Raw genomic sequence first — 72,089 nt, 5'->3', positions numbered from 1 at the left:
CAGGACGTTGCACTGATTTTTAGCGCTGGCAGCTTGTTCCCCGCTGTAAAATCAGCACAAATAGCATCATGCGGTTGGCCAGAGGGCACTGCATTTTACTGCCACCCAAGAAGATTTTCTACTTGAGCGGCAGGTTTCACAACGCAAATGGTTGCGACCTGCCACAACCGCCCACACTGAAAAATCTCATCAGGAGGGTTTGAGCACTTGAGAATTACACTAGGGGCTCAAATTCTCTCTTGCGCCCACCAACTTAACGTTGGAGAGGTGCGCATGAGAAAAACCTCCGCCATGCAGCGGTTGGTAGAGTTTTGACAGAACTCCGTGTTCCACATTAAACGCGGAGTTGACAAGACTCCACGAACTCCACTGTCGGAGCAGAATTTTTCACCCACTCATAGTTGGCATGCAGCAACACTAATGATGCAATCACAGATCAGGTGCCTGTGATCCAAATTCTGGATGGGAAAGAAGAAAGGACCTCGTAATACTCCATTTTAGAATTTTCAGATTCTAATCAAACACACGATTTTTGTTGTTGCAAGTGCTTTTCCAATAAGCGTATGCAAGGGTCTCATAACTTACCAGGGCTGCAAGCAGTAAAATAGTGAAGCATATGTCGTGTCGCCAACCCAATAACAACAGACACGATGTATGTTTCTTACACAGAGCTTTATTCTCTACCTCTTACTCAGTCCCTGTCCCTGCTGTAACTAACCCCATCCTGTCAATACTCCTCCTTTTCCCTTCCACCCAGCTAGCTCCACCCACCCAGCTACTAGACTGCTGACTACATAGCATCTCCCCCTTTCTTAACAAAATAGCAAAAACAGCGTGCTACTCATATTTCTTCAATGAGTCTCTTTGGTCGCTGGGTATCTCGGCGGGGTCGCATAGACATGCCTCCAGTGGTATCATCGATCAGGGGTTCACTTAGCTGACCCCTACTCCCTTGGTTAACTTGGTCAGGCTCTTCAGGAGTAAGCAGTTCATTCGCATTCAACAGAGGTCCTGTCAAGTCCCCAGGACATTTCTTAAAATGTGATACATTCCTGGTAACTCGTCTTTGATCAGATTCCGCAGTCAGCATGGTGCCCTTCTGGTGGGTAACCAGCAGAGGTTCATCTCTGAACCGACAATCAGTCTTTCGTTGCTGGTCTTGTTTGACAATAACGTAGTCTCCTTCATGCAAGGATGGTGATCTCGCTCTCCTTTTGGCATTGGCATATGATTTTATTTTGTCCTTGTTGCATCTATCAGTCGCCATTATCTCTTGATGACTGCGGAGTGGCGACACTGCCCGTAAGGCCCCTTCCCAGGTCGGGATGCGATTTCTCATGGGGCGCCCCAGCATCAGTATTGCAGGGCACTTTCCGGTGGTTGAATGAGGGGTTGTCCTATAGGCTCTGAGGACCTCATTGAGGGCCACTTGCAAATCTTTCTTTTCAGCAGTGGCTTTCTGGAATGTCTTTTTGAGCGTAGCCATAAATCTTTCAATGGTGCCGTTCGCTTGTGGCCAGAGGGGCGTAATCTTTCTGTGAGTGAAATCCAGGTGCTTTGCAAATGCGTTTAACTCGTGTCCATTGAATGGGGGTCCATTGTCCGTTTTCACCTCTCTGGGAACACCCCATGTTGCGAACACTTCATCTAGCACTTTGAGAGGGCTAGAAGCACTTGTGGATGACACGAATTGTGCGATGGGAAATCGCGAGTACTCATCAATTATGGCTACCACGTATTTCCCGGATTGTAGTGGTCCGTAGAAATCCATGGCCAGTTCTTGCCATACTCCACTGGGCAGGGTGGTCATTTGTAAAGGAGCCGGTGGATCACCTTTGTTGGTTAGCTGGCATAAATGACAGTCTTTCAGGGTAGACTCTACCATTTGGTCGAGGAGAGGAAACCACACACGTTCTTGGAGGGCTCGTTTTGTTGCCACTACTCCTCTGTGGCCTTCATGGGCAAGGTTGATGATGCCTTGCCGTAGTTGGCTAGGAACCACGATCCATTGGCCTCACAATATTACTCCATCTGCAGTGACAGACAGTTCGTCGCAGACGTGTCGGAATGCTTGCATCTCCTGCTTGACAGCCAGATCATTGTCATCTTCTTGAGGATTATGTCTCCACCGATTGGTCTGAATCCTACGAAGTACTTTCTGCAAGACGACGTCTTGCGCGGTGACCTCTCGAATGACTTCCATGTGAATGGCCGGTGGCAATGCTTGATCAGCCACAAAATGGATGTACTCCTTGGCAATGAATGGGTTGGAGTCCGACTATGCATGAGGGTGTTGTGACATGTAGTAAGCCGGGTTCTCCGCCTTCCCGGGTTTGTGGACAATAGTGAAGGTAGATTCCTGCAGTCTCAGGCCCCATCTCTCAATCCTCGGAGGCATTTTGGATCGGGTGTTGCCGTAGATGGTGACCAGCGCCTGATGATCTGTGATCAGAGTAAAGTGCTTGCCGTAAACAAAGACATGAAAATGTTCACATGCCCAAACCACCGCAAGACTCTCCTTCTCAGGTTGTGAATATGCCTTTTCAGGATCAGACAAACTGCGACTGGCATAGGCAACGATGCGTCTCTGGTCAGAGTCATTGTCGTATTGCGCCAAAATGGCCCCTAACCCCACAGGGCTGGCATCCACAGTGATTTCGGTCTTTCGACGAGGATTGAAGTATGAGAGGTTGTCAGCTGACTCCACCGCCCGCTTGATCTCTCTGAACGCTTGTTCACACTGGGGTGTCCAGTCAAATGGCTGGCCTTGCTTGGTAAGGATGCGAAGTGGATGGCTGATGGTCGCATAGTCCCTGATGTAACGGGCACAGTAGCTGGCCATCCCTAGGAACGATCTCAGTTCACTGACATCCTGTGGGCTCTTGGTGTTGTTCAGAGTCGCTATCTTGTCCGGGTCAGGTTTCATTCCTGCACCCGAGAAAATGTGGCCAAAGAATTTTAAAGTGGACTGGTGAAACTCGCACTTATCTTTATTTAATGTCAGGTTTGCGTCTAGTAGGGCGTGACAGACGCGATCAAGTGCTATATCATGCTCACGGACATCGGAGCCCTATACAAGGATATCGTCACTGTAATTTAGAGTGTTAGGGATGTGCTGAATGATTTGCCGGATCGCCTCTTGAAAAATTTCTGCGGCTGAGGAGACTCCGAAACTCAGTCTCTTGTATCTAAAGAGTCCCATGTGGGTTGCAAATGTTGTAATGTAACAGGGCTTGACGTCCAACTCCAGCTGGTGATAGCCTTTGTTTAAATCCAGCTTCGAGAACACTCTCGCCCCGTTCAACGCAGAAATCATGTCACTTAGATGTGGCCCAGGGTGACGCTCCCTTTCTATCGCTGTGTTAGGTAGGCGCATGTCAACGCACAGTCTCACCTTGCTGGTGGTTTCCTTTCTTTGGTACGATGACCACTGGCGATATCCACTGGGTTGGACCATCCATCCGTTCGATGATGTCTGCAGACAGGAGATCTTGAAGTTCATCTTCAACAGCTTTCTGGAGATGAAATGGTACACGTCGAGGGTGCTGTGCCACAGGCCTGACCTGTTCATTGATGTGTAGATGTATTTGACATCCTTTCATTTTCCCTAGTCCTTGGAACAGCCTGGGGAACTTGCTGACGATGTCTTGGTCATCACTGACTTTGAACAGGATTTCAACGAGGCGAAGACGCTCCGCCGTTGGTAGGCTGAGTAAGCAGTCGGCTTCCAGGCATTTGATGACATGTATGACCGCTGGTATGGAGATGGTGTCGTGTGTGAGGGTAGTCGGGAATTTTCCCAAGCAAAGGAGTGGCTTCTTGGACATCCAAGTGAAAACTCGGACCGGTGCATAAGTCAATGTGGGCTTAGGATTCATTCTCTCGTATTCTGTGACTGGGATATAGTTCAGTGAAGCTCCGCTGTCCAGTACAAATTTAGTGTCATGGTTCCCTACTTTTATATCCAAGCGTGGATATTACTTGAGTTGGTCAGGATCCGCGATCATGTTTACATATTCCACTGTATATTCAGAGTCTCTGGACGATGATCTGGAGTCCCGGGACGGTGATCTGCGCTCCCATCGAGATCTGCGTGACTCTCGGCTGGTGTGTGATGAGCCGGAGGACAATGTAGACTTTCCTTGGACAGCCCTTATATGATGTTTTCCGGTGTCGGAGCGAGATTACCTCATCGTGTCACTTCGTCTCTCCTTGTGATAGTCCCTACGCATCGCTTCGAAGTAGTTCATTCGCCCACATTTCCTACATCGCTGACCCATGGCAGGACAGGTGTCCGCATGAGGATAGTCATATCCACACGAGTAGCATCTTTTCATCCTTTCTGGTCTCCTTTCTCTCCGCCCAGGTTCTCGCCTCCTGTACTCTGGATGTCTTTGACGAGATGACGGTGTGGGTCTCCATTGCTTTTCTTTCGAGGTCCTTCGGCTGCTGCCTTTGGCTTGGACGCGACGCACTTGTTCATGACTTACATTGCATCCCGTCTCAATGTTGGTGGCATGTTCCTCAGCCTGATCATAGATGCGAGTTATTTCTTCAAAGTCATCTAATTCATGAGGTTTTCTCAGCAACCGCCTCCTGAGGGTTTCCGAGTGGCATCCGTCAATGATTTGTGACTTTATGGCGGCATTGGTTGAGAAGCTATCGAATTCACAGTGTCTTGATAGTCGCCGCTGTCGGGTGATGAACGCACTCATCGCCTCCTCCTTTCCTTGGCGTGGTTGATGAAACGCATGACGTTCATAGTCCACATTTCTTTTATGAAGGAATTTTTTGTTCAACGCCTCACGTACCTTGTCGTAAGTTCCAGCATCTGCAGGTGGGAGGTCTTTAATTATCTTGCTTATTTCTCGACCTGCTAAGTTGTGGAGGGCAATCAATTTTTCTTTGTCAATGGTTACTTTAGACCCCTCAATGTAGTCTTCGAAATCTTCAAGCCATTCTTGCCACTTGGGGCCCATGCTCCCTCCTGTGGTCAGTGTTAACGGTTCCGGAGCCCGCAGATGTGACGCTCCAGTAATGATGGGCTTGACTTCATTTCACTGTGGGGATACATTTGGGGTCACCATTGTGATGTCACGTGCCTCTCGCCCCTTTCTCTGACTCGGCTTGACCTGTCGCTTCTCGCTCGCAGGTGCTTTGGCCGGTTAATCACGGTCAACTTGTAGTCAAAGTTATTTGCCTTTACTCGTGCTTGTTTATTCACTCACATTCACAGTGATCAGTGTTTGTTTGTCACTTTCCTCTTGCATCGACAAGTGCTTGTTTGTTCACTCCTATTTGTCTTGACTTGTGTTTATTTATTCTTTCATGCTTATGCCTGCTAGTGCCTGACTTCAATATGGCCGCCCATTGGTTTCACAGGGGTGTCCCTCTAGGCTGCCTGACTCAAAGATGGCCGCCCACTTGCAACTATCATCTCCCACGAGGTTCGACCATGCTCCCTCAGCAGGCTCACAGGGCTTCAGCTGTCACTCACCAGCTGTCAGTCGCTTGCAAGCAGCAACGTTTCTTCGCTTCCTCCTGCGTTCTGTTGCAGAGGAACGATCAGGTAGGGTCGAGGCGGGCTCTCGATTATGCTCCGTCACCCACGTGCCATTCCTCACGCATCAGGGGTGAGCTTTTCCGTTTGCCGGCTTCTTTCTTGGCGCGCAGCAACGCTCTTTCTTCGGGACGCTTCCTCGAGTCCCGGGCAGCACCTCCAACGCTCCCTGGTCACCGGAGCAATTGACGGAGTCGGGGTGGGCACCCGACCTCTGTTCTTGGGCCGCGTGCCGATTTGCACGCCTTGGGGGTGAGTCGCGGTTTTGGCGCGAACCAGCGCACCGCTTTGAAATCCCCAGCGCTCAGTGGCGTGTTCTCCCTCGGGGCTCTACGCGACTGACAGATCACGGAGCAGGGGCAATAACCGCTGGCCTCGTTCTGGGTGGCGGACTTACTTCAGCCACACGTGGCTCGACAGCGTCTTCTCTCTTCACGCTGCTTGGGACAGGGACGCTTCTTCTTGGGGTCCTGTGGGTGGCTGACTGCACCATCCCACCCTCGTTGCCAGTTGTCGTGTCGCCAACCCAATAACAACAGACACGATGTATGTTTCTTACACAGAGCTTTATTCTCTACCTCTTACTCAGTCCCTGTCCCTACTCTAACTAACCCCATCCTGTCAATACTCCTCCTCTTCCCTTCCACCCAGCTAGCTCCACCCACCCAGCTACTAGACCGCTGACTACATAACAGCATAGACAGGACCTGAGAGTCTGTTCTTCCTTCATGCAAAAATCTCCATTTAATTGTGTTAGAGCCCTTGCTATTGCTTCTTGTGACCTAATATGACAAGAGTTATATTAGCTAGCATCTGTCTGTCGTGCTGGCCAGGCCACTATTCATATTCATTCTATATTTGATCAAAAGTGTATTCAGGAAACAAGGGCCTTCAAAGTCTTCAGGTCTTTTTCACCACTAATCTGCACTCATTCTCCACCCAGTTCAGATTAGTAAAGACCTGCTTGTTTGCGGCCTTAATAGGAGCACAAAGACTCACTCCATTTCCAAAGGTCGCTACCAAGATATTGTTCTTAAGCTCCTGCCTAATAATTTATGGGTGAACAGTCCTGTAATTCAACATCTTTCATGCATAGTCTCTGTGCTCAGTTGTCCCTCCAGAAGACTAATAGAAGCGCCTCCTAACTCTCATCTGAATTTGTAGTGGGTCGATGTATGGTGGGCTGCTTTGGCAATGGCTTCCCATCCTGAAGTTGCTTTTTAGGGTCAACAATGTGCATACATTGCTCAGATATTTCCTTATTAAAGCTGCCAGTCACACATTTTTATCTCATCATCTGAGAATCTGGGATGCAAAATAACTAATCTCCTGACTCCTCTCAATTCCCAGGTAATGTACTCTGGTCAGTTGCTCGGTGGCTGACATGTAATCCTGCACCAGTCCTTCAGGGATGAGGCCTGAGTACCAGCAGCTTTGATGTGGGATTCCAGCTGTCCCCTTCGGTTCAGGGCTTCAAAACAAGGAGAGCTGTAAATACATGATTTGCAGCTCAGGGCTCTACAGATGTGGCTCCCCATTCGCCTCATGTAATTTCAAAGCTACCTTAAAAATATGACACTCTCTTATACATGTGGTCTGACCTCGTCCTTCTCTAGAAAGAACTATAACTCTTTACTCTGCCCAGAACATGTGGAGCTCCGCCGGACACACACTTGACGCCGTCTTCTCATCCAGCACAGACATCGACTTCAGCCACGCCACAGAGCTTCAATGGACGGACCACAGCTGCGTCCACTTCACCTTCAAGAGAACGACGACCCACCAACACCAGCAACAGACCGCCCGCAGAAGCTGGAACAAGATCACAGCAGACCAGCTCGCCACCTCCCTGAGCCAACACCCTCCTGCCAGCTCAGCGAACCCCAGCCAGGCCGCCGACAACCTCACGAAGTGGATCAGCAACTGCGCGGACGAACTCGCCCCGCTGAGGACCCCGCCTAGCAGACCCGGCAGCAAGAAGGCCCCATGGTTCACCGACGAACTCAAGAGCTCCAAGAAGAACTGCCGAGCCCTCGAGAAAGTCTGGAAAAGGGAACCGACACCGGACAACAGGACCTCCTACAAACTTGCCACCCGGAAACACCACCAGCTGATCCGCGCCGCCAAGAAAACAGCATTCAAGGACCGGTTGGACAACAACGCACACAACTGCAAGGAACTCTTCAACAACGTGAAAGAGCTTTCCAACCCCAGCGCAGGAAACAACGACATCACCCCATCGCAAGACCTCTGCAACTCCCTCGCCTCATACTTCCACAACAAGATCACGGACATACACAGCAGTTTCAACAACCAACCAACGCACACCACGACCGACCAGCCACCCCCCCCCACCACCACCCTCCACGCCTGGACCCCGATCAGCACCGAAGACACCATCCGCACGATGAACTCCATCCACTCCGGATCACCGACCGACCCCTGCCCTCACCACGTCTTCAACAAGGCCGACGCTGTCATCGCACCCCACCTGCGAGACATCATCAACACCTCCTTCGACACCGCCATCTTCCCTGAAAGCTGGAAACACGCCGAACTCAGCGCTCTACTCAAGAAACCAACAGCGGACCCCACCGACCTCAAGAATTACCGCCCCATCTCGCTTCTCCCGTTTCCAGCCAAAGTCATCGAGAAGACCGTCAACAAGCAGATGGCCGCCTTCCTCGAGACGAACGGATCCCTCGACCCCTCACAGTCCGGCTTCCGAGCCAAACACAGCACCGAGACCGCCCTCATCGCCGCCACCGATGACATCCGAGCCCTGATGGACAATGGAGAAACAGCGGCCCTCATCCTCCTAGACCTCTCCGCGGCATTCGACACGGTCTGCCACCGCACCCTAGTACGGCGCCTCAGCAACATCGGAATCCAGGACAAGGCGCTGGAATGGATCATCTCCTTCCTCGACGGAAGAACACAGCGAGTCCGCCTACCACCGTACAAGTCAGAGGCCTCCGAAGTCATCTGCGGCGTCCCCCAAGGATCATCCCTGAGCCCCACCCTCTTCAACGTCTACATGAGCCCCCTCGCGGCCATCGTACGTACGCAAACACCACCTCAGCATAATCTCCTACGCCGACGACACCCAGCTGATCCTCTCCCTGACCAACGACCCCGCCGCCGCCAGAGCCAACCTGCACGAAGGGATGAAAGAGGTAGCCGAGTGGATGACGACCAGCCGCCTGAAACTGAACTCGGACAAGACGGAGGTCCTCATCCTGGGCTCCTCACCCTCCGCCTGGGACGACTCCTGGTGGCCTCCCGCCCTGGGCACCGCACCCAAACCGACAGACCATGCACGAAACCTGGGCTTCATCCTGGACTCCTCCCTCTCCATGACCAGGCAAGTCAACAGCGTCTCCTCGGCGTGCTTCAACATCCTACGCATGCTACGGAAGATCTTCTGGTGGATCCCCACAGAGACCAGGAAGACCGTCACCCAGGCCCTCGTCACCAGCCGACTGGACTACGGCAACGCCCTCTACGCCGGGACCACCGCCAAGCTCCAGAAGAGACTCCAGCGGATCCAAAACGCCTCAGCCAGACTCATCCTCGACATCCCACGATCCAGCCACATCTCCGGACATCTGAGAGACCTTCACTGGCTCCCCGTCAACAAGAGAATCACCTTCCGCCTCCTCACCCACGCACACAAAGCCCTACACGACCAAGGCCCGAGCTACCTCAACAGCCGAGTCAACTTCTACGCTCCCAAACGCCACCTCCGATCAGCCAACCACGCCCTCGCCGCCGTCCCCCGCATCCGAAGAGCGACTACAGGAGGAAGGTCCTTCTCCTACCTGGCCGCCAAGACCTGGAACTCCCTCCCGTCCGACCTGCGCCTGACCCAAGACCACCTCTCCTTCAGGAAGAAGCTGAAGACCTGGCTGTTCGAGCAGTAGCGGCACCCCCCCCCCCCCCCCCAGCGCCTTGAGACCCTACGGGTATGTAGCGCGCTTTATAAGTGTCACTGATTGATTGATTGAGTGTATGACATGCTATGGGTAATATGTTATACTTAGAGTCCTTCAATGTCTAAATGTTTGCGCATGGCAGAGGACAGATACCTGAATGACCGTGCATATTGTGCATTATAAATGGTGTATTGACTCCTCACCCTCCTTCTCTTCAACAATGGTTCTCTTCCGGCTCAACAATACCCTTCTCAGTCATCTTCCCTTGGATGTACAAATTGCAAACCTCTAGATCTCCTGCTTCATGCTGGCTTCTACCGGATCAATAATATAGCTTTTAATGCACCAAATGTTGTGATAGATGCAGGTGATTATGGGAAACTCTGTGATGATTACAGCAATGTAGGACCATAATGACTGCCTTCTCAATTATAGGTGACTGACTCCTCCTGTGTAATGTCTTCTCATGGCTGACCATGTAACTTATGAGCCGCAAAGCCAATGTCCCCACCAATTAGGCATAGGGCCAAGAGCCCCCCGCTGCATAGGAACTAGGTGTAATTATGCCATACCAAATATGTGCTTTTACTCCACTTGGTAGGAGAAATCTATCTTGGGTGTTTATTATAACCATAGACTCTAAAACAGAGGAGGCCCAAGCAGACCACCTTGCATGTTGTAGGAATATCAACAAAATTATTAAAAAAGGATCCACCACTACCACTTGCTCATCCATGGTGCACATCTGTATATCATTAACACAGGAATCTGACATGCAATTCTACAATCAGTTTATCTATAAAGGCCCTCAAATTGTCAGGAATGACATTCCTTGTCACAATCTTCCCAGCTTCAGGAATAAGGACCTCCATCTTCTCTGTAGCAAAACATGCTTTCTTGCCATCCGTATCAGAGCCTAGGGGTTTGTGCATATTACAGTAGATTACTGGCAATAAGGTAGTGGGTCGCAGATGTGGCATGTGAGTTCCTTCAACCATTCCCTTATTCTTTGCTGCATCAAATAGGTCTCCGACCCTTATGTGGGAATCCTCAACTTGAAACATGGATTAGTGCTGGGTCTAAGGTAGCTCTCTTTTTTCAGAGAAAAGCCCCCACTTGTGCTTTGTGTCTCTCACGTGGTTCATAGCCTTAGAGAGGTGACCCGCCATGTCTTGCCAACTCACTGCTCTCATTAGTCTAGTAGTTTCGTATCCAGCTCTTTGTTCATCTCTAGCCTTGATTCCAGCTGTCAAGACCATCCCGAAGGGCATTCAACTCAAGCAACTGAGTCCCAGCAAATGCAGCGTTTTGACTCCTATTTAAGGCTTCTTTTGGGATAAGGCCTGCCAGAATAGATTCCGACTACATCCCCCCATCTAAAAGACCCCATGGAGGGCCGCTCGCTCAGCAGCTCTTGTGAACATCACATATTTTCTTGTTGAAATTACTAAAACACTTCCATTGTAATACACATGCAAGCACACCTCTGACCATGTATAACAAGGCAGCTTCCAGTTATCTCAGGTAACTATAACTCTTGCCCTAAGGTAACTATAACTTGTGCCCCCGCCATGCACAGTTTTCTCATCAATAATTTCACTGCAAATGTTGCAGTGATATTATCAACGATTTGATAAAAGATGTCATGACTCACGTAATTTGTGGGGTAATTAGCATGGCCTGTCAAGGGCGCAAGTTATATTTACTTTAGGGCACGAGTTATAGTTACTTGAGATAACTATAACGGTAACTGCTGAATTTCTATGGTTTTGTGTTTGTGAAATCTGAACCTAACTCTAACGTCCTTGTAACCTTTGTTTTTTAGTGAATTTTTAAGGTATTTTAAATGCTATTTCTTAACTGTAATGTCCCTGTATCCTGTGTTTTTTCAGTGAATTTCTAGGGTTTTTTAAAATGCTATTTCCTAACTGTAACATCTCTGTAACCCTTGTTTATTTCAGTAAATTTCTAGTTAAAAAAAAAAAATGTTTAGACATAAATTTATAGTTCATTACCATACTTTAATGCAACCACTGCTGCACAGGGCCTCGATCCATACGCTGCAAGGGGTGGCCACTGGGTGTTTTACAAAATTAAATATTATAAAAATCAATACATTTTAATTAATAACATATATACAAAAAAAGAAGCACAACTGAAAATGTCAAAACCTTTTCTATATTTGATCCTGAATTCAACAAAAGATTTCAATCTTTGAGCATCTGTTTAGTATATACATATTTTTGTATTTTTGTGTAATGCTTTGGAGTTCAAATCATAGAAATTTCTTAGGCCTGGAGTCCACGGCTTAAATAATGCCTTTGTGGGTGGTCACAGCAGTCAAAAGGTTAAGAACCTTTCGGCTAAGTTGTTGAAACCAGAGCATGCATTCTATAGTGCTGTGGGTGACAATACAGTGCACATACTTTTAATAGGCAGATGATGGAGATATGGCAACCTTCTGGAAAGTCTGGGAAGTCCTGATGTTGTCAGAGGTCACTGTCTAGGCACTCTGTGAAGCTTGTAATTCATACTGCTAATGGTCACTAACTAAGGGCCAAAACCAAGGTTAAAAGAAAAAGCAGAGCAAGAAGATATTTAATTCCCATCATCCATCTGCACAGGAAGTAACATCACTGGATTTCCCATTATCCATCTACACAACACAGGAAGTGACATCACTGAATTTCCCATCATCTGTCTGCACAAGAAGTTACATCTCTTCCTGCCTTCTTCGTACTCCAATACATTCTTCAGGTTGTTCCATTGCCTGAGTGCCCCCAGCTAATAGCAGATACAGGTGAGGGCATTGCCTGTTTGGACTTGTTGGGGGGTCAGACAGGACCTTGAGTCTGAACTCCCTTTCAGTGAAATGTACTCACAAGGTAATATAACAACATGGGCATCACCCAGCACCCTATACTCCAATCCCAACAATATCACCCAGCTATAGACGACCAAGACACTCACATATCCTTTGTACAATGCACAGACCCAAACATATACATATCCCACAAACTACAAACACACCCTCAAACTACAGAACTCACATTCCAAATCATGCTCATCAAAGCTCGCTCTGCAGCACTCCACTCACCAGATATCAAAGAACTCATCACCTATCACAAACTCAATGCCCTCTTCATCAGAGAAACATGGTTTACTCTGACATCTTTGCACATCCTAGACATCCTTCTCCTCACATGATACATCATCCATCATGTGGATAGCACACATAAGAAGAGAAAAGGCCTCCATCGCATGCATATGCACTCCTGGACCTGCATCTACGGTCAACTCCATGGAGGTGCTGACATGCCTTTTCCCTCGGCAACTCATATAACCACTTTCCATCTCATACAGAGGCTTCCCGAGCGGAACAGGACTTCGTTGATAAACTCTCAGCTCTTCTTACAACCCCATCCACCCGACATGGGCACACCGCCTTCTTGGGCTACTTCAACCTCTCAGACAACATAAGCTTTAGAGTGAATAGGGCTTGGACTTGCACTAGTCTATGGGCCCTGTGTCATGTATATTGTGAGGTATGAATGATGGGGCTGGAGAGGTGGGTAATTGGTGGTTGTGAGGGTGCAGAGCAGGAATATCGATAGGGAAATATCGTGGAACAAAAATATTGCAGCAGAAATATTGTTTGGAAGAAATATCAACCAGAAAAATATAGATGACAAGAATATCGACTGACAGGTAAGTAATATCGATTACAAAAATATAGTTGTAATAAATATCGTTTACAAAAATATAGTTTACTAAAATATCGATTTTTTTATAATGTTATGTATTTTAGTGTTTTTAATAAGAATTGTTTGTCATTTTATTATATGTTTTAGAATTTTTTTACTTATTAATTTATTTTAAGTTTAATTTTGCATTAGTCCGTAGCAGGTTGTGGGTTTATAGGGGAATAGGGTGGGAAGTAATTTAATTATGTAAAATTAATTTATTAATTAATGTGTTAATTTATTAAATAATTATAGTTTAATAATTAGTTGTTGATTAATTTCAATTAGTTAATTAATAATTAAGTATGTTAATTGTTTAATTTATTTTAGGTGTGTGTTGTGGTGTTTATATATGTAAATGGTGTGAAGGGTAGTAATTAATTTTTTATTGTTTCGTTAATAAATACTTTAAAATTAATTTCTATTAATTATGTAGTAATTATTAATTGTAATTGGTTAATTAATTGTAGGTGTGTGTTGTGGTCTGTATATGTGTAAATGGTGTGCAAGCTGGTAAGTAATTAATTGTTTAATTAATAAATAATACAAAATTAATTTAAAATAATTAATTATAGTTGTGTAATTAATTGTAAGGGTGTGTTGTGGTGTATATATGTGTAAATGGTGTGAAAGCTGGTAAGTAATTAATTGTTTAATTAATAAATAATAAAAAAATAATTTTCATTAATTAATTAGTAAATATTTCATGTAATTGGGTAATTCATTTTAGGAATTTGTTGTGGATTTTATAGTGCTAAATATTTTATTTTATCTTTGTTAATAATAATATATTTATATAATAATTATATTAAAATTAGAAATTAAATTTATTGAAAATGTTTATTTTTTATTGTTTTGGGATCCAGCACTTTCCCTACTGTTGCACTCACTGGAGTGGGAATAGTAATTGTTACCCCTATGCTATCCAGTGCTTTCCCTACTGTTTCACTCACTGGAGTGAGAATAGTAATTTTTACCCCTAAGCTATCCAGCGCTTTCCCTACTGTTGCACTCACTGGAGTGGCAATAGTATTATTTACCCCCACGCTATCCAGCTCTTTCCCTACTGTTGCACTCTCTGGAGTGTGAATAGTAATTTTTGCTTCTACGCTATCCAGCGCCTTCCCTACTGTTGCACTCACTGGAGTGGGAATAGTAATTTTTACCCCTACGCTATCCAGCGCTTTCCCTACTGTTGCACTCTCTGGATGTGGAAATAGTAAATTTTACCCCTACGCTATCCAGCGCTTTCCCTACTGTTGCACTCACTGGAGTGGGAATAGTAATATTTACCCGTACGCTATCCAGCGCTTTCCCTACTGTTGCACTCACATAGTAATTTTTACCCCTACGCTATTGAGCGTTTTCCCTACTGTTGCACTCACTGGAGTGGGAATAGTAATTTTTACCCTCCCGCTATCTAATGTTTTAACTATTAATGTTTTTATTTTATTAATTGTATGTATTATTTTTTTAAATAGTTTAATGTGTTAATTAAATATAGAGTATATTAAATATTTGTATCTATTTTTAATTATTTATATGTTTTTGTTTCATTTTTATTTAATTAATAACGTTTATAAATTAAATATAATAGTTAATAAAATGTATTTAAGTAAAAATATGTATATGTACACTTTTTTGTGTTTATATTAATTAAATTTAGTTTATTTCTTATAACTAGATAAAATATATATAAATATTAATTCAATTTGTTAATAATAATAATAATAATATTAATATTTAATTAATTTAATTTAAGTTATGTTATTTTTTAAAGTCAATATTTTTTACATCTATATTTTTTACATCGATATTTTAGAGTCAATATTACTGTACTTACCTTTTTAAGTATAGGGCGGTGATATTTTTGTTATCAATATTTTTACAACAATATTTTTTTCATCAATATTTTTGATATCGATATTTTAACATGGATCCGGTTGTGAGGTGTAATAAATGGCTAGGTCACCTGGTTTATGTGCTGTTCCAATAGCATCCAGGCCTAGGTAGCTCTGGGCATGGGTAATATACAAACTGAAGTGATCAATTGTTGCACCAATATCCCTCCACGTGTGGGATACGTAGACCGGACTTTCTTGTGAATGAGTAGAGCTTGGCTCCCTTTATCCTCAGTGTGTCCCCATATAAACTGGGAAATAGAGCGAAGGATGGTCGTATGAAAAGGGGCAGCTCATCGAAGATATTGTGGAATTTGGGGATGACATTCATCTTTATGACTTGAACTCTTCCCCACAAGGCGGACCACCTACAAAAGCCATGTTCCACGGAGTCTATGATTGGTTGAACGCTCCCTAACACCATGCCTCTCATGCCCTATTTGAAGTATGTTCCAAGACGTTTCCATTTTTTATGTAGCCACTTAAAAATGTAGATGTATGCACCCTGTCCAAGTAGGGACTTCAGCCCTAATCAGGTTAAGCTAGATACACACTGATAATTAACCTGTGCTCAACCTCTGGTAGCTTGGCACTGAGATGTCAGGCTTATCTGAAGAGGCAATGTGTAAAGTATTTGTGCAACACACACACATAGTAACACAATGAAACCACCACAAAAATACTCCACACCAGGTTAGAAACACAGAGAATCATTTTATGAGTAAAACAAGACGACCACAACAAAAATTCAATAATTATAACCAGAATATGAAGTTTTAAAGAATAAATCAAAATGTAATGCTTAGAGTCAAATACCACTGAGGGGTCACTCTGGACTGGGGTAAATCCAAAGTTCAGGCCGACTGTGATGGAGGGTAGGCTGGCGACAGGGCCCACACAGGTCCCACTGAAAACATACCTTGGATGGGGAAAGCATTGGTGTTTTAGATTCAATGTGTCGATTCCGATTCACATAATTGTGTCGAAGCTTCATTGTCAAGTCTCGCAGTGAGGTCCAGCATCGTCGTTGAACCCCTTATGATGCACGCGCTGCATTGTTGAACCTCGCAATTGGGTCCACACTGTTGTTGAGCCGCGCAGGGATGTCCTTGAATGGGCACCGCATTTGGTAGAAGGGACTGTGTTGATTCTGAATGGCGCAAAGTCACCACTGCATCGATTCTGAGGGTGCTAGTCAGCAGAAATCAACTTTCAAGGGTCCAGGACTGAATTGGCACCACTTCGCAGGGCAGGACTCACAGATGGAAGAGTCCAGATGCTGTTGCAGAGTTGCAGAAAGTCGTTGATGGCACTGAGAATGTTGAGAGGGCACGGAGTGAAACTGTAGTCTCTGTCCATGAAAACACTAGAGCTTCCAAAGGATGTGAGTAGTCTACTGAATCGGGAGAGGAACCCCACAGAGCCTACTATAACTGTCTGTATTAACAGTTTCATAAACACGTATCTTCCTTCAGTGTCTGTCCAGGTTTGAAGGAGTCGGTACGGAAGGTGTTTATGGATACGTTTTGTGACTCCATGCTTTCTGGTTGGGCAATCTATCTCTGACTGGTCCTGTAGCGTAGGTGGGATGCTAGCATGTAGGACGTGAGTGACCCAGTCCCTGGGTTGTTTTTCGCTTTCTACTGGGGAGAAGTGAGCTCTTTGAAGAAGGGCGATGTCAGGTTTTTGTTGGCCTATAAATGTTAGGATTTTCTTCTGTTTGATGAAATGCATCAAGCTATGAGCATTTAGGGAAATTACCTTCAAGGGTCTCTGTGGTGGGTTGTGTGCCATAATGCGGAGTCGCTGTTGTAGTGCTTGTTGTCAAGTCACGGGGAGGAGTAAACTAAGAGTCAGGAACTCGAAAAATGGGCAACCCGAGGGGGGGTATGATTTGGGTGGGGGCACAAGGAGGGCGTGTGGAAGGGCAGGCGAACATATGATGGGAAAGGGGGGTAAAAAAGGATGGCTACTAGGGTCACCCATTGGAAGTTGAGAGATCTATGTCGGGAGGGCGGAGCAGGTCTCGAGCCCTATATGGGGCTCCAATAGACCCAAAGTCTGAGCTTGTAGACAGGGTGCAAGAGAGAATGCACTTGAAAGAGCAGGCACTCACTGACACAGCTTACAGTATGGACCTGGGATCGAGAGGTAAACCATGAAGGGGGTAGGTAGTGAGGGAGAAGAGAGTCAGCCGAGTATGGCTAGTGTCGGAATTACCTCCACAGGTGGGTTATGCAGACTAAGGATTTTGGGACCTGCAATCAGGCCTACAGCAACAGAATAGTCACTCACTTTCCTCCCCCACACCCTACAACAATGAGCCACCTGGTCCTCAACAGTCCCCAACAATTTTACACAAACAGGGTTGGGAGAGCGAGAAAGAGATGGAGAGGGAGAGAGCGATGGAGGATGGGGGAATTCACAGTCATTTAATTACACAGGTAAACGTTATGGAGTGGCCTCCAATAGACACAAACAGAAGCAGAACCTCATTGGGTTTTGAGAAGTGACCTTGATTTGTCTCTTGGTTGTGAAGTCTTCCCAGATAGTGGTCTAGCAAGTTGGGACCACTTTTGCTTAACTTAGTGCCAACATTGCAGCTCATGCAGTGTAGATCTGTCCATGCAGCCTTGTCCTAGGGGCTTGTGGATGAGATTCAGAGTTGACCGTAGAATGAGCTGTGTCCATGGTGGTGTCATCCAGCACATCCAGAAATGATTCCAGGTGCCTCGACTTAAGATATTGGTATGTTCTGCCTTGGAAGGTTATGATCATAGTGGTAGGTTCCAATAGGCCTTATTTGATGTCCTTCTTCTTGAGTCGATGGCGGAGAGCCAGAAACTACTTCAACTTAAAATTGGTATGTGCCTAAAAGTCCCCCACAAACATAATTTGAGCAATATCATAGTGGCAGGGGCAACGTCCCTTAGCTTCCTAGAGCATTTGTCATGCGTGTAGATGCCTCACACAGCACACCAAGACATGCCGCAGGCGCTGGTCAATTGGAGCGGACTCTGAGGGCTCTGTGGAATTCGAGTGTAGACAGTAAACATGAGGTTCATAAGAGTGGGGATCATGGCACACAGATATTGGAACATATTGTCCATCTCAGCTCCTTCCGGGGGGCCTATGGTGCTTATGTTGTCCTGGCAGCTGCTGTATTCCAGGTCAATTACTTTCTGCTGGAGATACTATTGGCCACATGTATCAACATTTGGAATAGCGATTACCTAATTACGATTTTCTGTGAATCACAAATTAGGTAATCACTATTCCAAATATATGAAATTCCATGGGTTTCGTTTAGCGAATCCTAGGGGGTACGAATCAACCTACCTCATTAATGTTAATGAGGTAGGTCGCAATTTGTGACCCCTAGGAATCACTAGAATCACAGGGATGGTGGCCTGCTAAGGTCAGCAGACCACCATATCCGTAATTGCTTTTCAATAAAGCAATTTTTTTTTCAATGCTGCCCGTTTTCTTTTAATTTTTTAAGAGCAGGCAGTGGTCCCACTTATTTAGGTTGCATTAGGTGACAAGATACAAGACACGGGTGATTTTGTGGACAGACATGAAGCACAGTACACTTGAATTTGTGAAAATAAAAAAGAGTAAAAAAAAAAATAAGAAACCCAAATTATGTTGATGGACTGTACTTTGAACACTAACTAATAGAAAACACAAACATACACTCCCCAAACCCACCTGCATTCAGGAATGTTGGCCTGCTTTTGTATTAGGGACACAAGCCGCCACCAAAGAAAGGCACATATATGTGCACAATAATGTGGCACAGATCGCTTGGGCTCGATATATGAAGAACCAGGAAAGAGGTTACTCCATCATTTTGGTTTGGTATACTTATTATATGATAGTGCGATCTTTAGACCCATCAACGAAACTCCATCTATACAATCAACACAGCTTTATGTAATTCCCATATGGAAATCCTTAGGGTGAATGGACAAGAAAAGCCATACTTAAGATGAGTTGAGGTCTTGCTACAGGAGCAAGCACCCTTTGACTCGGTTATAGTAAGATATTTGATATAATGAGTTGTTTTATGACTACAGGTGGTGACTCACCCATTCTTTTATAGGTAGAAATAGCTGGTATTTTAGTCCCATTCTTCAATGGACATCTTTATGTTTTCCTGGAGTTCTTGCTATGGAGTTTGTCAATGTTTGACACCGTCCTAGAAATGTCATCTTTAGTGCCAGTGTTCTACCTAATTGACAAGTTGATTTTGAATCCCAATGAGAAAGTATGAGTGGCGTCTGTCTATAGTTTCCAGTATACTAACCTATGAGAAAAAATTATCTATATACAGTGTGACGTTCAGTCTATAGAAGTAAGAAATGTTGCCAGAAAATATATGAAAACTTATTTTTATGGTTACACATAAACTTCAGTCTATGGTCTCACCTAATACTTGACAACTCTCTGGAATTGCCATCAGCATGGGGAGATGTGTTCTGTCCATACTACTTAGTGATCCATAAGCCTAGCTCTAATTGGCATGCATAATGGGATTTGCATTCTTTCTGTAGGTTCAGTCAAGCCTTGACACCTCCCAGAAATCACATAAAGTAGAGTTCATTTGTGTATTCTATAGTAAGCATCCGTTGTGTTCAATCTGGGGGTCCACGCCCACCTTTGAGTGGAGCTGTGTTCTTTCTAAAAGTGCAATGGATTATAATTGGAATCACTATCTGTATTGGTATCTGTTTTCCTTATTTAGGTTCGTGCATGCCATCCCACCTAGATGGAATAAACATATGTAATGGGAGTTGCATTCATTTCATGGATCAATGGAATTCCACTCATGTTCATAATGGATTCAAAATCATACTCCAGAGCCTTGGCACCTGCTTCTTGAACCATCATGACCAACAAGTGTAGGCTAGTACAGACACGGCAAGAGAGAAAAGGTGAAGCATGAAAACATGGTACAAGCTATTTATTGCATTTATTTACAGAGCATATTATAAATATTTATGCTGGCAAAAATATTAATAAACAGATGATGTAAATTTGACTTTGTCTTTGTCAATTCTAGTAATCTCGGGCTAAGAAATCACTAACAGTGTTATAATACGTCATTGAGTTTTGAATGTGAAAGCCATAGACTGAAGGTTAGAAGGTGGGTAACGACGGTTGCCAGTATGATGGGAAGGTTAATGTAAAGATGATACATTTCATCTTTAACTTCATCTACATCCCTACGGCCATATAAGAATATGAGACCCAAGTTAATGCAGTACCTATTGACTAATTTAATGATACTTAGAATATACTATTGGGTCAGATCTGAGCCCCCCCCCACAGATACTGAATCTAAGTCAATATCGGAAATAAAGTCTTTCACTGATAGTTCAATACCATCTATCTGGTTTCAAAAGTTCCACTTTACTAGAAATACTATAATCGTCACCATGGCAAGTCCGACTCAGAATTGGGCTCCATGCAATGTGCCCCAGTAACTCTTGAAAAGGCATACAGTTCAGTCTATTGCACTCCACCCAAAGTTCTCTTTTTAGGCTGAGCAATCACTTTTTCGGGAATTAAAATGCAATATATATGTTTCTTAATTCTTGCCGTATGTCTCATCAAGTGCATCTCATCCTAGCTATTTCCAGGAATTGAAATGTGTCCGGTTACTTTTAGTCCCTTTCTATGTCGAAAATTGCCCCATTGTTCAATTGCCGATAGTGATGAATGAATATTGTGCTTGAGACTAAACTGTTACATGGCAGCTGCAAAATGAGAAATATATTAAAACAAACAGCAGTACTAAGAATTATTAAAGTACAAAGGTGGATGACTATTTAAATATGTCCTTAAAGGGAAGGCTAAGAAAAGGGGTGTTTACACAAAGAGAATAACTGCTTTATTTATAAACATGAAACACTTTTCAATTATTAGCATCTAGGTCTTAACCATTAGTGCTTCGTGTTGACAGCAAAGAATGTCCTTGGTTAAGAAAGCCACACACTCCAGCATCAGTTCCATCTTCTCGCTTAATATATACATTCCCAAACGAAAAATAATGTCCTGTCTTGGCCTTAGCCAGGGAATCCACCCAAAGCATGGATATTTTATGACATAACTTAGCATGGAGTGCCAAGGGCCATGATTGGAGGCGGTGAATCCCTAGGCTTATCAAAGAAGATGGAGGAGGACATCTCAGTCTTGAGCTTGCTGTCGGAACCCTCACTCGAAGAGTTTTCTTGACCACATTCTTCACAGCAGCAGCAACAGCAGTCCATGAAAGCCTGTCCCAGGGACTTGCAGAGGCACAGAAGGATCACCGGGGTCACAGAGGACTTAAAGAACATAAAGAACTGGTTGATAAGATTGAGAAGATCCAGGGTTTGTTTTGACATGTCCAGTGCTGTGTAGGCCACCAGTACATTGCAGATGTTTTCTGGAATGGTGCAGACGCCATAAACGACGGTCAAGCCTACCACAGTCCAGTTGAGTTGGTTTTCCCGTTGACTGTGCTTCAAGCTATGGCATTCCACAGTCTTCTCTGTGCTATGAATTCTTCGTGTCACCAGCTGGCAGGTAATGGTAAACAGGATGGGTAGGCAAAAGTAACAGCCAAAGTACCACCACATTCTTGCATTTTGATAGGTAAGAACAAGAGAGTAGATGGACTGGGGCAGGTTTGTGGATGGTTTCATAACGCAGTATTCAGTGACCACACCAGAGACAGGAGAAGTGTCTTGTGTTATCTCCCATAGTAGTATCTCAGGCAGAGCCAAAGTCATTGAACCCACCCAGATGATAGCTAGTTTGGCAATAATAGAATGGCACTGCTCAATGGGTCTCACCTTGGATGGAGGACTTGTAACAGCATGGAATCTATCAATTCCCAGTGCACACAGACTGAAGGTGGTAACGCCCAGTGAGGACACCTGCAAACAAAAGTAGAAGAGATTGAAATTACATGGTCTTACTCAAGTACCACATGTTGTTTTGTTCATTTGTTGTCCTAATTGTATTTGCTAAAACATTTTACTGCAGTTTTATTTCCAGATGAGCATTGTAGCATGAAGCACTCGCAGTGAATTTAGTGAAAAGGCCTCAGTGGGCTAATCCATAGCCCCATGTAATATGCTTTAAGTAGGGGGAAATAAAATGTGAATGACGCAATAATAGACCAATGGATGAAGAGGGCTGGTTGAAAGTCCCAATAAGTCATATACATGTAATTTTAGTAAAATTAAAATGCAATGACTAACAACAAGCTTAACAAGCATTGGCAAAGCCAATTAGGTCTGGTTTTGTTCCCCAGCCTTTTGACAATTCTTGTTTTGTTTTGTCATGGCTTTGCAAAAAGTTATTATTTGGGAAGCTTCTGGTCATTCATCAATTTAAAAAAACACATTGATTAAAGGTAAACATGTTTTTTGGTCTCAAAAAAGCACACATTACCACAGTACTCCCTGGCACTGAAGGGAACTACTTTGTGTGTGGATGTGCTCCATGTAAGAAGGCAGAATGCCATTATTCATAGTGAAAATTGCAAAAAACACAGTTGATGGACAGAATGCAGAACAATGTCTTACATTCACCCCAGTACAAAGATCTGGGCCTAAATCCATCGTTTTTTTGCACTCCACACCACCCTAGGTCAGACAATGGCTATATGCAAATCAGCCTTGACCCTGTGCCTCATAGGAACAGTCCAGCCCGAACTACCAAGCCATGTCTTTCCTAGACCGGAATCAAGTATCCAAGGACCGGTTTCTGGCTATCAGCCCTCTTCAGCCTGGATAGCTTGACTCCAGTGATGTGGAGAGCCTGGGACTCACGTCTGAGCATACCCAGCCCACTCGGGGTGAAAATTGCAAAAAACACAGTTGATGGACAGAATGCAGAACAATGTCTTACATTCACCCCAGTTCATAGTGAAGTCAGACAATGACTGACGTGGGGTGACACATTGCCCCTTGATGCATGCTCAAGTCAGTTAGAGAAAAATGCGAATAACACAATCACAGGGAAATGGATGAAGTGTGGCTAAAAACCCTATTGGTAACTATGTCATACACATAAATTTCGTGAAGTCAAAAGATTTGGGCTAATTCAGACCTAAAAATCCAATCATCGCGCCATTGGCTGAAGAAAGAAAGAAAGAAAGAAAGAAAGAAAGAAAGAAAGAAAGAAAGAAAGAAAGAAAGAAAGAAAAGAAACAGGAAAGAAACAGGAAAGATGTAAGGAAAGAAAAGAAATAAGGAAGGAAGGAGGAAAGATAAAGAAGAAAAGATAAGGAAGGAAAGAAAGAAAAAAGAGAGCAAGAAAGAAAGAGAAAGAAGAAAAGAAAGAAAGAGAGAGAGAGAAAAAGAAAGAAAGAAATAATTAATTAAATAAGGAAAGAAGGCAAGAAAGAAGGAAAAACAGAAGGCATGAAACAAGGAATGCAAGAAAAAAGGAAAGAAAGGGAATGCAAGAAGCATAGAAAGCAGGAAGGCAAAAAAGAATGATAGAAATAAGGAAGGAAGGAAGGAAAGAAAGAAAGAATGAAAGAATGAAAGATAGAAAGACAGACAGACAGAAAGAAGGAAGCAAAAAGAAAGAATAGAAATCCAGAAAGCAAGAAAGATCAAAAGAAAGAATGGAAGCAGGAAAGAAGGGCTGAAACCAGGAAATAAAGAAACAGAAAGAAAGAGAAAGAGGGAACAAGAGAAAAAAAAGAAAAAATAAAGAAAGAAGAAAGAAAGAAAGAAAGAAAGAAAGAAAGAAAGAAAGAAAGAAAGAAAGAAAGAAAGAATGAAGGAAAGGAATTAATGAGAGGAACAAATAGGAATAATTGTAAGAAGGAAGGAAGGAATGAATGAAAGCAAGGAAGAATGAATAAAAGCAGGAAAGAAGGAATGAATACAATGAAGAATTAAAGAAGGAATGAAAGCAAGGAGGGAGGAAAGAACTAATGCATGAGAGAAAGAAAGCAAGAAATAAAGAAGGTAAGAACAAAAAGAAACCAAGAAAGAAGGAAAGAATGAATGAACGAAAAAAGAAAAGTAAGAAAGTAGGAAAGAAGGAATGGAAGAATGAAAGACAAAGAAGGAATGAAAGAAAAAGAAAAAAGAAAAAGAGGAAGGAGTGACAGTAGGTAAAGAAAGAAGGAATGAAAAAAAAGGAAAGAGGAAAAAAATGAAAGAAAGAAAGCAAGAGCAAAGGAAACAAATGAGCAAAGGAAGAAGGAACGGAAGAAGAAAGAAAAGAAGGATTTTTTTTACAAAAAGTATTAAAAATGCTGAAAATTAAACATGAAAACAAATGGTTTTCTTCCTGGGAAAAGTGTATTACAGAACCATTGATGAAATTGAGTCCAAAATAAATGTGCTCTGAAGAATTGCCTACTTATGAATTCACATTTAATATGTTGATGCTTTTAATAACTTAACAGAGAACAGTCTCAAATGGACGAAATGTATTGTGCTGTGAAATACCAGCAGACGGTTAAAATACACTTCAATAAATAATTTACAACAGCATTTGCAGGAGATGGGAACTGATAAAGCGTGCAATGTAGCCTCTGCTCACATCTAGGGGCTGATTCCGATTCTGGAAAAACGCTGTACAAACCGTGGTATGGAGCGTTTTCTCCATACAACTCGTACTTGTAAGGAGGCCCCTACACCCTCGGAAGTACGATCCGTACAAATAGACGCACTCCATACAAATTGTAAAAAGACCATACAACTTGTATATACAAGCGATTCCGATTCGGATTGCTCTGTACGCGACGTTCCCATGTATTCCCGGCAGCAGTTTACAACCCGGCAAGTACTATTTGTACAAACGGCATGCGGTACGGCTCTTTTTTTACAAGAGCCAAAAAGTGCGGAAAAAGCCTTGTACGCCCCTAAAACAGTACGAGACAGACCCCCCCATGTACGCGTCGTACACCCCATGAATACAGGGGTACGGTGCATATGCACAGTGCGTACAGATGACACGGAAAGTGGGGTACGGTGCGTACATATGCGATGAAGGGGTACTGGTCGTGTACGCACCGTACAAGCACCGTACCCCAAAATCACCTGTGTACGAACCGTACCCCAAAATCGCGTATGTACGCACCGTACCCCAAAATCGGCCGTGTACGCACCGTACCCCAAAATCGCGTATGTACGCACCATACCCCAAAATCGGCCATGTACGAACCGTACCCCAAAATCGCGTATGTACGCACCGTACCCCAAAATCGTCCGTGTACGAACCGTACCCCAAAATCGCGTATGTACGCACCGTACCCCAAAATCGGCCGTGTACGCACCGTACCCCAAAATCGCGTATGTACGGTGTGCAAATGTGCGATGTTGGGGTACAGTGCGTACACAGGCGATTTTGGGGTACGGTGTGTACATACGTGATTTTTGGGGTATGGTGCGTACATGGGCGATTTTGGGGTACGGTGCGTACATGGGCGATTTTGGGGTACGGTGCGTACATGTGCGATTTTGGGGTATGGTGCATACATACGCGATTTTGGGGTACGGTGCGTACATGGGTGATTTTGGTGTACGCACCATACACATGCCTCACATGTGGGGGGACCCCTGTCCGCCTCATACCTCTATATGACCCGTACCCCGGTATGAGTCGTACCCCCAGAACGAGTCATACCAGGGTATGAGGCGTATAGGGGTTCGCTTCATTGCCCGGTACGAGTCATTCCCCGTATATCGGCCATTTTCCATACAAATCGTATGCTGAAAAACTGGTACGAATCGTACTTGACGGGTTGGACAGCCTTTTTACAATTTGTATGGTCTTTTTTACAAGTCTGTGTCGTACAGCTTTTCCCGATCCGATTTGTAAGGATTGGGCCGATCTGTATGTATTTTTCCCGTACGAATCGTACTACACGGTTTGGAAGGGACTTGTACAATTTGTATGCAAAAAAACTACAAATCCTATTTGTATGGAAAAAAAATCCAGGATCGGAATCAGGCCCCTAGTATAAAGTCTGCTGCTGTCACATCAGACTCTAAACACAAAGGCAAAATCAAAGTTACAAATGAAAGACAAAAGAATTGGTACAGAAGGGAATTATTTTGTGTGTGGGTGTGCTCCGTTTGAAAGAGCAAAATGTAGTCACTTAAAGTGAAGTTATACAGTGGCTGGAGTAGGCTGACCCCTGCCCCATTTTGTATGCTGTAGTGGGTTGAAGTAAAATGTGAATGACACATCAGTCGACCAATGGATGAAAAAAGCTAGCTGAAAGCCCCTTTAAATACGTATATAGTACGTATTTTTTTTAATCAAAAGGTCTTAGTTAACACCAGACTTAAAACTGGGGTTTCAACTGCAACTAAAGCTGCAGGATCACAACAGGTTCAGTTGTGTCCATATAAGTCATATTAAGACAATGGGATTCAAGTCTTTGGTTTTTGAAATGGTTTGCCGAAGTTATTACTTTAGTGTCGTCAGAAAAAGTAACATTCGGCATAAATGACAAGGAAGATGAACTCAAGAAGTTCTCGAGTTCTTATTTGGAGTTATATGACTAACATAATAAATGACCAAATATAAGGATGTGTTATGTACATTGCAAAAGATAATAATAATCAGTAGATGTCATGCATGCCTCTTCTGCCTCCTTTCCCTACGTGTGGGTATCTTCTGTGTTGCTCCTTCCTTCATTACGTAATCTTTTCTTGTTAAGTGACCTTTAGGTTCATGAGCAGATAAATATTACGTTATCATATTCATTATTGAATTTAAGGAGCTAGCTACTGCTAAAACAATAGCGCATTATTTATCTTCTAGTTTTAATTTTACACACAAATATGTGTTTCTTGAAATAGCTATTTAATAAAAGTAAAATGTGTACCATATTCAACATTTTAGAATCCATGAAATCCAGGATTTTCTGAAGCGCAGAGATTCCTTAATGGCAGGAAAAATCAATTGAAAGAGTCTAATTCTGTAAATTATTTCTGTTTTCATAGATTTTGAATTGTTTGGTCCCCGCCCACTTACGGGGTGAATCAACAGGTGGATGGGAGACAGAATGGGAGAAAGGGAAGCATTAGAGTGAAACTGATCAGAACATGAATGATCCTGAGTCAGAGGGAATGTCTGCTGGATGCTGCTGTGCCATGTCAATGGTGCTTTTCGGTGATAATTGCAGCACAGCTCAATTAGAATGTGGGATTTTTCAATAAAACTGGTTTCACTCCACGCAAGAGTGCTGTCAACAATATAAGAAGGCGCCTCTTCTCTGCCAGTATATCTGGCCAATTGTGATAGACTAATCAGGACATTGGACTGCTCAATTGTGCCACTTGTGCTGCTCAGCTATGCCAGGGAGCGGGCCAGTATCAGAGTTTGGTCCGCTTGACTAACCCAAGGAATGGCGCTGCTGGAGTGCCAGCTTCGCTATACGTGAGTCAGCCACAGGCTGGACTCTTGCACTTGTGCCATTGTAAGAACAGGAGTCTTTCTGTCCTGCCAGGGGTAGTGAAGGAAGCTGCCTAGTCACAGAATACTGCTCGCTCTGAGAGGGTGGGTGCTGCATGGTGCCAAGGTGGTTAAGAGTGCACAAGTGCTTCTTGGTCGTCAGAAGCAGGTGCTCATTGGCAGATCGCTGCTGTTCTTCTGGCACAGGCAGGTTAGCCTCAGCTAGAGTGCCATTCAGTTTGTCATTGTAAAGGATGCCTGGAGCCAGAGTGCTCTCATTTGCTAGGATGGGAAAGAAGGAATTGGAATGCCTACTGTCAGAATGCTATTCACTTTGTCAAGTAGAAGGTATGTGCAAGGGTAGAAGGTTGCTTTGGAAAGAGGAAATTCAAGTTTTCCAATTGGAAGGATTCACTGCTCCAGGGTGATGAGTACTGTACTAGAGGGTAAGGACACAGGTATCTGGTGTCATCATATTACTTGTTCTGTCAGAGCAGAAGTGTCTAGAGCCAGAGTGATACCCATTTTGCAGAAGCGAGTGAATGAGTGTGCAGTGCCAAGATTCACCATCATGCAATTGATAGAAAACTGTGATTGAAAGTCACCTCGGCTTTTTCCTTTTTTTTTTTTAGAGTTTTATATAGCGCAAAGTAGACCCGAGATATCGGGTATCAGAGCGCTTTACATGGGCACCGGTTTTGTTACATGAGGGCACATTCATTTTTGTTAGGCACAGGGAGATTAAGTGATTTGCCCACAATCACAGGATGTTGAGTGTTGTTGCCGAGACTCGAACCCGGTTCCCCAGCTTCGAGGTCAAGCACTCTAGCTGCAAGGCTACATCCTTAAGCACTGCATGCATATCATCTAGACCTGGATGTCCATCACTTACTTCACGTTCATCCCAACCAAGACAACATTTCTGCTATCTTCCAGGAACAGCAAGCAAGCAACAGCCCAAACTTGGCTTACATACATGAACCTTGATGTCTTTAGATCCCAACTTTCACTGAATGCCAAGACATTTGGATTCACGATGGACACCAACCTCACCCTCAAGGAATGCATTGCTAAAACAGTAGATGACCTAGTAATAGCTTTATCTTCTAAAGAAAGTGAAACCATTTCTTCCAGATGTAATTTCAGAACTTCTGTTTAAGCCATGGCACTCACACATCTAGATTGTGGAAATGCCCTGCTCTATTGCCACCCAGACTCCACACTGGCACCACTTAAGGATATCCTACACTCCACAGCATGTCTCATCCCGGCCTGAAGAAATTTGATCACATTCCATTGGATCGCCACTGGTTCCCCTTGCTGTCCCACAACGCAATGAGGACATCACCAGACTGCAGAGTAAAAAGTGTTAAAAGTAAAACCGAGGCAGCAGGCCTTTTTTTCTACTGTGCACTTGGGGTCTGGAACATCATCCCTGTAACCATATGAACCGCCCAACGCTGCTCTAATTTATGAAAGAAATTAAGGTGCACCTCTTTAAAGAACACCAAATCACAATGCATTAACAGTACACAAACCAGAGAAAATAGCTCATACATGTTTAAAAACAATGAAGGCACTGATAAAGGAAAGTGTAGGTAACATAACTTCCTAGGTGATTCTGTCTGCTGCAGAGCAGTGTGCGCAACGTTCATGTCTTGGGTTCAAATCTCAGCAAGGCTAACTTAGGCTGTAATTCACACATAGTCACTGGCCATCTTCTTCCACCGCAAGATCGCTGACAACCATGACACCTTTAACACCATGACTGCCCCGACTACACCAGACCCCACCTCCCCTGTGAACACCACCAGCGCCAACCTCCTGACCTCCTGGTCCATCGTCAACGACGACGAGACACGCAAGGTCATGAACTCCATCCACTCAGGATCTCCGTCAGACCCATGCCCACACCACGTATTCAACAAAGCAGACGATACCATTGCACCCCAACTACGGAAGGTCATCAACAGCTCCTTTCGAAACAGCAACATTCCCAGAAATCTGGAAACACGCCGAAATCAACGCCCTCCTCAAGAAGCCCAAGGAGAACCCCAAGGACCTCAAGAACTTCTGGCCCATCTCCCTGCTCCCGTTCCCTGTGAAGGTCTTTGAGAAAATCGTCAACATGCAACTGGCCCGTCACCTGGAAGACAACAACATCCTGGACCCGTCCCAGTCCGGGTTCAGACGAAACCACAGCACCGAGACAGCCCTCATCGCCGCCACAGACAACATCAGGCGCCAACTAGACAACGGCGAAACATCAGCCCTCATCCTCCTGGACCTTCAGCCACCTTCGACACGGTCTGCCATCGCACTCTAAAGACACGCCTCCTAGAAGCCGGAATCCAAGAGAAGGCCCTTGACAGGACCACGTCCTTCCTCTCCGGCAGAACCCAGAGCGTCCGCCTCCCGCCCTTCTGATCCGAGGCCACCAACATCATCTGCGGCGTCCCCCAGGGCTCATCCCTCAGTCCGATGCTGTTTAACATCTACATGGCCCCCCTCGCACAAATGGCCCGCCAACACGACCTCAATATCATCTCCTACGCTGATGACATCCAGCTCATCCTCTCCCTCACCAAGGACCTGCACACCGCCAAAACCAACCTCCACGAGGGAATGAAGGCCGTCGCTGACTGGATGAGGAACAGCCTTCTGAAGCTGAACTCTGACAAGACGAAGGTACTCATACTCGGACCCACCTCCTCACCTGGGACGACTCCTGGTGGCCGACCACACTGGGAACAGCACCAACACCCACCAACCATGCACGCAACCTAGGATTCATCCGCTACTCCTCCCTCTCCATGTCTAAACAGGCCAACGCCATCTCCTCCTCCTGCTACAACACCCTCCGCATGCTCCGCAAGTTCTACAAGTGGATCCCGACCGAAACAAGAAGAACGGTGGCACAGGCCCTCGTCAGCAGCAGACTGGACTACGGCAATGCACTCTACGCAGGAATCCCAGCCAAACACCTACGACGACTACAACGCATCCAAAACGCCTCCGCCCGACTGATCGTCAAAGTCCCTCGCCGCAGCCACATCACCCCCCACCTGAGAGACCTACACTGGATCCCCGTTGACAAGAGGATCCCCTTCAAGCTCCTCACCTACGCACACAAAGCACTCCACAACGCCGGACCAGCCTACCTGAACAGCAGACTCAGCTTCTACACCCCAACCCACCAGCTCCGCTCCACCAGCCTCGCCCTCCCCGCTGTTCCCCGCATCCAACGAACAACCTCTGGCAGAAGATCCTTCTCTTACCTCGCCGCCAAGACCTGGAACACCCTCCCTACCCACCTACGGCAGACCCAAGACCTACTCGCCTTCAGAAGACTCCTCAAGACCTGGCTCTTCGAGCAGTAGCAGCACCCCCTCCCCTCAGCGCCTTGAGACCCTCACGGGTAAGTAGCGCACTTTACAAGTACTCTGATTGATTGATAGTCATTTATACAAGTTCTCAAGTATGGGATGGTAGAGTTAATCGTATTGCCTGTTATTGGTACTCTGAGACTTATACAAATACTAGTGAACAATAATCATTTTAAGCCCTAACATTGAAGTGAGACACATGAAAGTTGAAAGTGTTAGTTCCATCCCTCCCTAAGTACAGGGGTTGATTTTAGGAAACTCGCGTATTTGACTCCGTACATCTCTGTGTGCTGTCTCCTGCCCTGAACTCGCTTTCGTGGTCTTTGCCCCTTTCCTTGGCTAAACCATGCTCTCGCTTGTGGCTAGTTCTTCCCAGCTCCATGAAGCCATATTTTATAACAGCTTTTGATTCTTCACGGACTGCTGACTTGTGGCCACCTGCTGGGAGCATCTCCAACACTTGAAACCTGTCCCCCACCTCCGACAGTAGAGGGCGGATACTGAAACCAAAGCTGTACTCTCGTCCTCAATCACCCTCTGATTTTCTTGTGCTCCCTCCAGGTGCATGACCAGGGAACAAGGCATGCTGGAGCGCGAGGGTCGGAGAGGAGCGTGCACAATGAACTCTCTGTTGTAGCGTCCTGCTACTTGAGGAGGGCAGTAGGTCTAGTGTAGAGTAATCTGAATCCTCTCTCCCTTAGCAGTCAGTTCTACCTCTGCAAGGTTCAGTTCTGTTTGTCTCAACTGCATGAACCCAGCGCAACGAACCCTAACTAGGCACAGGTGCAGAAAAGATGAGGGGGGTGGCTAGGGGAAGAGGCCGACATAGGACCATAACAATGTATAGAAAGGACTGAGGACCCATGCCTACTCTCTGCAAGAGCTTGACCTTTATTGGTAGTTTCACTTGACCAGCCTCTGCAGCCCAAGGCTGGGGCCTCAGCTGCTGGCAATGCCAACCGCCAAGGCCAGACTGCAGCAACCAAACTACCTACTGAATGAAATTTGTTTATTGATGTATACATAAATTTCAATTTGTTAAAGCTCGGCTCCACTTCCTTCACTGATGGTGATCCGGCATTTCGACACAAGCATGGCAGATACAAGGATGCAGTACCAGTAACCTGGAGTGACCTTGGATCCTGATGAGGCTACAGGAGGTGGGTCATTAACAACAACAACAAAACTACTAACACTGCTCCTAATAATAATAATAATACTAATAATTGGTGCAAAAATATTGAGTTGAAATTCTTACAGAAGCAACTGAAAACCATCCAGGGGGGTCAGATTTGTGAACAGTGATGGCCACCCACTGGTGCCCCAGCCATACTACATGCTGCCCACACCTGGCGGTCATATGACATTGATAATGACCATTTCTCTAGCGAACACCATGCACTTATTTGCCTTTTGTAGATGTTAGGTGTGGTCTGACAGGGAAGGTGTTTGCCCTGCCCATTGCTGCCAACTCATTAAAGCATACAGAGTGGGCTTCGGTCCCTCTCAGAGGGCTACTGCTCTCTGGCTGCGTCCGGTTAGCTGTTCGGTGCATTAGAAAGCCTCCCAGAGAGTGCTTATATTACACAGCATAAAAGACTATTATATATGTCAAACCGGACACTGAATTGTCGGACATTATATTCTTTTTTATATATGCATTTTTTTCGAATGCATCTGCATTGTTTTGGTTTAGTTTCACTTGACCAGCCTCTGCAGCCCAAGGCTGGGGGTCTCAGCTGCTGGCACTGCCAACCGCCAAGGCCAGACTGCAGCAACCAAACTACCTACTGAATGAAATTTGTTTATTGATGTATACATAAATTTCAATTTGTTAAAGCTCGGCTCCACTTCCTTCACTGATGGTGATCCGTCATCTCGACACAAGCATGGCAGATACAAGGATGTTTTCCGTCGTTGATTCTTTGATGCCCTTTTCCTTGGCAATACCCATGCTTCACGGTGGTAGGGGTAATCTGACAAGTCCTGTTGGTAGAACACTAAAGGGTCACCTACTTTAGCCTTTGCCAGAAGGACTCATTTAGAATTTTATGGAATGCCAGTTTCTTGTTTTATTCAATTCACAAGGACCCTCACGTCTGATATTGTGGTCTGAAGACATACTATTGAATATCAACCCCCAGAATATCATGGTACAAGAATATCGAGGACAGAATATTGAAAGGTAAGTGCATAAAGGGAAGTATACATTTACTATTCGTAACTCCACATCCACATACCTCAAAGATATGTGTACTGCATAAGTACATATATGTGGCGTTAGCACAGAAAATCTAGACCTACTTACCTATCAATATGTTCTCAATGTTTTCAAAACATATTGTCTGTTGATATTCTGAGTTGGATATTCAGGATGCAATTCGGCTTTGAACAATCCGTGAACTTTGAGACTTTGGGCTCTAATACCACCAATACGATTTGCAAGGCCTCAGCATGTTTCAAAGGCAACATGTCACTGTAATATTGCTGGCAGTCAGATTTAAGTATGTGCCATTTACAAAGTCTGACAACACGTTGCTTTGTTCAGGGGGTCTCACCAGGCTGCAGTGCTGCCTGACTCATGAACCCGAATTTCCACCTCATCAAACAAAACAGGTGTTTACGATGACTTCGAAATTTTTGGATGTTGCAGCCCGTCTCCGTCCCCCATTTTGCTATTTACTTTTAATCCTCCTTATAAAGCAAGGAGGTAAACACTTTTTTGTGAAGGCACAACCCTTAAAGGGCCCTTTGTGCCGCCCAAAGCAATGAATATATCAGAAGCGGCGCGCATGAACCGGGAGTGGCGGGTCAGGGGGGAGGATGGAGGGGGGCCAGGTCGGGAGGATCAGGGGTTGTAAAAGAAAAAAACTTTTTTAAACATGCCTGCTCGCTGCTCTCCCTCTCTCGCCTTCGTCATCTCAGTTTCTCCTCTCCGGGGCCGGAACACGAAGCAGCCATGCTCCCGCGCCTGAGCCAATCACAACTCTGCAATGCAGCGTTGTGATTGAGCTGAGTCGCATGGATTGGCACTCAGTCAGAGAATGAGGGCCTGGGCATGTTCTCCACGAAGGCTGTAATGCAGTCAGCATGGAATGCATGTGAAGTGCCCATGGCTGTTTGGCCAGCCCGACAGGGCCGGCCAAATAGTCATGTGCACTTAGAGTGGGCAAACCACTCCTTCCCTGCTCTAAACCACTCCTCCCCTGCTCTAAACCACTCCTCCCCTGCTCTAAACCGCTCCTCCCTGCTCTAAACCACTCCTCCCCTGCTCTAAACCACTCCTCCCCTGCTCTAAACCACTCCTCCCTGCTCTAAACCACTTCTCCCTGCTCTAAACCACTCCTCCCCCTCTCCTGCTCTAAACCGCTCCTCCCTGCTCTAAACCACTCCTCCCCTGCTCTGAGAGCAGAGCAGCCCCGCCCGCCCTGCAAAGCTGCGCAGCCGGAACAAATACAATGATAATAACATTGCGTTATTATCATTGTATCTGTTCTTTCTCTGCTTTGCAGCAGTGGAGTGACACTCATCCACCTTAGGAGCCACCACTGGAATATATCTTAGATCAGACTCAGGGGCCTCTCATCACAATCTGCAGAGAGCCCCATCATTTTGTGTTACACCCCTGTTTCTTCACTGTTGTTCTACAAGCAGAGGAAATTCTTCAGATCAGTTCACTTCGGATTTAGAACCTTTTCCGGAAATAAAAGACTTTTACGTTATAGTCCAGCACAAAGTTAAGTCCTATGTAGCCTCTGCTTCTCCTCGAAACATGCAGTGTGTTTCAGAGACAGCAGCCATTGTGGAGCTGCCATAACACCAAAGGACTGCTCCCCCTTACACGACAACTTCGAAGTATAGACCTTCATCAACGATATCTGCACAGTGTGCACTTTCAACACAAAGAGCAACTGGCAATAACCACAAAGATGGGCTTCACTATCTTGTTTTCAATAAACAAAAATATATTCCCGACTTACCGGCAGTCGCGCTCCACCTCAAGATATGACGAGATGAGGCTACAGTCTAGCAGTACCAGTAACATGGAGTGACCTTGGATCCTGATGAGGCTACAGGAGGTGGGTCATTAACAACAACAACAAAACTACTAACACTGCTCCTAATAATAATAATAATAATTGGTGCAAAAATATTGAGTTGAAATTCTTACAGAAGCAACTGAAACCCATCCAGGGGGGTCAGATTTGTGAACAGTGACGGCCACCCACCGGTGCCCCAGCCCTACTACATGCTGCCCACACCTGGCGGTCATATGACATTGATAATGACCATTTCTCTAGCGAACAACATGCACTTATTTGCCTTTTGTAGATGTTAGGTGTGGTGTGACAGGCAAGATGTTTGCACTGCCCATTGCTGCCAACTCATTAAAGCATACAGAGTGGGCTTCGGTCCCTCCCAGAGGGCTACTGCTCTCTGGCTGCGTCCGGTTAGCTGTTAGGTGCATTATAAAGCCTCCCAGAGAGTGCTTATATTACACAGCATGAGAGACTATTATAGATGTCAAACGGACACTTAATTGTCGGACATTATATTCTTTTTCATATATGCATTTTTTTCAAATGCATCTGCATTGTTTTGGTTTGGACTGTAGGTTTCTAAAGTTGAAATCAAGACTCAATGTTGACATTGCCGATGCTTGTTAATAAAAGTTTTGTTATCACTCAACTTGAAATTCGTTTTATCAACCTCCAAATGATGAACAGCTGAGTCCACACAGCATATGTTATTGCTAAAGCAGAAATTGTTGGCCATTTCGATATTTGTATTTTGGAAGGACAGTAAGCTGAAGTATGCACAGGAATGCAAAGTTAATTGGTGTTTTCCCCAGTTGTTTACTATTATTATTTTGTATTTGACTGCTAAAAGTACTCATGTTTTGATTTTCCACGTTATAAAGGTCTGAAGTGTGGCATATACTATATGCAATACCTACATGAAGGGCTGTAGGTCAGCCAGCTACAGCATTTGTTTCCTTTTGAACTGGAGCCATCTGCTATTGGCTGGACACATAGCCAATGACATCTTGAGTTTGCCCACCACAGAATTTTAGTCTCACTATGTTTCTACTGAATGTTTAGTTTTGTAATTCTCCATCTGCTGAAATAAACGAGTGCCCAAAAGCACTGTGAAATGGACTGACAAAACCATATGAAAGGTAGATGAAACATAAAAAGGGATCGCTTTACTTTCTGTCAGCTCTTGCTCCAAATACTTCCCTGCCCCTCGCAAACTGATTATAAATATGAAGGCTAGCTTAGAAGGGCATTCCACGTACTTTATTTTTGTTTAACCATTCCACCATGGCAGTCATATATATATAATCAGTCAGCAGGTGGTGTGGCACCACTGGGCATTGTGTGATGACAAAAGCATCTCAAAAAGTTGTGCGAAAGGAAAGAAAGCAACCCTTACTTTTCTGGAACATCATTTTTATCAGATGGTTTTACCTGCACATGCTTCCTGGTACACAGACAAGTATTGGCAAAGTCAAAAGCACACAGTACAATAGTCAAACCTATTGACATTGCCAGTGCTTTTTCTACCATTAACCAAATAAATGTGCTACTAAGTACAACTTAAGGCACTGCATAACAAATAAAAAATACCAACTAGGTAGCAACCTTGAATCAAATGATGTATTTGGTTGTATTTTAAGTATTTCGAATAGAACAGAACTAGTTCCAAGGAGCAGCGTTTATAAAGAGCATTTTCATTGGACTAGAAACATATTAATTTCGAGGTATTATAAACTGAGCTGCATTGTGTGCGCAGAGGGCAAGGGCAGGCGGGTTAGTTAAACCAGATTAAAGAAGCCAGCATGACGTCGAGGGTAAGCGGCCACATGTAATTAGTGCAGTACAGACAACAGGCAACAGTGATGCAGCACGGCTCTTTGTGATTAATAATACATTCGTGGTTGGCTATGAATAGGGGGATTTGCAGGGGACAAGTCTGCTGCCGTTTTCTCGATGCCCCTCCATGCCAGGGTTTAATCTTCATCAGTATCCCTGCTTACTTACAATGTACTAACATTCCCACGACTTTACAAAAGCAGCCACCTTATGCCATGAATAGGACTACTGTCAAAACCAACACAAAGCACACAGAACCCCTGCAGGTGCTCCTTTCTTCTGTCTGAGGCCATTTTCTTTTCCTTTATCCCATCATAAGCCCTTTGCCCTTTGACCATGAAGAGATCCTGGTTCAAATGCTACCCAGCAGGAGGACTAGAAAGAGTCACAAAGTCACAAAGATGGGGCGCGCTGGATCTGCGTTCCCACAACAGCTGTGCCTGGGACCTCCAACAGCCCGATGATGAGGCTGAGCTTGAGATTCTGGGCCGACATTAACATATCATCGGATACGTCTGTGGGATCAGTTACTGAATGCACCGTCTCCCTTTGTGGCTTTAACAGTCTGTACTCGGTTCTTCTAGGGAGCGGGGTCTCCACTATGTGCCAGGAACGCATAGTGAAATGTTGCTCTTAAGTGGAGCCCTGTGTGTTTGAGGATGGGAAGGGATCTTGCAAGTTAATGGAGGCGTGCCACAGTGATGACACAGTATGTCATGCGGAACAACCATCCGACCATGTTCTTAAGCAGAAGAATGGGAACACCTACTTTTTATATTTTGGCACAAACTATCTGAGTGCTGATTTGCAAAATATGCACTACACAGCGGGACGTAAGAGGACTTCTCAAATATCCTATGTGTGTGAAAGCAGAGATCATGTTGCCAATCACTGTAAACAAGAACATAATATGGGAAAAGATATCCGCCACTGGGCCTAATGCCCTGATCCGAGATCACTGGGACCCAGCCCTGGTTCATACCCACTGTTGTGGTCCCACTCTGGGCACTGGTTGGGCCATGCAGACAAGAATCAGGAGGCTTCAGCACTTGCCTGGCCTGTCCATTTTGCTTCTTGGGGGATTGGCTCGCACCACCTCTGACTTTCGAGTCTCTATGTGTGTCCCAGGAATGCAGGGAACTCTACACCCTTGCTGTTCAGTACCCACCTTAGAACTACTTTGCTGTGGTACACTACATATAGCCTGACAGAGACTTGCAGTTCTCTGCTCTTCCTGCTAACATATACACTGCACTTTCCTCTTCGGCTATCACCTTTTTCCCTCTGCCCCTCTCCTCACCTTTGTGCTTCTCCGTCCTTCCCTCTCTTTCTGCACATCTTCATCACTGTACTAGGCCCAGTCCCTCACATGTGAGTGTCTCAAAGCTGGCTACATTCCTGCCTTTCTCAATTGTTCGAGTGTCAAAGAGTTGACACTTCAAAATATTCATTTTATATAACGTGGACAAGTACACCCAGAACCTTTTTGATGGGTTTTCAACATCACACTCTATCACAATCACCATCACCTCACCACTGTCTCACACACCATTTCTCCAACTCATGGTCACCCACACTGGGTGCTTGATTTGTAAGCTTTGCTCAGAAGCCCACGGCCATTGAAATTAAAAAGTTGGTGCCACGAACACCAAGGCTGCATAGTCTTTATTCCACCTCAAGTCTCTTTAATCCACTACCAGATATTCTCTGTACCTTTATCTCACTCTTGCAGGTTCCTGCTTTCTCCCAATTATGACGATTTTTCTCCTCCTCTGTCTTTCCATTTGTTTGTTTTTCTCTTTCTTGCTCTTGCTAAATGTCCAATACAAAAAACTAATTGTTGGTCCCCAAAATTTGAGTACCTGTGGCCCCCACTGGCAACCACGTGCTCAAGTGTAGCACTATCCACACTACAATACAATAGACCATCAACACAGCACATACCAGCAGACACATTTTTAACTTCATACACTCACACACCCGGCACTCACAAACCACCGCAGAAACATTTAGAACTCAGCCATACATGGTAGCACACATCTTTCTGCACCCTCATACACACAAACTCTCTGTGTTAGGTTTGCCTTGCTCCTGCAAGCATTGTGTCCTTTCGGTGTATGTTAAAGAGCATGCAGTGTTACTGCCTGTGCTATGTACGTTCTGTGTACGTGAGAGAAGCAGCAGTGCTACTGTGCTAGGAATCAAGCACTGCTCCATTCTGTGTTTCACGATTTCTGTGTACTTGAAGGAAACTTACACTGCTACTACATACAGTAAATTTGTTTTGTGTTTGCAAACATAATGCACTTCTGCCAATGCCATTACTGTTGCACATGCTGTACTTGGACCTTCTGGTGTGCTTGCAAGATTTGAGGGTGTGAGACTTAGACAGTACAATCATTGTTCTGTTAAGTGAGGGATTCTTGCACTTCTACTGCACATGCTCCACCTGTTGAAGAACTTTGAACTGATGCTGCCATCTTATAATGCTCCTGTGTATGGGAGGGAAGCTTGCCCTTCTGCACATTCTTATTTGATGTATGGGTTTTATGTGCATGTGGGTACTAAGGCTAAGTGGAATGGCCCGCGGAATTGGCAGAACTTGGTGACTCCATGTTACTCTTACACAAAAAGGCACTGGAAGGACCCAGATGCCCGGAGGGTAAGAGAGTAACCGGAGTATGTCCTCCCAGAGAAGTATAGCACAAAAAAATACTCCAGTGGACCACGTGGTGGTCAGTTGAGTAATATATAAAAACTGTACCTGTGATCTAGAGAATAATAGGTAGGAGGGACATGACTAGTGTTACTATAAGGTTGTGTCTAGCGCAACCATGTATGTGGGGGAAAGAACTAGCTTGTTTATATTACCCTCACACACCCTAGTGGTGTCATGCTTCATCATCGGGTCACCCCGACCCCTACAAGTCGGGGTGGGCTCGACCACAGTGTTGGGAAGCTCTTCTGATATATTCAAGGAGGGGGCTTTACATAAGATAAAATCACCCAGATAGATCCCCGGTGTCCCTTTATTATGGGATCTATCTGAGAAGTTAAAAATACTGTATAAAGATTATTTATACAATTGGGTCATATCAGGGTATTATGGTCCTAGATCACATGTACAGTTTTTATATATTACTCAACTGACCACCACGTGGTCCATGTTACTCTTGGAATGTGGAGTTCCAGCCAAATTCCGCCAATCTCCATGTGCCTGAATGTTCTCCTGCAAGGCTCCAGAAATGTGAGTGCAAGCGAGATTTGGTGTCCCCTTGTGCCATTTTCTGATGCAGGCGGTCGCAGGTGGTTGCTTTCAGAGGAATGCTTATTGAGTAGATTTTCTACGCAAGCGGCAGCAAAACAAACTTGAATGGCCGTGAACTCATGCACAACACATGGTGCAGTTCGCCCTGATTTTTCAATGCTCCTTGCCCTACTCGAGCTTAATTGCAGCACGAGCACTGCCTGCGTGCATATTTCTGCCTGTTGGCGGAACTCCGCGGAATCTCACTGAGTTTTTATGTAACTCTGCGAGTTCCGCCCATGCCTAGTGTGCACGCATGTGTGTCTGTAAGACTCTGTATGAAAGCCGGCACTCAGTTAAAAAGAAGAGTGAGATACGATTAACAAGGCTGAATACAGGCGCGAAAGAACCGACAATACCCATGTAATGAGTTAGTAGAAAAGATCAGATTACAGTTTTGTGAAGAGAACCATGAGAATCCTCAACAGGACGGTAGACCCATGAACCTCCAGTGGACAGGGGCAGAATCAGATACTGCCTGGTTTATATTAGACCCTGACTCAGCTTTAAAAAAAAGGCATATTTCTAGAGCCCATTTTCACTCTGAGGAGGCCTCTTGGCGGTATTGAAAGATAACGGCTGTTTGGTGTTACACAATTCAATGGTAGTCATTTTATCAACCTCAGGAAGATGAAAGGCTATGTGCGCCTGCTAGGATTTGGATCTGTCATCATGCGGTCAAACACAGATCTGAGGACTGGATTAGTTGGTACAAATGATCCACATGTCACAGCCCATATAGCCTTCCATAGACATAAGTCTGCTGCATTGCATGTTTGGTATAGGTCTGCTGTTTAAAGCTTAAGTTAACACGAAATTCTAACCGAGGAAAGCGCTGCTCTTCAAGATTGATGCCAACGCCATTTCTGCACCCTGGGGATAACTCTGCTGTTTAATGCGTAAGTCAACATAAAATTCTGTAGCCTAGGGATAGTGCTGCTGTTTAAGCCACACGCCTATGACGGCGGTTAACCCAAAGAAAAACAGTTCTTTGAAGCTATATCACAAGCAGATACTCAGTACAATACACACAAAAGTTGCAAAAACCGCACAACAGCCCAAGTGTGGGCCAGACATCGGCTCAGCAGAACCCCCTACAAGTGATGCACACAACTGGAAGAAGATCTACATAAAACTCCCATTGAAATACAAGAATGGGGCCTAACTAGCACTACTTGGACTCTATTCCTTCCTTCTATGGCTCAGAAATCCAGGGGCATATTATCAACAACTAGCGATATTTATCGCTAAATAAGGCATTTTTTCTATCGCAGTGCATCGCCGTATTTTATCGCAGAGATAACGTGCTATTAGCAACGTTTATCTCAAATGCGATCAAATATCCGGCGATAGCATCGAAATGCATGAATATCGCTGGAAATCCAGCGATATTCATGCATTATCGCTAATTGGGTCTTAACCTGAATATCCACCTCCCATTGGATGTACAGGTTAAGAAGTGGTCTGAGCAGGCGTTAGGTTTTGGTGATATTCGCCCTCAGCGCAATTTTTTTTGTCGCTACGCCTGCCTTGATAATAGGCGATAGCGATGTTGGTTGGGTACGCCCACTTTGTATGTCATTAGCAATAAATATCGCTGACATGCAAAGCGGGCCCCAAACCGCTCGCTATCACCTAATAGCTGTCGCTAACTGATGTTAGCGACAGCTTGCTAATAGGGCGATGAAATTATCGCTGCTTTGCGGCCGAAATCGGCTGCAAAAGTGGCGATAATCTCATATCGCCCGCCTTGATAATGCCCCGAAGTGCATTAAGGACTGTTAAGCACCAATAAGCAGTGTGTTGGGTAATATATGAATGGAGAATACGGTCATCTTTCCCCATCACCCAGAACCGTGGCCTTTCTACTGGTCCCTTCTCAATATTACCTTCTCACACATACAAACACAGACACAAACACACCCATGCTTCCACACCCCACCAGGTCTTTCTCCCCTCTCCCTCTATTCTTTCTCTAGCCACTGTGGGCTGATTCCCTTCTATTTTATCCCACAAACACATCACATATTTATCTCCACTGCGAATCCCTATCATGGGGTACCAGGTTTCACCTCCTCTCCGTAGGAGTGAGTGACCCTTTCCCCAGCACACTTTCTATCCCTCCAAGCCTGAACATTTCAAATCACAGTCACTCGGTACTTGGCCTCTCCTTCCCTACATCACTCCCATCACACACCGGTAGAACTTTCACCCCCTCCCTGTATGACCCACTTTCCATCAGAGAATCATGCGCACCACTTGCGTTTCATTGAATCAAGTGCTAACATAATGCAGCTCCCGTCGGATCCTCGAGAGCAGACAAAAAGCTCCTTTCGGTCATAAACTGGGCTGAAGAACTTAGCTCCCAGCTGAGCTCTCCCAAACACACACATTTATAATATCTTGGTATCTGATGTGGTTTCATGTAAAAATTAACTGTATTTCAGATATTGCTGGCCTCGAGGATTTTTGCTGATTTTTAAAATCGTAATTTAACATGTACTTTTACTACTCAGCTCTCTTGCGCTCAACTTATTACCCACTCAAGGATGAATGTTAGAGACACCCATACCAAGATTCCAACCTAACCATGAAAATTACAGACACACACTCTCAGCAAAGAGCGCCAATCTCAATGAGATATCTTAGTTGCTCTTTTTTAGTAGCAAAGTTGCTAGTTCTGGTCCTGCAAGACCAGTTTTCTAAACCCAGCTTCCCTGTTTGGCTAAACTGATGAATCTTGGTCACTACATGTCCTCTGATCCCTTATGTGCTTAGACAGATCTGCCAGCAGGGACTTGGCGCTATATGCGGAACTGAACATGTGGACATATAGATAGATGGACGTGTGGCATCACTACAGTACTGCACTTGCATCTGTCATGTCACTGCATGTTGCACCGTCCTTACCTCCATGTAGGGCACGACCCTGCACGATATGTCTCCCAGGAGCCTCTTCTTGGTGATCTCGTTGAAGATGACCACCGGAAGGCAGAAGAAGAGCACCATGAAGTCCCAGAAGGCCAGGCTGGCCAAGATGGAGTTCCAGGCGCTCTTCATGTAGTAGTTATGCCAGACGATGCACATGATGGACAGGTTGCCGATGATGCCCACGGCGAAGACGATCAATGAGAGCAGCATCACAGCGTAGGCGCTATACGAGTTCTCCGTCATGGGGTAAAGCGGGTTCTGCACCTGCGGGCGCTTCTGGCCGGTCGTGGTTCGGTTCCCCAGGGGTCCCCTCTCAGCCTTGTCGGTCTCCGAGGCCCCTCCATGCCTGACTCTGGACGGGTCTGTGATGGACGGGAGCAGTGGCTTGGTAGGCCCCAGGTGGCCCGTGTCAATGAGTCGCGGGTACTCGGCTCTCACCCTGGGCTCATACTGCTGCACGGCCTTGGCATCGTCGTCCTCTGCACCTCTCCGTGCGCGCAGCAGGGTCCCCGAGGTGTCCGGGGCACCCCGCCGCTGCCACCTGCTCATTCGAAGCCAGTATTGCCCTGGTGGTTCCACTGACTGACTCCCAGTCCCTCGGTTATCCAGAAACATCTCTGCCTCCGTCCTTGGACCAGTACTCCACGGGACGTCAGTCTGCCTCATAAACGAGGCAAGTTCGGGCGCCTCGGTGTCCCCGCTGGCAGCCATGCTGTCTCCTGGGAGCAGGACGAGGCCGTGAAACACCCAGCAAGCAAACAACATGTTGCTTTCTCCACACGAAAAAAGTTTGCAAAAAAAGTTTGATGAGGCCGTGGCGTTCCCTTCTTTTCAGGCGACACAGGAGCCCGCACGCTAGGGGTCTAAAGAGCGAGATGCCCAGCAGCAAAACGTCGAAAGCACAGCAACTGATCGTGCCTTGTTGTAGTCTTCAATGCGCCTTAGTCAGGTATGCGAGGACAAAAGTTCACACACTAAGGAGAAAATGCATTTTCGGAGTGAACCCACTGACTGCAGTTGTCTCTGCCTGCTTCCCCTGCTGGTTTGAGTGCTTTTTAGATCCCCATACAAGCTTATGAAGCCGCTCTTCTATTCTTCTCTCCCCCCTCCCCTTCACAAAGACTCCCCGCATTTCTCCATGTCCCGCGCAACCCGCCCCACAATGAAATCCCAAAGCCGTCTGGCGTTCTAAGGCCCCCTGGTGGCCACGGCCCTGTAGTGCTTCACTACTCACTAACAGCTGCAGAAGACACAGCGTCCACTGAATTTAAAACAATCAGTCACAGTGACTCGCCATTTCATCCTCCCAGAACAGATGAATGAGTTCTGTTAATTTGTGATGATAATAAAGCTTTTTTTTTAAATACAGGTTTACACCTGAGCCAAGGGGCAATAATCTCGTAACAACAATGTAATATAAAACTCATAAATTACATCCATACTTTCATATTGGCAATACTATGCAGTATTTTTGTGTATGGTTTTCTCTACCCAGCGCCATCCTGATTCTTGGTTATGAAGTCGAAATCTGGATACTAACTACAAACATTAAGGACAAATGTGAGTTTTACAGGCATACACTCTTGACAATGGGTTAATTTTACGAACATACAAGAGACCAAATAATCCTATGGAATAGGAGACACGGGTTTGTATATTAAACAGAGGTTTGTATTTGCTCTTCTGTAATTAAAATAAACACAAACAGAACGTTTAGCATAAAACATATTCACCCCATCACTATTCTCAGCGCTGTTAAGCACGCCGATTAAAAATACCCACCGAGCAGGGCTTTAAGTGGGACGGGTGCCGCCGGTGCTAAGCACCAGCAGTTCTAAGAAGCAGGTGTGGAGATGGGTCCCTATCGGGCTCTCCATTTTTGCCCTCCCCCTCCGGGTGAAAAAAAAAATCTTAACCCTGCAGCAGTACCAACCTTCGGTGCCTTTGGAGAAGTTCAAAGAGACGCGTTAAAGTTCTTTCACAGTCTCATGATTTCAGAACTGAAGTATTGTCATATACATACAACGAAGTCATGTTTGTTGCCTATGCAACAAACAACCACTGACAAAGCCAATAGTCGTGGCTTGTTGTAGGTGTAATGTTACTTGTTGTATTATATATCTGGATGCAATAACAGAATCAGCAAAATACCAGTCTGGCGGCAACCTATACTAAGCACAGATTATTCGCTTACATGTTGTAAGCCACACCCTTAATTACATTGACCAAGCCCCTTTCAGATACCTCCCAGTTTTTTCATCCCACTTAAAGCCCTGCCACCGAGGGTAGCAGCAGAGAAGATTTGTGTGCCATTTCACTGAGATCCCGCACAGTACAAACTATGCTAACCTGTTACTAAGGCAAGGCAGGCGCTGCTGCCTCATGTTGGCCCTAGTCTGGTCTACCTCTGGTCTCTGCCTTACATCTCTGCGCAAATCCCTCTCTGCTCCAGAACAATACTATTTGATTTTGGAATCCTGGATAGCTCCATAAAAAGATGTAGTTTAACGGTTTAGATCAGTGGCTCTTTACTTGTAGTCCAAGGATACAGGAGGTCAGCGAGGCCTACTCGGGGTCCGCCACTGTGTTACAAAATTAAATAATATTAAAATGACTACATCAAAGTTAATACAATATGCACAAATAAAGAAGCAAAATTAAAAATGTGAATTTTTTTCTGTATTTGATTGTGAATTAAACAAAATATTTTAAAATTTGAGCATTTGTTTGGAGTACGCTTGTTTACGTATTTGTGTGTATCATTTTGAGGTTTAAATCAAAAAAATCCGGGGTCTCCAGCTTCCAATATTGTCTCAGTGAGGTCCCCATATTCCAGCAATGATTCAGTAGGGGTCAATGTTAGACCCAATGGTTTCTGGCTAGCTGGGACACACCAAAGCCAGACAGAATACACCATCTAAGATAGGAGGAGTATGATGCACTAGTTAGATAACCTGTGCTCACCCTCTGGTAGCTTGGCATAGAGCAATCAGGCTTATCCTCATGGTAAAAGTATAAAGTATTGCAACAGCACCACCCTTGTCACACACATTGAGTACACTGCAAATAGACTTCACGCTGTATGTATAAAACACTGGTCTTTGTATTACACTCACACATTGAAAACAAAACAGCATACACATTGGATATATGCTTTACAGTTATATGCAAGTGTCCAACTCTCATGTTAGCAGAATGGCATGAACATATATGTACCCTTCATGAGAATTCAATTGTTCCATTTACCTCTAGACTCAAAGGCGACATAAAAACATGTGCATCCTTTCCCCTCATGTAACTTGTAACTGGTGTAATTCTATAATTTTGTGTAAACTTATGTAAAGACGTTGAGACGACATGGCCGATGCCGGGTGGAGCCGCATGTTTCGGCTATAGAGGAGTCTGGCGCCCGCGGCCGTCACCTACCCAGCCGGACATTGGTGCATGGCACTCCTCGTCCTTTCGCTACTGTCTCTTTATATCTTCCTCCGATGACCTCCTCTCCATCTCTCAGAACCCCTTTTTTTGTCCCCATCTTCCTTCTCACTGTCTCCTCTGATCCTGACCTGCCGAGTTGTTCCGTCCTTTGTCAGTTCCTTTCTCCCTGCTCTCACTCATTCCCACATTTCCCTTCTCCCTCTTTTCCCTTACCCCAATTTTCCCTCGCTCCCATTGCTCCTTAATATCTTCTGTTTTTGTAATGATCTAATCATTAGATGTATTTGTATTACCTTGTTTTTACTCTTCCTCGCAACTATCTTTCATGTAAATTTTGTAACGTTTGTAATATGCTAAATGCTAAATTCCTCATGTAAAGCGCTCTGATACCTCCGGGTCTAGCAGCGCTATATAAAACTCTTAAAAGAAATAAAAGAAAAAATAAACATAAAAAATGACAGCAACATATATGCAGGCTGTTCAGAGGTATTCTACTTTCCTGCTAATACATTAGCATAAACCACAATATTCCTAAATATCGCATACCCAGTACAGTTACAGTGGCCTAGAAATCACAGGTTTTGACAACACCTTGTGACCCAGGCACTTACAACAACAAAAAATCAAGGGGGGGAGGTAGAGTGCTGATCCGTTCAGTCTCCTTTGTTTAACAGTAAATCATGGGGGAAGGATCACTTGTCCTGCATAACCAGGGTATGCAGGTTGGCACGTGGTGTCTCACAAATTAAAAGACCCTCATACACATGTATTTTAGATGGTCGTAGCAGTATATGTTGTCTCCCCGCTTTCATACACATTTCAAACGCATAATCCTTGGGTCAGTGTTTATGCAACCTCCGCCTGGAGGATTTACCCTTCGTTAAAAACAGTAGTGATCGTGGATAGACAAGTGCTCGGGAAGTGAGTTAAAATGCCCGGACAGCCAGAAGTAGGACTTTATTGGGTCTGGATTTGGGTAGCCCAAGTGAGGGTGGGTAATTGAATATTGTGCCGCTTTGGAATAATAAGGAATTCAAGCGCACTTCATGATGTGTTTTAAAACGGTCGACATGTTTCAGCCTAGTTGCCTGTATAGGTCGGTGGGCTTTCTTCATGACCAGTGCAAAACAATGGGGAAAGTGAAAAGTAAATTGGAAGAATGACCTGATTTCAGTCAGTCCTTGGTCGCATTGTACCTGAAATGAAAAATATTTACACACTAAAAAGACGGGGGTAAAGGGTAAGAGGGAGACACAACACGTGCGTCCAAACAATGAACAAGTTAAAAACTGTATAGATTTTAAACAGCTTTAAAATGGCAATACTTTAGCAAAGGTTCACATCCCGAAATGGTGTCGACTCTTTCATTCTCATGCCTGGTGAAGGTGGTAGCATGCCGGCGGAGAGTTGTTAATAATATTGTTGGCCTCATGTGATTGATGGCTGTGAGCTATATACGTGGCGCATTAAGTGGTTGCGGAAGGCGAAGATTACAAATGCGCTTATTTATTTGGGGTAGCGGGGTTGTTTGGGCACAATTGGGCTCACAACGACCCGGATGTTGCGGTCGTGGGGAGAACGAGTGGCACAAGGCGATAGTTGTTAAGTCCACGTACCTGGTGAAATGCGTATGCGCACTTCTTCGGATCAGGGGCATAGGAGAAGGTGCCCATCTGCCGGGAGATGAGAAGGGATTACAATTCAGATATTTAGAAAGGGGTTTGAAATTATCGCTAGCTAACGGTGGACTACATCCTACTACCTGTGGCGTGACTTCTCCTGCGTAGCTTGTGCTATCTCTGCCTCTCCTCACCCGGATATGCTGGTGTGAAGGTTCCGGTTCCAGATAAGGCTATCATTTGGAAAGGGTAGAGATACTATGCCTATGTTTTGAAGAAAGAATTCTGATTCACAAAGTCGTGACTAATGATTAATTAATTGTGGGTTGGTAAGAGTTAATGGATATAAAACTCGCAGTAAATGATTGGTTATTTGGGAGGCCAATTGTTTACGCCTTTGTATTCAAAAAGCATGCTTGATATACAGAACTCATCTTATCAGAAAGTCAGGAAATCAGAAGAACAGCACTCAATGTTTTGATTGTGTGGGACCTCAGATTATTTATTGAGGCTGAGCCAGGGGATGTTATCGTTCAGCCCTTCAGTATCAGTTTTTAATCTGTGTACCCAACGTTGTTCTTTTTCGAACAGGGTTTTGGCCGCGTTACTGTCTCTTATGTTGAGAGTTTCCAAGATAACCCACTGTAGATCAGTAACAGTATGTCCTGCTTCAAGATAGTGGGTGGACATTTTTGTAGTATTTCTTTTGCAGTGGATATTGCTCCTGTGCTCGCAAAGTCTTGGCTTTGCTTTCCTGCAGGTCATGCCAATGTATCTCATTTGGCATGGGCATGTGATCATATAGATCACATGACTAGTTTGGCAATTAGTATGTCTCCTTATTGTCCATTTCCAATTGGACAGTAGTTGTATCTCCTTGGTTGGTTCGGTTAGGTGACATACTGAACATGTGCCGCAGGGGAAGTGTCCTGTTATGGGAGGGTTATCCCATAGGCCCGTTCTCTCTTTTGGTTTCTTCGGTGGAGGTCTTGTGTGGACCAAAAGATCTTTAAGGTTGTGACTCCTTTTGTTTGCAAACCTTGGTTTTTGCCAGGTTAGTGTATTGGATGTCAAGATCCTCCAATTTTTGTGGATGATTTTTTTGATTTTGTTCGCCACTGGGCTGTATGTTGTTACGCAGGTGATGACATCCTCTTGTGGTTGTTTCGGTATTGTTTCTAGTAGGGTTTCTCTTGGTTGGTTGCATGCTCTCTTTTTACATTTGTTAATGACCGATTGTGGGTAGTCTCGTACTTTCAATTTCTCACAAAGGTCATTCGCTTGTTTTCTATAACCTGAGGTTTTGCTACAATTCCTCCTTAGTCCGAGAAATCGCCTGTATGGAAGGTTTTCACGGAGGGGACGTGGGTGAAGACTTTTGAAGGAGAGTAGGCTGTTCTTGGCTGTGGGTTTGAAGAAGGTGCGGGTTTGCAGGATATTGTTTTCTGCATACAGATTGATGTCAAGGAAGTCAAGACTTTCATTGTTGGCCGTGTAGGTGAATTTTAGGCAGTTATCCAAGGAATTTATCCACGAATGAAAATCTTTTAGACTAGTAGCATCACCTTCCCATATCCACAGAATGTCGTCGATATACCTTTTCCAAAAAAGGATTCGACTGAGGTAGGGATTTTTTTCACTTTGGATGTAGCTGCTCTCAAAAGTACTGACATAAAGCCCTGCTACGCTGGGCGCAAATGTACTTCCCATCGAAGTACCGTGGCATTGGAGGTAGAGCATGTCTTTGTATTGGAAGTAATTTTCAGTAAGAGCAAGTCTACAACATTCTAGGACAAAATGTCTGGGTGTATTGTGTGGCCAATCTGCATTGAAGAGTATGGTCTCAAGGGTGTCCAGAGTCTTCTGTTGTGGTATACTAGTGTATAGACTCTCACCGTCCAGGCCCGCTAGCAGCATGGTTTCCCTTGAGTATTCAAAGTGCTGTAGTTTGTTGAGGAGATCACGTGTGTCTTTCAGGTAAGTAGGGGTCTGTTGGACTAAAGGTCTTAAATATTGGTCCGCAAATTCAGAGAGTGGTTCCAGGACCGAGTCTATCCCTGAGACTATCGGTCTCCCAGAAGGTGGATTTTTCTCTTTGTGAGTTTTAGGAAGTGAATAAAAGTATGGAATTCTCTGTGATTTCATTGCCAAGTACTCTGCTTCCTTTTTGGACACCCACCTATTGGTTTCCGCTTCTTCGATCATCATTGAAATTGTTCTTTGTAGCCGTGCTGTGGGGTCAGTGGTGAGGATTTTGTAGAATTTGGTGTCTGCTAGAAGGTCCATACACTGTTTGTCGTAACCAGTCGATGGTAGGATTACGATTCCTCCGCCTTTGTCGGCCGGTTTTATGACGATTTCCCCATCGTTCTTCAAGTTTGACAGTGCTTGTTCTGCTCTGGTTATGTTGTGGAACATTTTTTGTGGTTGCTGACTTAATGCATCCACTTCCTTCATTATTGTTTGTTCGAAAGTGGCAATTTCAATTGGAACTTGAGAGTTTAAGGGGCAGAAGGTTGATTTGTTCCTCAGGGTGATGTCACCTTCAGTCGTGAGGGCAGGTTGGTTTTTGAAAAATGCCTTCAATTTCAGTGTCCGGCAGAATTCCGCAAGTTCGCACTTGGTTTTGAAAATGTCCAATTTTGGAGTCGGTACGTATCCAAGGCCTTTGTTGAGTACCTTTTCTTGCTCGTCCGTTAAGATTTTGTCGGGAAGGTTTATGATGAGGTTGTTGGCCCCGGTCCTGTTTTGGCTCTGGTTATGCTCCTTGTCTGGACCTGTCTGGTCTGGTCGGACCAGGTTACTCCTCTTTTCCCCGTTCGTTGTCGCGATTGGCCATTCCCTAAAAAAGGAATCCCTTGTTGGTAATTTTGGCCTGCTTGTTGTTGCATCTGGTGGGTCATCTGTGGGGGCATCTGGAAGTAAGGGTTCGGCCAGCCTTGGAAATGTGGATTGAAGGGTTGAAACTGCATTCCTTGTGTGTTATGCTGGTTAAAGGCGGGGCGCCAGAAATTGCGGCCTCTTCGATTGCCTCTCCTGTTTTAGAATTTGCCTCTGCCTCAGTTCGGAAATTCATCTCCGCTCTGGTCAGAGCTGTCATTGGATGAGACGCTGTTCGAGTCGTAGTTTGACGCATTGTCATTAGGTTTGAAATCTTTGCTGCTGTAGGGATGTATACGTTCTAAAGAGAACCTTTTTAATTCTTTCGCTAGTTTTTGTAGTTTTGTTCGTGTTAAGTATTCTTGGTTATCTTTCATTTCTTTGTTGATTTCATCTAGTCTTGTTTTGTAGATGGTGATGTTCACAGTATTATTGAGTTTAGTCTCTAGGATCTCGATTTTGAAGATTAGTTCGTCTGTCAATCTGGTTGCTGTTTTGATAATTAGGACTAGATAGTCTCTAGTACACTTCCAACTGATCGCTGACCAGTCTTTCCTGAAGTCTAGGTCTTTAAGGAAGATTCGTTGAGCATTGGTAACCCAGAGTCCTCTAGGTGCAGCGTTTACCCTGAGGTACTCCGTCATTATGATGCCGTGTACGGCTGTTTTGACTTGTTCCCTCTAGGTTTCAGTGAGTTTGTCCCATTCCGTTGTTGCAGACAGAGTCTGATTGAGATCACCCTTAAGGAGCAGTCGTGGCCTTGCAAGTATTGCGTCGATCTCTTTGGTTGTGTAACTGAGTCCAAAGTTTTCCGCCATGGTGATCTACAACGGGGGGAAAAAAGGTTCTAGTGAGCTGGCTCACTTATGAATTTCTTCTGAAATTCTCACACAGCTGCACGCTGCTAATGAACAAAAAATCAAGGGGGGGGAGGTAGAGTGCTGATCCGTTCAGTCTCCTTTGTTTAACAGTAAATCATGGGGGACGGATCACTTGTCCCGCATAGCCAGGGTATGTAGGTTGGTACGTGGTGTCTCACAAATTAAAAGACCCTCATACACATGTATTTTAGATGGTCGTAGCGGTGTATGTTGTCTCCCCGCTTTCATACACATGTGTGCATACTCCTTGGGTCAGTGTTTATGCAACCTACGCCTGGAGGATTTACCCTTGGTTAAAAACAGTAGAGATCGTGGATAGACAAGTGCTCGGGAAGTGAGTTAAAATACCCAGACAGCCAGAAGTAGGACTTTATTGGGTCTGGATTCGGGTAGCCCAAGTGAGGGTGGGTAAATGAATATTGTGCCGCTTTGGAATAATAAGGAATTCAAGCGCACTGCATGATGTGTTTTAAAACGGTCGACATGTTTCAGCCTAGTTGCCAGTATAGGTCGGTGGGCTTTCTTCAGGGCCAGTGCAAAACAATGGGGAAAGTGAAAAGTAAATTGGAAGAATGACCTGATTTCAGTCAGTCCTTGGTCGCATTGTACCTGAAATGAAAAATATTTACACACAAAAAAGACGGGGGTAAAGGGTAAGAGGGAGACACAACACGTGCGTACAAACAATGAACAAGTTAAAAACTGTATAGATTTTAAGCAGCTTTAAAATGGCAATACTTTAGCAAAGGTTCACACCCCAAAATGGTGTCAACTCTTTCATTCTCATGCCTGGTGAAGCTGGTAGCATGCCGGCGGAGAGTTGTTATTAATATTGTTGGCCTCATGTGTTTGATGGCTGTGAGCTATAGACGTGGCGCATTAAGTGGTTGCGGAAGGCTAAGATTACAAATGTGCTTATTTATTTGGGGTAGCGGGTTGTTTGGGCACAACTGGGCTTAAGGGTGACCTCAATCAGACTCTGTCTGCGACAACGGAATGGGACAAACTCACTGAAGCCAAGAGGAACAAGTCAGGACAGCCGTACACGGCATCATAATGACGGAGTATCTCAGGGTTAACGCTGCACCTAGAGACTCTGGGTTACCAATGCTCCACAAATCTTCCTTAAAGACCTAGCCTTCAGGAAAGACTGGTCAGCGATTAGTTGGAAGTGTACTAGAGACTATCTAGTCCTAATTATCAAAACAGCAACCAGACTGACAGACTAACTAATGGTCAAAATCGAGATCCTAGAAACTAAACTCAATAATACTGTGAACATCACCATCTCCAAAACAAGACTAGATGAAATCAACAAAGAAATGAAAGATAACCAAGAATACTTAACACAAACGAAACTACAAAAACTAGCGAAAGAATTAAAAAGGTTCTCTTTAGAACGTATACATCCCTACAGCAGCAAAGGTTTCAAACCTAATGACAATGCGTCAAACTACGACTCGAACAGCGTCTCATCCAATGACAACTCTGACCAGAGCGGAGATGAATTTCCGAACTGAGGCAGAGGCAAATTCCAAAACAGGAGAGGCAATCAAAGAGGCCGCAATTTCTGGCGCCCCGCCGTCTTTTACCAGCATAACACACTAGGAATGCAGTTTCAACCCTTCAATCCACATTTCCAAAGCTGGCCGAACCCTTACTTCCAGATGCCCCCACAGATGACCCACAAGATGCAACAACAAGCAGGCCAAAATTACCAACAAGGGATTCCTTTTTTAGGGAATGGTCAATCGCGACAACAAACGGAGAAAAGAGGAGTAACCTGGTCTGATCAGACCAGACAGGTCCAGACAAGGAGCATAACCAGAGCCAAAACAGGACCGGGGCCAACAACCTCACCATAAACCTTACTGACAAAATCCTAATGGATGAGCAAGAAAAGGTACTCAACAAAGGCCTTGGATACGTACCAACTCCAAAATTGGACATTTTCAAAACTAAGCGCGAAGTTGCGGAATTCTGCCGGACACTGAAATTGAAGGCATTTTTCAAAAACCAACCTGCCCTCACGACTGATGGTGACACTACCCTGCGGAACAAATCAACCTTCTGCCCCTTAAACTCTCAAGTTCCAATTGAAATTGCCACTTTCGAACAAGCAATAATGAAGGAAGTGGATGCATTAAGTCAGCAACTACAAAAATTGTTCCACAACATAACCAGAGCAGAACAACAAGCACTGTCAGACTTGAAGAACGATGGGGAAATCGTCATAAAACCGGCCGACAAAGGCGGAGGAATCGTAATCCTAACATCAACTGGTTACGACAAACAGTGCATGGACCTTCTAGCAGACACCAAATTCTACAAAATCCGCACCACTGACCCCACAGCACGGCTACAGAGAACAATTTCAATGATGATCGAAGAAGCGGAAACCAATAGGTGGGTGGCCAAAAAGGAAGCAGAGTACTTGGCAATAAAATCACAGAGAATTCCATACTTTTATTCACTTCCTAAAACTCACAAAGAGAAAAATCCACCTCCTGGGAGACCGATAGTCTCAGGGATAGACTCGGTCCTGGAACCACTCTCTGAATTTGCGGACCAATATTTAAGACTTTTAGTCCAACAGACACCTACCTACCTGAAAGACACACGTGATCTCCTCAACAAACTACAGCACTTTGAATACTCAAAGGAAACCATGCTGCTAGTGGGCCTGGACGTCGAGAGTCTATATACTAGTCTACCACAACAGAAGACTCTGGACACCCTTGAGACCATACTCTTCAATGCAGATTGGCCACACAATACACCCAGACATTTTGTCCTAGAATGTTGTAGACTTGCTCTTACTGAAAATTACTTCCAATACAAAGACATGCTCTACCTCCAATGCCACGGTACTTCGATGGGAAGTACATTTGCGCCCAGCGTGGCAGGGCTTTATGTCAGTACTTATTAGAGCAGCTACATCCAAAGTGAAAACAATCCCTACCTCAGTCGAATCCTTTTTTGGAAAAGGTATATCGACAACATTCTGTTGATATGGGAAGGTGATGCTACCAGTCTAAAAGATTTTCATTCGTGGATAAATTCCTTGGATAACTGCCTAAAATTCATCTACAGGGCCAACAATTTATTTATTTATTTATTTATGTTTAAAATTTATAAAGCGCATCATATGCCCGTGGGCGTCTTGGCGCTAAGACTCACAGGTGCCTCAATATGCTCAATTTACAGTTTTAATCATGAAAAAATAATAAGGAGGGGGGAGGTGGAACAATGAAAGTCTTGACTTCCTTGACATCAATCTGTATGCAGAAAACAATACCCTGCAAACCCGCACCTTCTTCAAACCCACAGCCAAGAACAGCCTACTCTCCTTCAAAAGTTTTCACCCACGTCTCCTCCGTGAAAACCTCCCATACAGTCAATTTCTCAGACTAAGGAGGAATTGTAGCAAAACCTCAGATTATAAAAAACAAGCAAATGACCTTTGTGAGAAATTGAAAGTACGAGACTACCCACAATTGGTCATCAACAAATGTAAAAAGAGAGCACGCAACCAACCAAGAGAAACCCTACTAGAAACAATACCGAAACAATCACAAGAGGATGTCATCACCTGCGTAACAACATACAGCCCAGTGACGAACAAAATCAAAAAAATCATTCACAAAAATTGGAGGATCTTGACATCCAATACACTAACCTGGCAAAAACCAAGGTTTGCAAGCAAAAGGAGTTGCAACCTTAAAGATCTTTTGGTCCACACAAGAACTCCACCGAAGAAACCAAAAGAGAGAACGGGCCTATGGGATAACCCTCCCATAACAGGACACTTCCCCTGCGGCACATGTTCAGTATGTCACCTAACCCAACCAACCAAGGAGACACAACTACTGCCCAATTTGAAATGGACAATAAGGAGACATACTAATTGCCAAACTAGTCATGTGATCTATATGATCACATGCCCATGCCAAATGAGATACATTGGCATGACCTGCAGTAAAGCAAAGCAAAGACTTTGCGAGCACAGGAGCAATATCCACTGCAAAAGAAGTACTACAAAAATTTCCACCCACTATCTTGAAGCAGGACATACTGTTACTGATCTACAGTGGATTATCTTGGAAACTCTCGACATAAGAGACAGTAACGCGGCCAAAATCCTGTTAAAAAAGAACAATGTTGGGTACACAGATTAAAAACTGACACTGAAGGGCTGAACGATAACATCCACTGGCTCAGCCTCAATACCTAATCTGAGGTCCCACACAATCAAAACATTGAGTGTTGTTCTTCTGAATTCCTGACTTTCTGATAAGATGAGTTCTGTATATCAAGCATGCTTTTTGAATACAAAGGCGTAAACAATTGGCCTCCCCCAATAACCAATCATTTACTGCGAGCTTTATATCCGTTAACTATTACCAACCCACGATTAATTAATCATTAGTCACGACTTTGTGAATCAGAAGTCTTTCTTCAAAACATAGGCATAGTATCTCTACCCTTTCCAAACGATAGCCTTATCTGGAACCGGAACCTTCACACCAGCATATCCGGGTGAGGAGAGGCAGAGATAGCATAAGCTACGCAGGAGAAGTCAGGCCACAGGTATTGGGAGGTAGTCCACCGTTAGCTAGCGGGAATTTCCAACCCCTTTCTAAATATCTGTATTTTTATCCCTTCTCATCTCCCGGCAGATAGGCACCTTCTCCCATGCCCCTGACCCTAAGAAGTGCGCATACGCTTTTCAACAGGTACGTGGACTTAACAACTATCGCCTTGTGCCACTCGTTCTCCCCACGACCGCAACATCCGGGTCGTTTTGAGCCCAGTTGTGCCCAAACAACCCCGCTACCCCAAATAAATAAGGGCATTTGTAATCTTAGCCTTCCGCAACCACTTAATGCACCACGTATATAGCTCACAGCCATCAATCACATGAGGCCAACAATATTAATAACAACTCTCCGCCGGCATGCTACCACCTTCACCAGGCATGAGAATGTAAGAGTCAACACCATTTTGGGGTGTGAACCTTTGCTAAAGTATTGCCATTTTAAAGCTGTTTAAAATCTATACAGTTTTTAACTTGTTCATTGTTTGTATGCACGTGTTGTGTCTCCCTCTTACCCTTTACCCCCGTCTTTTTTGTGTGTAAATATTTTTCATTTCAGGTACAATGCGACCAAGGACTGACTGAAATCAGGTCATTCTTCCAATTTACTTTTCACTTTCCCCATTGTTTTGCACTGGCCCTGAAGAAAGCCCACCGACCTATACTGGCAACTAGGCTGAAACATGTCGACCGTTTTAAAACACATCATGCAGTGCGCTTGAATTCCTTATTATTCCAAAGCGGCACAATATTCAATCACCCACCCTCACTTGGGCTACCCGAATCCAGACCCAATAAAGTCCTACTTCTGGCTGTCCGGGTATTTTAACTCACTTCCCGAGCACTTGTCTATCCACAATCACAACTGTTTTTAACCAAGGGTAAATCCTCCAGGCAGAGATTGCATAAACACTGACCCAAGGATTATGCACACACGTGTATGAAAGCGGGAGACAACATATACCGCTACGACCATCTAAAATACATGTGTATGAGGATCTTTCAATTTGTGAGACACCACGTACCAACCTGCATACCCTGGTTATGCAGGACAAGTGATCCTTCCCCCATGATTTACTGACCCAGGCACTTAGCCACTAAAACTTCACCAGCCAACGATACACATTGCACCCGCTGGCGACACTGTGATAAGATTGTCGAGACCACCTACAGCAGAAGGAAACAGTTAATCTGTCCATGTGGTCACCTAGTGGTGGCCCTTAGATTTTGGCACGGCACCAACACCTACGTCCAAAGAAAAAAACCTGGGGATCCTGCTGGTTAGGGAGATAAAATATTAAGATCCAGTCATTGCAGTTACTTTCTTCTCCTTTTACTGGCTCAGAACTGTTAAAAAAATTTAACAATTTATTCCGGCCGATCTGCTGAAGGCAGTCAGTATTGCCTTGGTCCGATCCCAACAGTATTATTTTAACAGTCTTTTTGTGGGCCTTCCGAATGGGCCACTTAAAAAGCTGCAGACAATTCAAAATGCAGCTGCATGATTTCTACTAAAAATCACTAAATCTCAATCAGTTAGGGCAACCGCAGACAGCTGCACTGGCTGCTGGTTAAACATCATATTACTTTAAGTCTCTCTGCGTAGCCTATAAATCACTCTACCGGAAAGCCCCAGCCTACTTCAAGTAACATTTTGTGCGGTATATACCAGATAGAATGCTACGCTCTTGCTCAGCTAGACTTTTAAGTGCTGCCCCTTCAAACAGGCCACCAGTGGGGGAGGTAGTTTCTTTAGAACCACTGCCCTTCATTGGAATCATCTTCCACTCGAGCTGAAAACAGCATCCTCTCTTGTTGCTTTTAGGAGGAATCTCAAAACCTGGCCTTTTAATCAGTGATCTCTTCTAATACTCTTTAGGTTATCGTCAGCTCTACTCTGGCCCATATAGCGCCAAGACGCCTCTGGGCATTCTTGCACTTTGTAAGTTGCATCATTCATTCATTTATTTATTCATTCACTTTGTTTAGTTCATCCAGATTAGGCCGTGAAGGCACCCAGTGGCACTGTCCTGAGTTCGAGATCATTTTTCCCACCGTAGACATAAGACTGTGACAATGGAAGCTAGCGTGCTTCCAAGTAGGATAAATGTTCTCCCAGTGGGAGATGTGAGCCACAGTTGCTCCAGGCAGCCAGCTGTGGGTGCACACGAGGCACAACTGGACCCCTCGGGTCCAGCCATGATGTTGCCAACAACAGAGCACCTTGCAGCGTGGGTCGGGGAGAGGGAGTCCGCCAACCTCAGACTGAGGCTGCAACATCAGGCACTGTCGTCCTCCTGATATGGAGGTCAGAGACAGTCCAAACTCCTGGCTCAAGTCCCACAGACTTGGATAATGTCCCCCAATACCCTTCGCACACCACCCGCTAGGAATTGTCAGCTTGCACAGGTTTCCAGTTGCAAGCTCAGGTCCCTCTGACTCGGCAAACTTCCCAAGCATGCCTCAATCCTCACGTTATGCACCCAAGGTGGGCCGCTGATCTATACGGGTACAGTACTCTGCACAATGTGATTACTGAATATGTCAGTATAGTCCTTGTCCTAACCAACAATAACTTCCACCCATGTCCACCACACTGTGCATGATCTTTATGATCTTGTGGAAACAGGGATTTCATTTCTGTTCCTGGGATCTTGTGTACAGGCGGCCAGCCAACTGGCCCTTGGAGGGTGCTTCGGGACCCAGGCCATGACAGACGGCAATTAGCTGCAGGCTTGCAACATCCAGACAAAATCCATCATGTGATAGTCCTCTTCCTGCAGAAGAACAAGCCCCAGCCCACCACAAGTTGGCGTATAATCCATTTGTAGTCCCTCCTCCCTAATGGTTTCTCTTGTCGATGTCCCATAGTCAAACCAGCGTAGTATGGTTTCAATCCCAAAAAAATCTCTAAACTCCCGAGGATGGAGCCCCACTAGTTATACCCACAAAGAAGGCCTTTGAAGATGACATCAGTTCAAAAAGACACCTTTGAAATGCACAGGCCACCTCTAAATTTAGTCCTGTATGTCATCCTACCCTGTGAGGCTTGATCAATATCAGGACCTTTCTCCCTGGAATGCAGATGCCAATTCCACCCTGTTAGAAATTGGGGTCTCTAGTTGACAACGGTTTGCACCTTTGTCCAAGTTGGGACCCTTCTTCCTAGTCAGGGTAAGGGGGATACACTTCTAAAAAAAACCCTGGTCACCCCCTTGGTAGCTTGGCACGAGCAGATAGGCTTATCTGAGAGGCAGTGCGTTACGCATTTGTGAACATATACAGTAATACAGTGACAAAACTACAAAAGGACACCACATCAGTTTAGAAAAATAAGTAATCTTTATCTAAACCAAAACAAGACCAAAACAACAAAAATCCACAATACAGTAATAAAAATATGACTTTCAAATGGTAGGAATTGTTCAGTTCAAAGGCATTTGCAGATGCGTGACTTTTCACACAAATCACCCTGGATGCGTCTCACACACAAACAAAAAGGTCGCAGGGAAGGTAATGCGTCGGTTCCTTACACTCAGGGAAGGCGATGCGTTGGTTCCTTGCTCTGGGGGAGGTGAAGCGTCGGTTACTTACTGCTGCGACACGGAGGTGATGTGTCAGTTCCTTACTGGAGAGGAGGTGATGCATTGTTTTTTTACTGCATAGGGAGGTGATGCGTCGGTTTCTTACTGCGTCACCCAACCATGTGACAAACCTGGCATCTCAATGCAATGGGACTATCCGGGATGATGTGTGGGTTCTTGCAGCTGCACAGCAGGGCTTGCATCGGAATCAGTGCAGTGATCTCGGTGCACTCGATGCGGCCTGTGGTGATATCTTGAGCTGCGGGCAGGCGCTGATTTGGGGCCATATGTATCATACTTCTGTTTTGCGAATTTTAAATAGCGAATCTTAAGGAATCGCTATTTAGAATTCGCAAAACGGTATGTATGTAGGTAATCTAGGAATTTTAGCGATTCCTTACTATTCCTTATTTGCGAATTCGCAAATTGCGAATTCGCGAATAAGGAATACTTGCCATTCATTTCTATGGGCCAGGAGGCCCATATGAATGAAGTGGAAATTTGCTAATCGCAATTTGCTAATCGCAAATTGTGCGAATTTTCAAGGGTGCAGGGGATGTCTCAAGAACACCCTGCTGCACCCCTGAAAATGACATGTGTGGGCATATGGCGCACATACATGCCCTAAGGGCATGCATGTGCGTCACATGCCACAATGAAAAATGCCAATTTGTGCTTATTGAAAAGGAATCGCAATTTACCACCAACTTTCAGTTGGTGGCAAATTGCGATTCCTTAAATCAAATTCGCAAGAGAAAAAAGCTTCTTACATAGCAATTAAGGAATCGCAAAATTGCGATTCCTTAAATGCTATGGCAAAATAAGGAATCGCAAAATTTTGCACTTCCTTATTTTGCTACTTTTTCATACATTGCAAATGTGCAAAAATGTCCGTTTCCGATTCGCAAAGGCCGAAATTCGGTGAATTTCGGCCTTTGCGAATCGAAAATAGCTTCATACATATGGCCCTTGGTTTCTTCAGCGATGTGTCGGAAACAAGTATGGTTGTATCATGTTTCTCGTCGTTGAATTGCTTTTCCAGATCCCAACAGCCAGAACAGCCTCCAGAGGACCAGAACAGGAACAGGCATCTCTTGGCAGTTCAGAACTCCCTGCAAGGAATTTCAGGGGAGCTGGTGGTGAGGTCTTTGTGTCCGCGAGACTACAGAACAGGAGGCACGTTCGTCTTCAAGCCCTTAGAGATCTTCCTCAAGCAGAGGACAAAGCAATCAGCAAAGTCCTTTTCCCTTTCCGTGGCAGAAAGTAGCCACTGCAGGCCAACTCCTTCAGCAAACAGCACAGGGACAGTATTCCTCCTCAGTTTCTTCAGCTCTTCTCCTGGCAAATTTTCCTCTTGATTCTCAAAAGTGATCTAAAATGCTGGGGTCTGAGACCCCTTTTTTATAATACAAGATCCTTTGTTCTCTGTGGCAGAGAAGCTCTTTGCCCAGCCAAAACTTGTTCTGTCTTCTCTGATGCAGATTCCTGGCAGGAGGTGGAGACAGCATTGTCCTTGTCAGACCAGGCCCATTCAGGTGTGAAAGAAATCTCCTCCTCCTACTCTAAATGCAGCCCAGGTCTATTCAGCCCAGCCCCGATTCACCCTGGAAAGGCAGGATAAACCTCAACCCCCAAGTGGCTGTCTGAACAGAATTCACATCCCCAGTCCCTGCCACTCCAAACCCAGACAGTCAATACACAACCTAGCAGAGACACACGGGATTGTTAGGCAAGAAAATACCTACTTGTTAAAAGTGGTGTTTTTAAACCTAGAATGTAAAAATCACCGTCACTAAAAGATGCATCTTAACATTCTGAGTTCAGGCATATCAAATGTTGTTTTCCTATCTTGTTCCTATGGCCAGTAATACTCATGCAATGTTATGAGCAAACTCCCCATTCTATCCAATGGGGACAGATAGCCTTACAATAGTGAAAAACGAAATTGGTGGTATTTCACTATAAGGACATGCCACATACCAGGGCATGTCTTACCTTTCACATACACTGCACCCTGCCCACAAGGTTACCTTGGTCTTACCTTAGGGATGACTAAATGTAAGAAAAGGGAAGGTTAGGGCCTGGCAAGTGGGTGCACTTGCCAGGTCATCATGGCAGTAATAAACTGTGCACAGACACCTCAGTGGCTGGTCTGAGTTACCTTTGAAAGGCTGCTTGTGTAGGTGGGACAATAAGTGCTGCAAGCCCACTAGCAGCATTTGATTTCCAGGCCCTGGGCACACACAGTGCACTGAACTAGGGACTGACTAGTACAATCCATACCAACAATTTACAGGGAGCACTTGTACCTAATGTACCTAATGTACTTGTATCTAATGATCCCTGTACGGCTACTTCCCAATTTCATGAATGGCTGAGTGATGCCACTTCTCAATTGGCACCCACTAAGTCCCACTCAAGGAACAGAAGTATGCCGACTGCTCAATGGTACACAGAAGAACTAAAATTACAGAAACAATTAACGAGAAATAGGGAAAGGTACTGGCGACGAACTTACGACAGCGAAAGCAAGATTAGATATAAAGAAGCGCTAGCCACTTATAAAACCATGATCACGACAGCAAAGAAGCACTTCTTTACTCTACATATAGAGCAAGCTAAAAATTCTACCAAACAGCTGTATAATTTAGCTAAAACCCTATCGGGTAACACCCCAGACCTAAACCCGCCCCCATCACAATTACTATGTGATGCCTTGTCTGAGTTCTTCTTCACAAAGGTGAACAATATATATCAAGCGTTCACCTCGGAACCCAATACTACTGTTGTTCCATCTTCGCGGATAGTTCCGAGTAACACCATGACGAGTTTTAAACCTCTAACGACCGATCAAACTAAATCCATACTGAAGTCCATTAAATCAGGCTCTGCCCTGGACCCATGCCCCACTTCGGTGTTAGCCATGGTTTCAGACACAGTTAATCCCATTATTACCCACGTTTGCAATATAATATTGAGTTCTGGGACCTATCCGGACTCTTTAAAAAACACATTGATTAAGCCTTTGCTTAAAAAACCAAATCTTGACAGGAATGATTTGAAAAATTACCGGCCCATAGCAAATCTTCCATTTCTGGCCAAACTGACAGAGAAAGCCATGAACCAGCAGCTGTCAGAATATATTGAGAGAAATAATCTGCTTGATGATACCCAGTTTGGGTTCCGTAAATATCATGGAACCGAAACTGCCCTCATCAAGGCAGCGGATGATATTAGACTCATCCGGGACCAAGGAGGGACAGCCTTGCTGGTGCTCTTGGACCTCTCGGCAGCATTCGACACGGTTGACCATAAGACCTTGGTCGACCGTGTCGAAAAAATGGGGATTCACTCCGCAGCGAGAGACCTGCTTGCCTCCTTCCTGGCCAATAGAACTCAGGCGGTAACCCTTGGACCATTTCGATCTGCCAAATTGTCGCTGCCGTGTGGGGTTCCGCAAGGCTCATCCCTTAGTCCGACACTTTTTAACATCTATGTGTCGGACCTTGCCAGTGTCATCAAGGCACATGGGATGAGCCTAACCTCGTACGCAGACGACACACAGTTGGTGTTGGCCATTAAGGGTGACGGACAGGAGGTGGCAGAAAGGTTCCAAAGTGGCATGAAAGCTATCGGTGAGTGGATGGCAGGAAACTGCCTGAAGCTCAACTCCGAGAAAACGGAGGTCGTAATCTTTGGCAGTCTCTTGCCGCCGTGGCCCGATATCTGGTGGCCATCAACATCTGGCACCCCACCTTGCCCGACCCCCAAGGTGAGGAATCTAGGAGTCACCTTTGACAATCAGCTGAACTTCATGGCTCATGCCAATAAGGTAGCGTCCACGGCCCACTTCAAACTTAGAATAATTAGGAAAATCTTGCCTTTTTTGCCTGACACAGCCGCCAAGACCCTGGTCACGTCATTGGTTCTAAGTTCACTAGACTACTGCAACGGACTCTTTCTGAATGTACAATCTAGAGTCACAAAGAAGTTGCAGATGGTACAAAATGCGGCAGCACGCTTGCTGTCCAAAAAACCAAGATTCGCACCCATCTCAGATACTCTAAGGTCCTACCACTGGTTGTCCATTCAAAACAGGATAAAGTTTAAAGCGATGTGCATAATCTACAAAGTTATGCAGGATCAGGGGCCTCGCTTCCTTAAAGATCACCTAATACCCTACAGTCCGGCTAGAAAGCTACGATCCTCAGCACTTAACCAATTAGTGGTCCCACGTACCAGAACTGTGACTTGGGGTGACCGCCGTTTCCTGGTTGCGGCCCCCAAGATCTGGAACACCTTACCATATCACATTAAAACCAGTCCATCGCTCCTACAGTTTAGGAAAAAGCTGAAGACGTGGTTATTTAACCAATAAAAGTAGCACTCCAGCCGCATCCTTACCTCTAGGGAATGACATTACTGCAGTCCAGCGCCGAGACACCCAAGGGTAATTGTTCGCGCTCTATAAATGTCAGAAAATAAATAAATAAATAAAATACTTGGCACTGAACATCAGTGGCAAAGTGCCCAACGCATCTAGACCAGCAAAAACGAAGTCCAACACACAGCAAAATAACAGGAGGCAAAGGCAAAAATACAGAGGAAACCCACGCCAATTATGCTAGGTCTAACACACCTCCTCCTAATATTCCAAGGTAGGCCCGTCCGTCAGAGATCTGCAGTTTTCCTTGAGTGCTCTAATTTATGGCAGTTTATCAGAAATGCACAGAATTAGCTGTCTCCCCAGCATCCAGATGTGGATTGGAAACAGGCACACAGAGAGCGACGAGCATTGAAATGCCCACTTTCACAAAATGATACCAAAAGGGATGATGGACGGAGCGTTGGAGCAAATCAAACACTCACCCCCAGTCAATTGATCTGGCTTTAATCCATCATCATTCTTTAGCTCACTCCACCACCCCAGTTCAGACATGTCATATGCAAATGAGTCTGACCCTGTGCCTCATGGGAACAGTCCAGCCCGAACTGCTCATCATGCCATTCCAGTTTGAACACAGCCTAGCTGATGAGGGCTGAAAGCCCAAAACTGGTTTTAGGATGCTTGTTTCCAGTCCAGGGAGGACTTGGCTTGCCAGTTCGGGCTGGACTGTTCCCATGGGACACAGGGTCAAGACTGATTTGCATATGGCTGGGTTCAAACTGTAATGGCATGGTGAGCAAAAAAATGATGGATTTAGGCCCAGATCTCTGTACTGGGGTGACTGTATTACATTGTTCTCCATTCTGTCCATCAACTGTTGTTTTTGCACTTTCACAAAATGGCATTTCCATATTAGTAATGTCAAAATCACTCTCACTACTGGAGAGAATGTGTCATTACTAATCCATCAATACAAAACACCATACTGACACTGTTCTGCATGTAGGAAATACAACTCAATAGCCTTACCATAGATTTACCATGTTAATCAATGCGAGAAACAGGCCTCACAGTATTTAACACTCAATCCTGTGGTATTCGCAAACTAGGGCATACAGCGCACACATGCACACGCCCTACCGTTTCCTTGCACTGCACACTGCCCTCAGGGAGAACTCAGATGTAGCCAGAGAAATGCAGAACTTTGGCTTTTAAATGCCAAGCTCAGTAACAGTAGCCTGCACACACAGACATCACCACGGCAAAACTGTGGTACATTTGAAGAGCAGCCTCCATTGGTGGCACAGGCAGTGCCGCAGTCCCACGGAGTAGCATTTGAGTTACAAGCTCTAAGTATATGTCTTTCCACTGGGCAAGGGAATTACAGCTAACTCAAATCAGTCAATCATGTATACACCGATCACCTTTACGAATATGACAAGCAAATAACTTCGGCAATGAATAACAGTGTCAAAGCATTCACAATCCTAAGGCTTGCATGTAGATCAGCACTCTATCAATTATTTTAGGTGCTATTAAGAAGTGCACAGTGTATTGTGCATGGGACTTAGGGGGATGAAGAAATGATTGAAGATATCAGTAGAGTAATGGGAAAGTTGTAGACAGACAAACTGCTGACATGGAGTTCCAGAGGTGCCCAGCACAAATCAGTCATGAGTGTGAAAAGCAAGTCAAAGCAAAAAACTGAAGAACACAAGGTGATGTCTACACATAAAAATAAGTTATGTTTTAGATGTGAATTGTTTCCACATGGAGACAAATGTCCCACTAATAAGAGACATGTAAGGGCTGTGGAAAGGAGAACCATTGTGTGACGGTGTGCAAAGCAAAGGCAAGTGCATCACGGCGTGAATAAAAAATGGGCACTTGAATATTCGATACACACCCACAAGACCCAACTGATATCTAAATCATTGTCAACCGTCTATTCATATCAGTATCAATTGAAAGTGAAGAAGATGGTTGTGCCATGTTGAGGTTTAATTCAGAAAGGAGTGCGCATGTTAGACTGGTCGCATGTGAAGAAAACGGTCAGTCAAAGAACAGTCGACATGATAAAGCACCAAACTAATTAAATCATTGTCCGAAAATTACACTGAAAGTAAATGGTTGTTCGATACTTTTCTTCGACAGTAGTGCGTCAATAAACATTATGCCTACGGAGAAATATAATGAAGTGCATCCCTTACCACAACTAATGCAATTGGAAATCAAAGGTATACATGGGCTGTACCCTCAAAAAGTCAAGGTTCATTTGTAGCAACAATGAAACACAAGAAAACAAAGCCCATCCATGTGCTTCAAGGGACAGCGACAAGTGCCTGTCTACTCACCTTCAGCACAGCTGCGGATACGGGACTGATTTCCATGAACTACAACATGAATGCTCACCAAGAAATAAAAAGTCAGTTTCCTTCATTGTTTCATTGTTTAGGAAAGCTAAATACTATGATAGCAAAGCTGCAAATTAATGAGGACGTCAGACCAGTTCCTCAGAAGCATAGGCGTATTGCTTTTCATTTACAAGATTCTGTTGAAAAATAACTTGAAAGGTCACTTAAGCAAGATATCATTGCGCATTCAACTGGTCCAGTGCCATTGGTTTCTTCCATCATGGTAGTGTCAAAAAAGGACAGTGGAGAGGCGGTACGCATATGGGTTGACATGCATCAGGTAAACAAGGCAATTGAACGAGAATGACATCCAGGTCCACACATTGCTAACATAACAACGCAGCTAAATGGTGCAAAGGGTAACTAGTCGAAATACCGAGTTTTTAATTTCGACTAGACATAATATTGAGTCAAAAATATAGAATACACATAATATCGACTAGACATAATATAGACTACAAAAAAATCGACTAGAAAAAATTAATATCGACTAGAATAGCAAAAATATCGATTAAAAAATATAGAATGGACATAATATCCACTAGACAGAATATAGACAACAGAAATATCGAATTTAAGCTAAGTTAATATTAATATTTAATTTTTGTGTAATATAATTCTGTAGCGGGTTGTGGGTTTATAGGAGAATAGGGTGGGAAGTAATTTAATTATAATTAATTAAATATGTTATTTTATTTATTGATATTTATTTAGAATTATTTGGTAAATTATTATTAATTGGTAATTATTAAATTATAATTGCTAATTAATTTTAATTGATTAATTGATAAATATTTTATTTTTAGTAATTTATTTTTTGTTGCAGGTTGTGGGTTTATAGGGGAATAAGGTGGGAAGTAATTTCATTATAATTAATTAAATATGTTATTTTAATTATTGGTATTTATTTAGAATTAATTGTAAATTAATTATTCATTTGTAATTAATTAAAATATATTTTGTAATTTATTGCAATTGATTAATTGATAATTATGTTACTTTTATTAAATTAATTTCTGTAGTGGGTTGTGTGTTTTTAGGGGAATAGCCTGTGAAGTAATTTAATTGTAAGTAATAACATTTTTGAATAAAAATGTATTGAGTTATTTTTTCAAAATACTTTTAAATTGTTAATTATTTTATTATTAATAGGTAAATAATTAGTATTAATAGGTAATTTTTATTATCAAATAATTTTTATTTGTATTTTAAATTGATTATTTAATATATTTATCACAATTGTAAACTATTTTAATTAATTTGTAATTATATTATTTATATTTAACCTACTATTGCACTCACTGTAGTTGGAATAGTAATTTTACCCCTACGCTATCCAACGCTTTCCCTACTGATGCACTCACTGGAGTAGGAATAGTAATTTTTACCCCTACACTATCCATTGCTTTCCCTACTCTTGCACTCACTGGAGTGGGAATAGTAATTTTTACCCATACGCTATCCAACGCTTTCCCTACTGTTGCACTCACTGGAGTTGGAATAGTAATTTAAACCCTTACACTATCCAATGCTTTCCCTACTGTTGCACTCAATGGAGTGGGAATAGTAATTTTTACCCCTACGCTATCCAATCCCTTCCCTACTGTTCCACTCTCTGGAGTGGGAGTAGTAATGTTTACCCCTACGCTATCCAATGCTTACCCTAATGTTACACTCACTGGAGTTGGAATAGTAATTTAAACCCCTACGCTATCCAACGCTTTCCCTACTGTTGCACTCTCTGGAGTGGTAATAGTAATTTTTACCCACACGCTATCCAATGTTCTCCCTACTGTTGCACTCGCTGGAGTGGGAATAGTAATTTTTACCCCTACGCTATCCAACGCTTTCCCTTCTGTTGCACTCACTGGAGTGGGAATAGTAATTTTTACCCCTATGCTATCCAACACTTTCCCTACTGTTGCACTCTCTGGAGTGGTAATAGTAATTTTTACCCCTAAGCTATCCAATGTTTTCCCTACTCTTACACTCTCTGGAGTTGGAATAGTAATTTTGATCCCTATGCTATCCAACGCTTACCCTACTGTTACACTCACTGGAGTGGGAATAGTAATTTTTACCCCTATGCTACCTAACGTTTCACCCTATTCTTGCACTCTCTGGAGTTGGAATAGTATTGTACTGTTGCACTCACTGTAGTTGGAATAGTAATTTAAACCCCTACGCTATCCAACGCTTTCCCTACTGTTGCACTCACTGGAGTGGCAATAGTAACTTTTATCCCTACGCTATCCAACGCTTTCCCTACTGTTGCACTCTTTGGAGTGGGAATAGTAATTTTCACCCCTACGCTATCCAACGCTTTCCCTACAGTTGCAGTCTCTGGAGTGGGAATAGTAATTTTCACCCCTACGCTATCCAACGCTTTCCCTACTGTTGCACTCGCTGGAGTGGGAACAGTACATTTTTACCCCTACGCTATCCAATGCTTTCCCTACTGTTGCACTCACTGGAGTCGTTACAGTAAATTTAACCCTTTCGCTATCCTACGGTAAAAATATTGTATATGTTTTGTAAATAATATGTGTATATATATATGTATTTAAAATATATATATTTTTTTAGTTACAATAATTATTTCTCAATTTTACGTTTATTTAAGTATTTTAAATATGTTTAAATTAATTAAATTTATAATTATATTACTTTTAATTTACTTTTAAGACATTTAAAAAAATCGATATTTTTTACACTAAATATTTTGGAGTCGATATTTTTGTACTTACCCGTTTGAAGATAGGAAGTCGATATTTTTGCAGTCGATATTTTTACTTCGATATTTTGTCCTCTCGATATTTTGACTGTTGATGTTGTGTCAGTGATCCTGTGCAAAGGTATTTTCTCGCCTTGATTTAAATAAAGGTTATCATCAGTTGGAACTTAAAGAAGATTGCAGGCACATTACAACTTTTTCTACATATGTTGTTCTGTTTTGATACAAAAGACTACGTTTTAGTGTGCCATCCACTGCAGAACTGTTTAAAAATGTCATTCGATGTATCATGCAACTGAATGGTTCAATTGTATCGGTTTTCTGAACTACCCAAAAAGAACACACTTAAGCTCTAACGCAAGTATGTTGTTTACTTGCCAAAGCAGGATTGACTTTGATTGCAGACAAATATGAGTTCCATAAGACAAAGCTAACATTCTTTGAGTATATCTTTTCTGATAGGGGTATGACACCAGATCCTGCTAAAGTACAAGCGCTGTCAAATACTTATCCCCTACAAGATGTTTCCATGGTATGTTCATTTTTTGGCATGGCCGACTACTGTTCTAGATCTATACAATACTTTACCACTGTAAGTGCTCCATTGACAGACTGACAAAAAATAATGTTTTATTTCAGAGATCACATGAATGTGAGAAGAGTTTTAAGAGAATCAATGAAGCGATTGATAATGCTACTGAAATGGCGTATTTCAATCCAGAACTTCAAACAGAGGTTGTCGTTGATGCTAACCCAGTTGGGTTAGGTGCTATCCTTGCACAGCACAGCGGACACCTTGATGCTCTAAGGCATATTGTGGTGTACACCAGTAGGAGTTTGTCCCAACCAGAACGTGCTTTCTTAAAATCTGATAAAGAAAGTTTAGCCATGGTGTGGGTGTGTGAAAACTTCCATGTATTCCTGTATGGAAAGTATTTTACGCTGGTGAAAGATTATCAAGTTTTACTAAATATTTGGCAATCCAAAGTCCAAGAAGCCTTCTCACATTGAATGTTGGGGATTACAGCTACAAGAGTACAGTTATGATATTGTGCATCGTTCAGGAAAAGATGAGAACCCGGCTGACTACTTTTCCAGAGTACACATCCAAAGCCATGCCACTCCATCCAAGTCAGCTGCAGCTTATAGCAACCTCCACGTAAAATCAATCACACCAGCTGCCATTTCGTTAGCCCAGATTATCACTGACATGAGCCACTGAGAGTTAATATCAAAAATACAGAAATGTCAAGGATGAACTGTCTATAACTCAAGAGGGAGTTATAACGTGAGGATCAAGAATCTTGATTCCAGAGAGCCTGCAACAGAAAATATTGAAGTGCCCCACAAACGACATGGGGAATTGTTGCCACAAAATGAGCTCTCAGAGACCAGGGGCTCCATTAGGATGTCGGGGGGATCGCCACCGCCATGGTGGCGGTGGCGATCCCCCCAACAGAAATGACCGCCCGCCACCCTTTTCCCTTCCGCCATTGTAATTACAATGGCGGGGGGACCGCAACGTAGGGAAACACTGCTCGCCACTTTTCCGCCCCGGTCGCATTGCGGCCGGGGTGGAAAATGATTAATATGGTGGCGGTGTCAATGAGACACTGCCAGCCATATTACAATGGCACAAGTGCAATGCCTTTCCGCAGAGGCAATGCCGCCATGGAAAGGCAGGCGGTGTTCACTCTGGGGGCCCCCTGTGGGCCCCCAGAGTGAAGGCCAAAGGGGGGTGGCACAAGGGGGGGTACCTGTGGTACCCCCCTGCATTTACATATTCAAAGCGGTAGGCACCACGCGGTGCCTGCCGCTTTGATTATGTAAATGCTGCAAAGCATTTTTAGTATTGTGGCGGGCGGAGCACAGAGCTCCGCCCGCCACAATACTATAAATACAGGATGTGACCGCCACTGTGGCAGGCACATCCTAATGGTGCGTGCGGGACCCCTGCCCTTAGGGTGGGCGGTCCTGATTTCTGATAGGATGGCGGGCGGGCAAAGCCCGTCCGCCATCCTAATGGGGCCCTAAGTCTGGTTTCCATATCTTGACGAGTGAGTTGAGAAGGAATCAAAGGCCTGTCATCTATGTAACTTCCTATTTACAAAGTTACACAACACACTCTAAACATGGGAGAACTCCCAAAGCATGCCTGAGAGAGAATAGCCATTTAGTTTTTCGGTCTACTTGACAATGAACAATGGACATCCCTTGATGGTGATTGTGGACGAATACTAACAATTTTCACTAATTGAGGCACTCTCATCCACCACTCAAGAACAAGTCATTGAGAGACTGGATGGAATCTTTGCGACACAGGGTGTTCCAGCCATACTAAAATCTAGGGGTGGGCAGACATTTCCGTTCGGCCCACGGAATGTGCGGAGATTTGCCCCTTCCACCTTCCGCAAAGAAGGCGGAAAAACAGGGCAAATTTCCACACACTCGGGGGCGGAATGGAAGTTGGCCGCCCGCCTCCCACCCGCA

The 72,089-nt window shown here is 44.4% G+C and overlaps 1 protein-coding gene across 1 annotated transcript; it reads right to left on the bottom strand.

The window, feature by feature from the left end:
* Positions 1–20,088: 20,088 nt before the first annotated feature.
* On the bottom strand, positions 20,089–44,122 carry GPR37L1 (G protein-coupled receptor 37 like 1). Its single transcript, XM_086923123.1, has 2 exons — positions 43,045–44,122; positions 20,089–22,065 (listed from the first exon to the last, which is right to left on the bottom strand). Exons 1-2 carry the CDS (start codon positions 43,828–43,830, stop codon positions 21,256–21,258), a joined length of 1,596 nt encoding a protein of 531 aa, XP_086779249.1. The 5' UTR covers positions 43,831–44,122; the 3' UTR covers positions 20,089–21,255.
* Between the last annotated feature and the right edge of the window lie 27,967 nt (positions 44,123–72,089).

The sequence above is a fragment of the Lissotriton vulgaris genome, chromosome 5 (assembly GCF_964263255.1).
Source record: "Lissotriton vulgaris chromosome 5, aLisVul1.2, whole genome shotgun sequence".
Lineage (NCBI taxonomy): Eukaryota > Metazoa > Chordata > Amphibia > Caudata > Salamandridae > Lissotriton > Lissotriton vulgaris.
Note: the sequence above shows the minus strand (reverse complement) of the source record. Positions and strands in the feature narration are given on the sequence as shown.

Excerpts from the sequence above, each read along its gene's own strand:
- GPR37L1 (XM_086923123.1), bottom strand. The coding sequence starts at position 43,830 with ATGTTGTTTGCTTGCTGGGTGTTTCACGGCCTCGTCCTGCTCCCAGGA. Across the intron at positions 22,066-43,044 it reads GGGTCGTGCCCTACATGGAG|GTGTCCTCACTGGGCGTTAC; the intron begins GTAAGGACGGTG and ends TTTTGTTTGCAG.